Genomic DNA, 72,089 nt, shown 5'->3' on the forward strand with positions numbered 1-72,089 from the left:
ATAAGAAAAATTTTAAAAATAATTTCTAGTCCTTCAAATGAACTTCAAAGATGAAATTGGAATCAAATCGGACAATGCTATAATGATTAATTGTTCTCTTTTCTTAACCCTGGTTATGTCCAAAACTTAAAAAGGATCATTTGAGCCATCTTGTATAACCTAAATATTAATTTTAAAATAAATTTGAATAATAGATAACCGTAATTGAGTGAGATATGACTATTTTTTTTAAACACAATATATCAAAATATTTTTAAAAATCATTTAGGGTTAATTAAATTATATATAAAAATTGAATTAAAATTAAATCGGAACAATCGTCAACCCTGTTAGTTATTACATTTTCTTAACTCTGGTTGTGTTCAAACCGCAAAAAACATCATTTGGCTATCTTGTATATACGAAATAGTAAATTTAAATTATATTCGAATAATAGATATTAGTAATAGAGTGAGATATAATAATTTTTTTTATAAACAATTCATAAGAAAATTTTTAAAAATAATTTAGAGTCCATCAAATGAACTTCAAAGATTAAATTGAAATCAAATCGGACAATGCTATAATGATTAATTGTTCTATTTTCTTAACCCTGGTTATGTCCAAAACCTAAAAAGGATCATTTGAGTCATTTTTTATAACATAAATATTAATTTTAAAATAAATTTGAATAATAGATAACCGTAATTGAGTGAGATATGACTATTTTTTTAAAACATAATACATAAAATTATTTAAAAAAATTATTTAGGGTTAATCAAATTATATCTAAAAATTGAATTAAAATTAAATCGGAACAATCGCCAACCCTATTAGTTATTACATTTTCTTAACTCTGGTTGTGTTCAAACAGCAAAAAACATCATTTGGCTATCTTGTATATGCGAAATAGTAAATTTAAATTATATTCGAATAATAGATATCAGTAATAGAGTGAGATATAATTATTTTTTTAAAAAACAATTCATAAGAAAAATTTTAAAAATAATTTAGTCCATCAAATGAACTCATGAACTCCAAAGATGAAATTGGAATCAAATCGGACAATGATTAATTGTTCTATTTTCTTAACCCTGGTTATGTCCAAAACTTAAAAAGGATCATTTGAGTAATCTTGTATAATCTAAATATTAATTTTAAAATAAATTTGAATAATAGATAACCGTAATTGAGTGAGATATGACAATTTTTATTAAACACAATATATCAAAATATTTTTAAAAATCATTTAGGGTTAATCAAATTATATATAAAAATTAAATTAAAATTAAAACGGAACAGTCTTTAACGCTATTAGTTATTATATTTTCTTAATTTTGGTTGTGTTCAAACCGTAAAAAACATCATTTGGCTATCTTGTATATGGGAAATAGTAAATTTAAATTGTATTCGAATACTAGATAACAGTAATAGAGTGAGATATAATTATTTTTTTTTAAACAATTGATAAGAAAAATTTTAAAAATAATTTACAGTACATCAAATGAACTTCAAACATTAAATTGGAATCAAATCGGACAATGCTATAATGATTAATTTTTTAACTTTCTTAACCCTGGTTATGTCCAAAACTTAAAAAGGATCATTTGGGTCATCTTGTATAACCTAAATATTAATTTTAAAATAAATTTTAATAATAGATAACCGTAATTGAGTAAGATATGACTATTTTTTTTAAACACAATACATCAAAATATTTTTAAGTCATTTAGGGTTAATCAAATTATACCTAAAAATTAAATTAAAATTAAAACGGACCAATCTTCAACGCTATTAGTTATTATATTTTCTTAATTCTGGTTGTGTTCAAATCGTAAAAAACATCATTTGGCTATCTTGTATATGCGAAATAGTAAATTTAAATTATATTCGAATAATAGATATTGAATTAAAATTAAATCGGAACAATCGTCAACCCTGTTAGTTATTACATTTTCTTAACTCTGGTTGTGTTCAAGCCGCAAAAAACATCATTTGGCTATCTTGTATATACGAAATAGTAAATTTAAATTATATTCGAATAATAGATATTAGTAATAGAGTGAGATATAATAATTTTTTTTATAAACAATTCATAAGAAAATTTTTAAAAATAATTTAGAGTCCATCAAATGAACTTCAAAGATTAAATTGAAATCAAATCGGACAATGCTATAATGATTAATTGTTCTATTTTCTTAACCCTGGTTATGTCCAAAACCTAAAAAGGATCATTTGAGTCATTTTTTATAACCTAAATATTAATTTTAAAATAAATTTGAATAATAGATAACCGTAATTGAGTGAGATATGACTATTTTTATTAAACACAATATATCAAAATATTTTTAAAAATCATTTAGGGTTAATCAAATTATACCTAAAAATTAAATTAAAATTAAAACGGACCAATCTTCAACGCTATTAGTTATTATATTTTCTTAATTCTGGTTGTCTTCAAATCGTAAAAAACATCATTTGGCTATCTTGTATATGCGAAATAGTAAATTTAAATTATATTCGAATAATAGATATCAGTAATAGAGTGAGATATAATTATTTTTTTAAAAAACAATTCATAAGAAAAATTTTAAAAATAATTTCTAGTCCTTCAAATGAACTTCAAAGATGAAATTGGAATCAAATCGGACAATGCTATAATGATTAATTGTTCTCTTTTCTTAACCCTGATATGTCCAAAACTTAAAAAGGATCATTTGAGCCATCTTGTATAACCTAAATATTAATTTTAAAATAAATTTGAATAATAGATAACCGTAATTGAGTGAGATATGACTATTTTTATTAAACACAATATATCAAAATATTTTTAAAAATCATTTAGGGTTAATCAAATTATACCTAAAAATTAAATTAAAATTAAAACGGACCAATCTTCAACCCTGTTAGTTATTACATTTTCTTAACTCTGGTTGTGTTCAAACCGCAAAAAACATCATTTGGCTATCTTGTATATACGAAATAGTAAATTTAAATTATATTCGAATAATAGATATTAGTAATAGAGTGAGATATAATAATTTTTTTATAAACAATTCATAAGAAAATTTTTAAAAATAATTTAGAGTCCATCAAATGAACTTCAAAGATTAAATTGAAATCAAATCGGACAATGCTATAATGATTAATTGTTCTATTTTCTTAACCCTGGTTATGTCCAAAACCTAAAAAGGATCATTTGAGTCATTTTTTATAACCTAAATATTAATTTTAAAATAAATTTGAATAATAGATAACCGTAATTGAGTGAGATATGACTATTTTTATTAAACACAATATATCAAAATATTTTTAAAAATCATTTAGGGTTAATCAAATTATACCTAAAAATTAAATTAAAATTAAAACGGACCAATCTTCAACGCTATTAGTTATTATATTTTCTTAATTCTGGTTGTGTTCAAATCGTAAAAAACATCATTTGGCTATCTTGTATATGCGAAATAGTAAATTTAAATTATATTCGAATAATAGATATCAGTAATAGAGTGAGATATAATTATTTTTTTAAAAAACAATTCATAAGAAAAATTTTAAAAATAATTTCTAGTCCTTCAAATGAACTTCAAAGATGAAATTGGAATCAAATCGGACAATGCTATAATGATTAATTGTTCTCTTTTCTTAACCCTGATATGTCCAAAACTTAAAAAAGATCATTTGAGCCATCTTGTATAACCTAAATATTAATTTTAAACACATCTCGTGAGAGTATAACCGTAATTGAGTGAGATATGACTATTTTTTTTAAACACAATATATCAAAATATTTTTAAAAATCATTTAGGGTTAATCAAATTATATATAAAAATTGAATTAAAATTAAATCGGAACAATCGTCCACCCTGTTAGTTATTACATTTTCCTAACTCTGGTTGTGTTCAAACCGCAAAAAAACATCATTTGGCTATCTTGTATATACGAAATAGTAAATTTAAATTATATTCGAATAATAGATATTAGTAATAGAGTGAGATATAATAATTTTTTTTATAAACAATTCATAAGAAAATTTTTAAAAATAATTTAGAGTCCATCAAATGAACTTCAAAGATTAAATTGAAATCAAATCGGACAATGCTATAATGATTAATTGTTCTATTTTCTTAACCCTGGTTATGTCCAAAACTTAAAAAGGATCATTTGGGTCATCTTGATAACCTAAATATTAATTTTAAATTATATTTGAATAATAGATAACCGTAATTGAGTGATATATGACTATTTTTTTAAAACATAATACATAAAACTATTTTTAAAAATCATTTAGGGTTAATCAAATTATATCTAAAAATTTAATTAAAATTAAATCGGAACAATCACCAACGCAATTAGTTATTACATTTTCTTAACTCTGGTTGTGTTCAAACCGCAAAAAACATCATTTGGCTATCTTGTATATGCGAAATAGTAAATTTAAATTATATTCGAATAATAGATATCAGTAATAGAGTGAGATATAATTATTTTCTTAAAAAACAATTCATAAGAAAAATTTTAAAAATAATTTAGTCCATCAAATGAACTTCAAAGATGAAAATGGAATTAAATCGGACAATGCTATAATGATTAATTGTTCTATTTTCTTAACCCTGGTTATGTCCAAAACCTAAAAAGGATCATTTGAGTCATTTTTTATAACCTAAATATTAATTTTAAAATAAATTTGAATAATAGATAACCGTAATTGAGTGAGATATGACTATTTTTATTAAACACAATATATCAAAATATTTTTAAAAATCATTTAGGGTTAATCAAATTATACCTAAAAATTAAATTAAAATTAAAACGGACCAATCTTCAACGCTATTAGTTATTATATTTTCTTAATTCTGGTTGTGTTCAAATCGTAAAAAACATCATTTGGCTATCTTGTATATGCGAAATAGTAAATTTAAATTATATTCGAATAATAGATATTGAATTAAAATTAAATCGGAACAATCGTCAACCCTGTTAGTTATTACATTTTCTTAACTCTGGTTGTGTTCAAACCGCAAAAAACATCATTTGGCTATCTTGTATATACGAAATAGTAAATTTAAATTATATTCGAATAATAGATATTAGTAATAGAGTGAGATATAATAATTTTTTTTATAAACAATTCATAAGAAAATTTTTAAAAATAATTTAGAGTCCATCAAATGAACTTCAAAGATTAAATTGAAATCAAATCGGACAATGCTATAATGATTAATTGTTCTATTTTCTTAACCCTGGTTATGTCCAAAACCTAAAAAGGATCATTTGAGTCATTTTTTATAACCTAAATATTAATTTTAAAATAAATTTGAATAATAGATAACCGTAATTGAGTGAGATATGACTATTTTTATTAAACACAATATATCAAAATATTTTTAAAAATCATTTAGGGTTAATTAAATTATACCTAAAAATTAAATTAAAATTAAAACGGACCAATCTTCAACGCTATTAGTTATTATATTTTCTTAATTCTGGTTGTGTTCAAATCGTAAAAAACATCATTTGGCTATCTTGTATATGCGAAATAGTAAATTTAAATTATATTCGAATAATAGATATCAGTAATAGAGTGAGATATAATTATTTTTTTAAAAAACAATTCATAAGAAAAATTTTAAAAATAATTTCTAGTCCTTCAAATGAACTTCAAAGATGAAATTGGAATCAAATCGGACAATGCTATAATGATTAATTGTTCTCTTTTCTTAACCCTGATATGTCCAAAACTTAAAAAGGATCATTTGAGCCATCTTGTATAACCTAAATATTAATTTTAAAATAAATTTGAATAATAGATAACCGTAATTGAGTGAGATATGACTATTTTTTTTAAACACAATATATCAAAATATTTTTAAAAATCATTTAGGGTTAATCAAATTATATATAAAAATTGAATTAAAATTAAATCGGAACAATCGTCCACCCTGTTAGTTATTACATTTTCTTAACTCTGGTTGTGTTCAAACCGCAAAAAACATCATTTGGCTATCTTGTATATACGAAATAGTAAATTTAAATTATATTCGAATAATAGATATTAGTAATAGAGTGAGATATAATAATTTTTTTTATAAACAATTCATAAGAAAATTTTTAAAAATAATTTAGAGTCCATCAAATGAACTTCAAAGATTAAATTGAAATCAAATCGGACAATGCTATAATGATTAATTGTTCTATTTTCTTAACCCTGGTTATGTCCAAAACTTAAAAAGGATCATTTGGGTCATCTTGATAACCTAAATATTAATTTTAAATTATATTTGAATAATAGATAACCGTAATTGAGTGATATATGACTATTTTTTTAAAACATAATACATAAAACTATTTTTAAAAATCATTTAGGGTTAATCAAATTATATCTAAAAATTTAATTAAAATTAAATCGGAACAATCACCAACGCAATTAGTTATTACATTTTCTTAACTCTGGTTGTGTTCAAACCGCAAAAAACATCATTTGGCTATCTTGTATATGCGAAATAGTAAATTTAAATTATATTCGAATAATAGATATCAGTAATAGAGTGAGATATAATTATTTTCTTAAAAAACAATTCATAAGAAAAATTTTAAAAATAATTTAGTCCATCAAATGAACTTCAAAGATGAAAATGGAATTAAATCGGACAATGCTATAATGATTAATTGTTCTATTTTCTTAACCCTGGTTATGTCCAAAACCTAAAAAGGATCATTTGAGTCATTTTTTATAACCTAAATATTAATTTTAAAATAAATTTGAATAATAGATAACCGTAATTGAGTGAGATATGACTATTTTTATTAAACACAATATATCAAAATATTTTTAAAAATCATTTAGGGTTAATCAAATTATACCTAAAAATTAAATTAAAATTAAAACGGACCAATCTTCAACGCTATTAGTTATTATATTTTCTTAATTCTGGTTGTGTTCAAATCGTAAAAAACATCATTTGGCTATCTTGTATATGCGAAATAGTAAATTTAAATTATATTCGAATAATAGATATTGAATTAAAATTAAATCGGAACAATCGTCAACCCTGTTAGTTATTACATTTTCTTAACTCTGGTTGTGTTCAAACCGCAAAAAACATCATTTGGCTATCTTGTATATACGAAATAGTAAATTTAAATTATATTCGAATAATAGATATTAGTAATAGAGTGAGATATAATAATTTTTTTTATAAACAATTCATAAGAAAATTTTTAAAAATAATTTAGAGTCCATCAAATGAACTTCAAAGATTAAATTGAAATCAAATCGGACAATGCTATAATGATTAATTGTTCTATTTTCTTAACCCTGGTTATGTCCAAAACCTAAAAAGGATCATTTGAGTCATTTTTTATAACCTAAATATTAATTTTAAAATAAATTTGAATAATAGATAACCGTAATTGAGTGAGATATGACTATTTTTATTAAACACAATATATCAAAATATTTTTAAAAATCATTTAGGGTTAATTAAATTATACCTAAAAATTAAATTAAAATTAAAACGGACCAATCTTCAACGCTATTAGTTATTATATTTTCTTAATTCTGGTTGTGTTCAAATCGTAAAAAACATCATTTGGCTATCTTGTATATGCGAAATAGTAAATTTAAATTATATTCGAATAATAGATATCAGTAATAGAGTGAGATATAATTATTTTTTTAAAAAACAATTCATAAGAAAAATTTTAAAAATAATTTCTAGTCCTTCAAATGAACTTCAAAGATGAAATTGGAATCAAATCGGACAATGCTATAATGATTAATTGTTCTCTTTTCTTAACCCTGATATGTCCAAAACTTAAAAAGGATCATTTGAGCCATCTTGTATAACCTAAATATTAATTTTAAAATAAATTTGAATAATAGATAACCGTAATTGAGTGAGATATGACTATTTTTTTTAAACACAATATATCAAAATATTTTTAAAAATCATTTAGGGTTAATCAAATTATATATAAAAATTGAATTAAAATTAAATCGGAACAATCGTCCACCCTGTTAGTTATTACATTTTCTTAACTCTGGTTGTGTTCAAACCGCAAAAAACATCATTTGGCTATCTTGTATATACGAAATAGTAAATTTAAATTATATTCGAATAATAGATATTAGTAATAGAGTGAGATATAATAATTTTTTTTATAAACAATTCATAAGAAAATTTTTAAAAATAATTTAGAGTCCATCAAATGAACTTCAAAGATTAAATTGAAATCAAATCGGACAATGCTATAATGATTAATTGTTCTATTTTCTTAACCCTGGTTATGTCCAAAACTTAAAAAGGATCATTTGGGTCATCTTGATAACCTAAATATTAATTTTAAATTATATTTGAATAATAGATAACCGTAATTGAGTGATATATGACTATTTTTTTAAAACATAATACATAAAACTATTTTTAAAAATCATTTAGGGTTAATCAAATTATATCTAAAAATTTAATTAAAATTAAATCGGAACAATCACCAACGCAATTAGTTATTACATTTTCTTAACTCTGGTTGTGTTCAAACCGCAAAAAACATCATTTGGCTATCTTGTATATGCGAAATAGTAAATTTAAATTATATTCGAATAATAGATATCAGTAATAGAGTGAGATATAATTATTTTTTTAAAAAACAATTCATAAGAAAAATTTTAAAAATAATTTAGTCCATCAAATGAACTTCAAAGATGAAATTGGAATTAAATCGGACAATGCTATAATGATTAATTGTTCTATTTTCTTAACCCTGGTTATGTCCAAAACTTAAAAAGGATCATTTGGGTCATCTTGATAACCTAAATATTAATTTTAAATTATATTTGAATAATAGATAACCGTAATTGAGTGATATATGACTATTTTTTTAAAACATAATACATAAAACTATTTTTAAAAATCATTTAGGGTTAATCAAATTATATCTAAAAATTTAATTAAAATTAAATCGGAACAATCACCAACGCAATTAGTTATTACATTTTCTTAACTCTGGTTGTGTTCAAACCGCAAAAAACATCATTTGGCTATCTTGTATATGCGAAATAGTAAATTTAAATTATATTCGAATAATAGATATCAGTAATAGAGTGAGATATAATTATTTTTTTAAAAGACAATTCATAAGAAAAATTTTAAAAATAATTTAGAGTCCATCAAATGAACTTCAAAGATTAAATTGAAATCAAATCGGACAATGCTATAATGATTAATTGTTCTATTTTCTTAACCCTGGTTATGTCCAAAACTTAAAAAGGATCATTTGAGCCATCTTGTATAACCTAAATATTAATTTTAAAATAAATTTGAATAATAGATAACCGTAATTGAGTGAGATATGACTATTTTTTTTAAACACAATATATCAAAATATTTTTAAAAATCATTTAGGGTTAATTAAATTATATATAAAAATTGAATTAAAATTAAATCGGAACAATCGTCAACCCTGTTAGTTATTACATTTTCTTAACTCTGGTTGTGTTCAAACCGCAAAAAACATCATTTGGCTATCTTGTATATACGAAATAGTAAATTTAAATTATATTCGAATAATAGATATTAGTAATAGAGTGAGATATAATAATTTTTTTTATAAACAATTCATAAGAAAATTTTTAAAAATAATTTAGAGTCCATCAAATGAACTTCAAAGATTAAATTGAAATCAAATCGGACAATGCTATAATGATTAATTGTTCTATTTTCTTAACCCTGGTTATGTCCAAAACCTAAAAAGGATCATTTGAGTCATTTTTTATAACATAAATATTAATTTTAAAATAAATTTGAATAATAGATAACCGTAATTGAGTGAGATATGACTATTTTTTTAAAACATAATACATAAAATTATTTAAAAAAATTATTTAGGGTTAATCAAATTATATCTAAAAATTGAATTAAAATTAAATCGGAACAATCGCCAACCCTATTAGTTATTACATTTTCTTAACTCTGGTTGTGTTCAAACAGCAAAAAACATCATTTGGCTATCTTGTATATGCGAAATAGTAAATTTAAATTATATTCGAATAATAGATATCAGTAATAGAGTGAGATATAATTATTTTTTTAAAAAACAATTCATAAGAAAAATTTTAAAAATAATTTAGTCCATCAAATGAACTCATGAACTCCAAAGATGAAATTGGAATCAAATCGGACAATGATTAATTGTTCTATTTTCTTAACCCTGGTTATGTCCAAAACTTAAAAAGGATCATTTGAGTAATCTTGTATAATCTAAATATTAATTTTAAAATAAATTTGAATAATAGATAACCGTAATTGAGTGAGATATGACAATTTTTATTAAACACAATATATCAAAATATTTTTAAAAATCATTTAGGGTTAATCAAATTATATATAAAAATTAAATTAAAATTAAAACGGAACAGTCTTTAACGCTATTAGTTATTATATTTTCTTAATTTTGGTTGTGTTCAAACCGTAAAAAACATCATTTGGCTATCTTGTATATGGGAAATAGTAAATTTAAATTGTATTCGAATACTAGATAACAGTAATAGAGTGAGATATAATTATTTTTTTTTAAACAATTGATAAGAAAAATTTTAAAAATAATTTACAGTACATCAAATGAACTTCAAACATTAAATTGGAATCAAATCGGACAATGCTAAAATGATTAATTTTTTAACTTTCTTAACCCTGGTTATGTCCAAAACTTAAAAAGGATCATTTGGGTCATCTTGTATAACCTAAATATTAATTTTAAAATAAATTTGAATAATAGATAACCGTAATTGAGTAAGATATGACTATTTTTTTTAAACACAATACATCAAAATATTTTTAAGTCATTTAGGGTTAATCAAATTATACCTAAAAATTAAATTAAAATTAAAACGGACCAATCTTCAACGCTATTAGTTATTATATTTTCTTAATTCTGGTTGTGTTCAAATCGTAAAAAACATCATTTGGCTATCTTGTATATGCGAAATAGTAAATTTAAATTATATTCGAATAATAGATATTGAATTAAAATTAAATCGGAACAATCGTCAACCCTGTTAGTTATTACATTTTCTTAACTCTGGTTGTGTTCAAGCCGCAAAAAACATCATTTGGCTATCTTGTATATACGAAATAGTAAATTTAAATTATATTCGAATAATAGATATTAGTAATAGAGTGAGATATAATAATTTTTTTTATAAACAATTCATAAGAAAATTTTTAAAAATAATTTAGAGTCCATCAAATGAACTTCAAAGATTAAATTGAAATCAAATCGGACAATGCTATAATGATTAATTGTTCTATTTTCTTAACCCTGGTTATGTCCAAAACCTAAAAAGGATCATTTGAGTCATTTTTTATAACCTAAATATTAATTTTAAAATAAATTTGAATAATAGATAACCGTAATTGAGTGAGATATGACTATTTTTATTAAACACAATATATCAAAATATTTTTAAAAATCATTTAGGGTTAATCAAATTATACCTAAAAATTAAATTAAAATTAAAACGGACCAATCTTCAACGCTATTAGTTATTATATTTTCTTAATTCTGGTTGTCTTCAAATCGTAAAAAACATCATTTGGCTATCTTGTATATGCGAAATAGTAAATTTAAATTATATTCGAATAATAGATATCAGTAATAGAGTGAGATATAATTATTTTTTTAAAAAACAATTCATAAGAAAAATTTTAAAAATAATTTCTAGTCCTTCAAATGAACTTCAAAGATGAAATTGGAATCAAATCGGACAATGCTATAATGATTAATTGTTCTCTTTTCTTAACCCTGATATGTCCAAAACTTAAAAAGGATCATTTGAGCCATCTTGTATAACCTAAATATTAATTTTAAAATAAATTTGAATAATAGATAACCGTAATTGAGTGAGATATGACTATTTTTATTAAACACAATATATCAAAATATTTTTAAAAATCATTTAGGGTTAATCAAATTATACCTAAAAATTAAATTAAAATTAAAACGGACCAATCTTCAACCCTGTTAGTTATTACATTTTCTTAACTCTGGTTGTGTTCAAACCGCAAAAAACATCATTTGGCTATCTTGTATATACGAAATAGTAAATTTAAATTATATTCGAATAATAGATATTAGTAATAGAGTGAGATATAATAATTTTTTTATAAACAATTCATAAGAAAATTTTTAAAAATAATTTAGAGTCCATCAAATGAACTTCAAAGATTAAATTGAAATCAAATCGGACAATGCTATAATGATTAATTGTTCTATTTTCTTAACCCTGGTTATGTCCAAAACCTAAAAAGGATCATTTGAGTCATTTTTTATAACCTAAATATTAATTTTAAAATAAATTTGAATAATAGATAACCGTAATTGAGTGAGATATGACTATTTTTATTAAACACAATATATCAAAATATTTTTAAAAATCATTTAGGGTTAATCAAATTATACCTAAAAATTAAATTAAAATTAAAACGGACCAATCTTCAACGCTATTAGTTATTATATTTTCTTAATTCTGGTTGTGTTCAAATCGTAAAAAACATCATTTGGCTATCTTGTATATGCGAAATAGTAAATTTAAATTATATTCGAATAATAGATATCAGTAATAGAGTGAGATATAATTATTTTTTTAAAAAACAATTCATAAGAAAAATTTTAAAAATAATTTCTAGTCCTTCAAATGAACTTCAAAGATGAAATTGGAATCAAATCGGACAATGCTATAATGATTAATTGTTCTCTTTTCTTAACCCTGATATGTCCAAAACTTAAAAAAGATCATTTGAGCCATCTTGTATAACCTAAATATTAATTTTAAAATAAATTTGAATAATAGATAACCGTAATTGAGTGAGATATGACTATTTTTTTTAAACACAATATATCAAAATATTTTTAAAAATCATTTAGGGTTAATCAAATTATATATAAAAATTGAATTAAAATTAAATCGGAACAATCGTCCACCCTGTTAGTTATTACATTTTCCTAACTCTGGTTGTGTTCAAACCGCAAAAAACATCATTTGGCTATCTTGTATATACGAAATAGTAAATTTAAATTATATTCGAATAATAGATATTAGTAATAGAGTGAGATATAATAATTTTTTTTATAAACAATTCATAAGAAAATTTTTAAAAATAATTTAGAGTCCATCAAATGAACTTCAAAGATTAAATTGAAATCAAATCGGACAATGCTATAATGATTAATTGTTCTATTTTCTTAACCCTGGTTATGTCCAAAACTTAAAAAGGATCATTTGGGTCATCTTGATAACCTAAATATTAATTTTAAATTATATTTGAATAATAGATAACCGTAATTGAGTGATATATGACTATTTTTTTAAAACATAATACATAAAACTATTTTTAAAAATCATTTAGGGTTAATCAAATTATATCTAAAAATTTAATTAAAATTAAATCGGAACAATCACCAACGCAATTAGTTATTACATTTTCTTAACTCTGGTTGTGTTCAAACCGCAAAAAACATCATTTGGCTATCTTGTATATGCGAAATAGTAAATTTAAATTATATTCGAATAATAGATATCAGTAATAGAGTGAGATATAATTATTTTCTTAAAAAACAATTCATAAGAAAAATTTTAAAAATAATTTAGTCCATCAAATGAACTTCAAAGATGAAAATGGAATTAAATCGGACAATGCTATAATGATTAATTGTTCTATTTTCTTAACCCTGGTTATGTCCAAAACCTAAAAAGGATCATTTGAGTCATTTTTTATAACCTAAATATTAATTTTAAAATAAATTTGAATAATAGATAACCGTAATTGAGTGAGATATGACTATTTTTATTAAACACAATATATCAAAATATTTTTAAAAATCATTTAGGGTTAATCAAATTATACCTAAAAATTAAATTAAAATTAAAACGGACCAATCTTCAACGCTATTAGTTATTATATTTTCTTAATTCTGGTTGTGTTCAAATCGTAAAAAACATCATTTGGCTATCTTGTATATGCGAAATAGTAAATTTAAATTATATTCGAATAGTAGATATTGAATTAAAATTAAATCGGAACAATCGTCAACCCTGTTAGTTATTACATTTTCTTAACTCTGGTTGTGTTCAAACCGCAAAAAACATCATTTGGCTATCTTGTATATACGAAATAGTAAATTTAAATTATATTCGAATAATAGATATTAGTAATAGAGTGAGATATAATAATTTTTTTTATAAACAATTCATAAGAAAATTTTTAAAAATAATTTAGAGTCCATCAAATGAACTTCAAAGATTAAATTGAAATCAAATCGGACAATGCTATAATGATTAATTGTTCTATTTTCTTAACCCTGGTTATGTCCAAAACCTAAAAAGGATCATTTGAGTCATTTTTTATAACCTAAATATTAATTTTAAAATAAATTTGAATAATAGATAACCGTAATTGAGTGAGATATGACTATTTTTATTAAACACAATATATCAAAATATTTTTAAAAATCATTTAGGGTTAATTAAATTATACCTAAAAATTAAATTAAAATTAAAACGGACCAATCTTCAACGCTATTAGTTATTATATTTTCTTAATTCTGGTTGTGTTCAAATCGTAAAAAACATCATTTGGCTATCTTGTATATGCGAAATAGTAAATTTAAATTATATTCGAATAATAGATATCAGTAATAGAGTGAGATATAATTATTTTTTTAAAAAACAATTCATAAGAAAAATTTTAAAAATAATTTCTAGTCCTTCAAATGAACTTCAAAGATGAAATTGGAATCAAATCGGACAATGCTATAATGATTAATTGTTCTCTTTTCTTAACCCTGATATGTCCAAAACTTAAAAAGGATCATTTGAGCCATCTTGTATAACCTAAATATTAATTTTAAAATAAATTTGAATAATAGATAACCGTAATTGAGTGAGATATGACTATTTTTTTTAAACACAATATATCAAAATATTTTTAAAAATCATTTAGGGTTAATCAAATTATATATAAAAATTGAATTAAAATTAAATCGGAACAATCGTCCACCCTGTTAGTTATTACATTTTCTTAACTCTGGTTGTGTTCAAACCGCAAAAAACATCATTTGGCTATCTTGTATATACGAAATAGTAAATTTAAATTATATTCGAATAATAGATATTAGTAATAGAGTGAGATATAATAATTTTTTTTATAAACAATTCATAAGAAAATTTTTAAAAATAATTTAGAGTCCATCAAATGAACTTCAAAGATTAAATTGAAATCAAATCGGACAATGCTATAATGATTAATTGTTCTATTTTCTTAACCCTGGTTATGTCCAAAACTTAAAAAGGATCATTTGGGTCATCTTGATAACCTAAATATTAATTTTAAATTATATTTGAATAATAGATAACCGTAATTGAGTGATATATGACTATTTTTTTAAAACATAATACATAAAACTATTTTTAAAAATCATTTAGGGTTAATCAAATTATATCTAAAAATTTAATTAAAATTAAATCGGAACAATCACCAACGCAATTAGTTATTACATTTTCTTAACTCTGGTTGTGTTCAAACCGCAAAAAACATCATTTGGCTATCTTGTATATGCGAAATAGTAAATTTAAATTATATTCGAATAATAGATATCAGTAATAGAGTGAGATATAATTATTTTCTTAAAAAACAATTCATAAGAAAAATTTTAAAAATAATTTAGTCCATCAAATGAACTTCAAAGATGAAAATGGAATTAAATCGGACAATGCTATAATGATTAATTGTTCTATTTTCTTAACCCTGGTTATGTCCAAAACCTAAAAAGGATCATTTGAGTCATTTTTTATAACCTAAATATTAATTTTAAAATAAATTTGAATAATAGATAACCGTAATTGAGTGAGATATGACTATTTTTATTAAACACAATATATCAAAATATTTTTAAAAATCATTTAGGGTTAATCAAATTATACCTAAAAATTAAATTAAAATTAAAACGGACCAATCTTCAACGCTATTAGTTATTATATTTTCTTAATTCTGGTTGTGTTCAAATCGTAAAAAACATCATTTGGCTATCTTGTATATGCGAAATAGTAAATTTAAATTATATTCGAATAATAGATATTGAATTAAAATTAAATCGGAACAATCGTCAACCCTGTTAGTTATTACATTTTCTTAACTCTGGTTGTGTTCAAACCGCAAAAAACATCATTTGGCTATCTTGTATATACGAAATAGTAAATTTAAATTATATTCGAATAATAGATATTAGTAATAGAGTGAGATATAATAATTTTTTTTATAAACAATTCATAAGAAAATTTTTAAAAATAATTTAGAGTCCATCAAATGAACTTCAAAGATTAAATTGAAATCAAATCGGACAATGCTATAATGATTAATTGTTCTATTTTCTTAACCCTGGTTATGTCCAAAACCTAAAAAGGATCATTTGAGTCATTTTTTATAACCTAAATATTAATTTTAAAATAAATTTGAATAATAGATAACCGTAATTGAGTGAGATATGACTATTTTTATTAAACACAATATATCAAAATATTTTTAAAAATCATTTAGGGTTAATTAAATTATACCTAAAAATTAAATTAAAATTAAAACGGACCAATCTTCAACGCTATTAGTTATTATATTTTCTTAATTCTGGTTGTGTTCAAATCGTAAAAAACATCATTTGGCTATCTTGTATATGCGAAATAGTAAATTTAAATTATATTCGAATAATAGATATCAGTAATAGAGTGAGATATAATTATTTTTTTAAAAAACAATTCATAAGAAAAATTTTAAAAATAATTTCTAGTCCTTCAAATGAACTTCAAAGATGAAATTGGAATCAAATCGGACAATGCTATAATGATTAATTGTTCTCTTTTCTTAACCCTGATATGTCCAAAACTTAAAAAGGATCATTTGAGCCATCTTGTATAACCTAAATATTAATTTTAAAATAAATTTGAATAATAGATAACCGTAATTGAGTGAGATATGACTATTTTTTTTAAACACAATATATCAAAATATTTTTAAAAATCATTTAGGGTTAATCAAATTATATATAAAAATTGAATTAAAATTAAATCGGAACAATCGTCCACCCTGTTAGTTATTACATTTTCTTAACTCTGGTTGTGTTCAAACCGCAAAAAACATCATTTGGCTATCTTGTATATACGAAATAGTAAATTTAAATTATATTCGAATAATAGATATTAGTAATAGAGTGAGATATAATAATTTTTTTTATAAACAATTCATAAGAAAATTTTTAAAAATAATTTAGAGTCCATCAAATGAACTTCAAAGATTAAATTGAAATCAAATCGGACAATGCTATAATGATTAATTGTTCTATTTTCTTAACCCTGGTTATGTCCAAAACTTAAAAAGGATCATTTGGGTCATCTTGATAACCTAAATATTAATTTTAAATTATATTTGAATAATAGATAACCGTAATTGAGTGATATATGACTATTTTTTTAAAACATAATACATAAAACTATTTTTAAAAATCATTTAGGGTTAATCAAATTATATCTAAAAATTTAATTAAAATTAAATCGGAACAATCACCAACGCAATTAGTTATTACATTTTCTTAACTCTGGTTGTGTTCAAACCGCAAAAAACATCATTTGGCTATCTTGTATATGCGAAATAGTAAATTTAAATTATATTCGAATAATAGATATCAGTAATAGAGTGAGATATAATTATTTTTTTAAAAAACAATTCATAAGAAAAATTTTAAAAATAATTTAGTCCATCAAATGAACTTCAAAGATGAAATTGGAATTAAATCGGACAATGCTATAATGATTAATTGTTCTATTTTCTTAACCCTGGTTATGTCCAAAACTTAAAAAGGATCATTTGGGTCATCTTGATAACCTAAATATTAATTTTAAATTATATTTGAATAATAGATAACCGTAATTGAGTGATATATGACTATTTTTTTAAAACATAATACATAAAACTATTTTTAAAAATCATTTAGGGTTAATCAAATTATATCTAAAAATTTAATTAAAATTAAATCGGAACAATCACCAACGCAATTAGTTATTACATTTTCTTAACTCTGGTTGTGTTCAAACCGCAAAAAACATCATTTGGCTATCTTGTATATGCGAAATAGTAAATTTAAATTATATTCGAATAATAGATATCAGTAATAGAGTGAGATATAATTATTTTTTTAAAAGACAATTCATAAGAAAAATTTTAAAAATAATTTCCAGTCCTTCAAATGAACTTCAAAGATGAAATTGGAATCAAATCGGACAATGCTATAATGATTAATTGTTCTCTTTTCTTAACCCTGGTTATGTCCAAAACTTAAAAAGGATCATTTGAGCCATCTTGTATAACCTAAATATTAATTTTAAAATAAATTTGAATAATAGATAACCGTAATTGAGTGAGATATGACTATTTTTTTTAAACACAATATATCAAAATATTTTAAAAATCATTTAGGGTTAATCAAATTATATATAAAAATTGAATTAAAATTAAATCGGAACAATCGCCAACCCTGTTAGTTATTACATTTTCAATGTTATAGTGGTTAGTTGTTCTATTTTCTTAACCCTGGTTATGACCAAAACTTAAAAAGCATCAATTGAGTCATCTTGTATAACCTAAATATTAATTTTAAAATAAATTTGAATAATAGATAACCGTAATTGAGTGAGATATGACTATTTTTTTTAAACACAATATATCAAAATATTTTTAAAAATCATTTAGGGTTAATGAAATTATATCTAAAAATTAAATTAAAATTAAATCGGAACAATCGCCAACGCTATTAGTTATTACATTTTCTTAACTCTGGTTGTGTTCAAACCGTAAAAAACATCATTTGGCTATCTTGTATATGGGAAATAGTAAATGTAAATTATATTCGAATAATAAATAACAGTAATAGAGTGAGATATAATTATTTTTTTTAAAAACAATTCATAAGAAAAATTTTAAAAATAATTTACAGTACATCAAAATGAACTTCAAACATTAAATTGAAATCAAATCGGACAATGCTATAATGATTAATTGTTCTATTTTCTTAACCCTGGTTATGTCCAAAACTTAAAAAGGATCATTTGGGTCATCTTGTATAACCTAAATATTAATTTTAAAATAAATTTGAACAATAGATAAGCGTAATTGAGCGAGATATAATTATTTTTTTAAAAAACAATTCATAAGAAAAATTTTAAAAATAATTTACAGTACATCAAATGAACTTCAAAGATTAAATTGGAATCAAATCGGACAATGATATAATGATTAATTGTTCTATTTTCTTAACCCTGGTTATGTCCAAAACTTAAAAAGGATCATTTGAGTCATCTTGTATAACTTAAATATTAATTTTAAAATAAATTTGAATAATAGATAACCGTAATTGAGTGAGATATGACTATTTTTATTAAACACAATATATCAAAATATTTTTAAAAATCATTTAGGGTTAATCAAATTATATCTAAAAATTAAATTAAAATTAAATCGGAACAATTGTTAACGTGAAGAGTTATTACATTTTCTCAACTCTGGTTGTGTTCAAACCGTAAAAAACATCATTTGGCTATCTTGTATATGGGAAATAGTAAATGTAAATTATATTCGAATAATAAATAACAGTAATAGAGTGAGATATAATTATTTTTTTTAATAACAATTCATAAGAAAAATTTTTAAAATAATTTACAGTACATCAAATGGACTTCAAAAATTAAATTGGAATCAAATCGGACAATGCTATAATGATTAATTGTTCTATTTTCTTAACCCTGGTTATGTCCAAAACTTAAAAAGGATCATTTGGGTCATCTTGTATAACCTAAATATTAATTTTAAAATAAATTTGAACAATAGATAAGCGTAATTGAGCGAGATATAATTATTTTTTTAAAAAACAATTCATAAGAAAAATTTTAAAAATAATTTACAGTACATCAAATGAACTTCAAAGATTAAATTGGAATCAAATCGGACAATGATATAATGATTAATTGTTCTATTTTCTTAACCCTGGTTATGTCCAAAACTTAAAAAGGATCATTTGGGTCATCTTGTGTAAACTAAATATGAATTTTAAAAAATATTTGAATAATAGATAACCGTAATTGAGTGAGGCTATAATGATTAATTGTTCTATTTTCTTAACCCTGGTTATGTCCAAAACTTAAAAAGGATCATTTGGGTCATCTTGATAACCTAAATGTTAATTTTAAATTATATTTGAATAATAGATAACCGTAATAGAGTGAGATATGACTATTTTTTTAAAACATAATACATAAATTTATTTTAAAAAATTATTTAGGGTTAATCAAATTATATATAAAAATTGAATTAAAATTAAATCGGAACAATCGCCAACCCTGTTAGTTATTACATTTTCTTAACTCTGGTTGTGTTCAAACTGTTCGATATTTATATGCAAACCCAACGTCCATAAAACTCAAGAAACTTATAATCGCAACTGCGCCGAAGCGTCAACCTCGCTGATACCTGATTACACCACCTGGCTTCCACGTCACCAAGCCGTCAGACAGACTTCAATCAACTTTCGAATCGAGCGTATTGACCGCTTCCTTTTTTAATCTGTATTCACACATAAGAGTATTTATTTTGTTGTAAAACTAAAATTAAAATATATACTTTAATTGGGAAAAACATCAAGTGTATTATTACACATATTTATGGTCCTTCGAGCCGGATTACCAGCGAGAAATCGAAGAAGATTATCGCCGTCTCCAGGCAATCCGAGCGGCCATTTTCATCAATCGAAGCGACGAACGACGGTTAAGGGCGAGAAGCAAAAACACTATCTGACTAGTAGCGTGAGTAGTTCTCCGAAAAGAGGTTAGTCCGTTCCGATTAAGAACTATTTTATAAATTCCTATATAATCGTTGATTTTGTATAGCATTAAGCGTTGTATTTTCTCATATACATTCAACCTTAATTATCTACTCCTTGTTTTGTATTATTTTTACATTTGTAAAAGTTTAAATTCTTAAAAACATGTCTTCCGAAGAGGAAAATTTTGTTGCTAATAAATTAATAAAGCTAAAGAATACACGGAAAAACGATAAATCTCAATTAACACGATTCAAGACATATTTTGAGGCTGAAATATTAAAGGAAAACCCAGATTTTAAGCAACTAGATTTTCGTCTTTCTAAAATAACACCGATTTTAAACAATTTTTTTGACATTCAATCCGAAATAGAACTGATAGAAACTTCAGTAGATGATGATATACATGAAAAAGAACGTACGGAGTTTGAAAACAATTACTTTTCTGTTGTTTCACGGTGTCAAACGTATTTAGAAAATCATGAACAATTTCAAACTTCTTCTGCAATGTCTTCACACATAGAAAACAAGGTCACTCTGAACTCTGGCTTAAAGTCACCTCAAGTAAAACTTCCCACGATAACATTACCATCATTTGATGGAAATTTCGAGCAATGGCTATTTTTTAAAGACACGTTTCAATCTCTGATTCATACAGATAATACAATACCAGATATTAATAAGTTTCATTACTTAAGATTATCGCTAAAGGGTCAAGCATTAGACCTACTTACCTCACTTGAAATTTCCTCAAATAACTATGCTGTAGCATGGAATCTATTAGTAGAACGATATGAAAACAAGCCATTATTAATTAAAAATCACATTAAAGCTTTGTTTGAAATTAAATCGGCTCTAAAAGAGGGTCATAAAGAATTAAGAACTATTTTGGACGGTATGAATCGTCATCTACGTGCCCTTGAAGTACTTGGTTTACCAGTAGATTCCTGGGATGTGATAATCACTTACTTATTTTCGTTAAAACTAGACCCAGTCACCAGGCGTGAGTGGGAGTCCGAGTATGCTAAACACGACATTGTGACAAAACAAATGTTTGCTAATTTTCTGGCTGAAAAGTGTCGAATATTAGAAACTATCAATTCTATTCCTCAACCTTTATGTAACGCTAATCAACATAATACTAGTAAGGCAAATAAACAACACATTAAAACTTTATTTTCTACGCATGTTCCTATTTGTAGTTTTTGTAATAAAAATCACACAATTTATAATTGTAAGAATTTCATTGATCTCAACCCATATTTAAGGCTGCAAGAGGCTAAAAAGCACAAGCTTTGCATAAATTGTCTTCGTGATAATCATAAAACCGAACAATGTCGCTCTTCTCCCTGCAGAAAATGTCAAGTAAAACACAATACATTATTGCATTTTAGCTTTAACCATAATGATACAAATCAAAACAGAATGCCTGCTAATTCAAATGCTCCATTAAATTGCAATGTTGCCACATCCTCTGAAATTCCTAAAATCTCAGAAAATAATCAAACTTGCCTATTTTCGGGTAATTGCATGTCCAATCGTGTTCTTTTATCTACGGCTTTGGTTGACATTGCTGACAATCAAGGTCGGATTCATTCATGTCGAATTTTATTGGATAGCGGCAGTGAGTCAAGCTTTATTAGCGAATCATTTTGCAAAAAATTAAATCTTAAAACTCAACCAATAAATTGCACAGTGACAGGTATTAATCAAAAGGCTACAAACATTTTGAAACATACTAAAGTTAAACTACAAGCTAGGCAAGTGCCCTTTAATATTGGTATCAAATGTTTAGTATTACCCAAAATAGCAAATCAAATACCAAGTTTCTTATTGGACGTTTCGCACATTAAAATTCCTCCTAATCTAATTTTAGCTGATCCATCTTATAATGTGCCTGGATCTATTGATATTTTGATAGGCGCAGATTACTTTTGGGATCTCTTAATGCTGGGTCAAATAAAGCTAGGCAAACATATGCCTACTCTCCAAAAAACCCAATTTGGTTGGATTGTTTCTGGCATGTCTCTTCCTCCATATGTAGATAATGAAAGTAACTCAGTCATGTGTAATTTAAGCACCTTACAACATCTTGAGAATCAAGTATCAAGATTTTGGGAAATCGAGGAAGTTCAAAATGTCAAAAATCTTTCCCCCGATGAAACATTTTGTGAACAGTTATTTCAAGAAACCACTCAGCAAACTTTAGATGGACGTTTTATCGTTCAGCTTCCACTTAAGAGGCCTGCTTCCTCTCTAGGCGATTCCAGAGAAGCAGCAATAAAACTACTTTTAAATCTTGAACAACGACTAAACAAAAATCCTGATCTTAAAAGACAATACTTTGACTTTTTAAATGAATATATTTCTCTTGGTCATATGACTCAAATCGATGTTTCTAGCTTGTCACATCAAACATGTTATTACCTACCGCATCATTGTGTCATCAAAGATTCTAGCACGACAACCAAGCTCAGAGTGGTTTTTAATGCTTCATCGCTAACCACTTCTGGGTTATCACTCAATGATATTCTAAGAGTTGGGCCCACTGTCCAACAAGACCTCTTTTCAATTGTTTTACGTGCCCGTAAGCACAATATAATGATAACCGCTGACATAGCCAAAATGTATAGGCAAGTCCTAGTCAGCGAGAACCAACGTTCAATGCAATTAATTTTGTGGAGATCTGACACTAATACTGACATTCAAACTTTTCAACTAAAAACACTTACTTACGGAACAGCACCTGCAGCTTTTCTATCCACTCGATGTCTTAAAGAAATATCGATAAGATGCAAACAATCTGATCCTAACATAAGTCAAATCATTGAAAATGATTTTTATATTGATGATTTATGCTCGGGTTGCACTTCTAAGGAAGAAGCTTTTTTTATAATAAATCGTATTTCTGATATTCTTGCATCTTTTGGTTTTCCTTTAAGAAAATTCATGTCTAATAATGCTGACATTATTTCAAGTCTAGATTCAACCCAAACTAAAGACACAATCTTTCGATTCGGCGAGCCAAACGAAAATAAAACTCTTGGCTTGCTCTGGAATTCGGAGTCTGATTTTTTGCAATATTTTATCAAAACTTTTGATCAATCTAATCCAACCAAGCGTAAAATTTTATCGTGTGTGTCTCAAATCTTTGATCCCTTGGGATTGCTTCAACCAGTAATCATCATTGCAAAGACCATTATTCAAAAATTATGGCAATGCAAGATTAGCTGGGATGAATCTATTCCCTTAGATCTCCATACAACCTGGTTGAAGTTTCAAAATAATTTACAAGAAATTAACAATATCCGAATTCCTCGCCATGTGTTACCTGAGAAATTCATCAAGGTACAGCTTCATGGCTTCTCTGATGCCAGTCAAATGGCATATGGAGCTTGTATTTATATAGTTTCTACAGATATAAACAATAAAATTCACAGTCACCTTCTCTGCTCTAAGACCAGAGTAGCTCCTTTGAAGGTTGTCACTATACCACGACTTGAGCTTTGCGCTGCACTGCTACTATCAGAGCTTATGCACAAGGTCAAGAACGCCTTAGCTTTAAATATAGATCAATGCTTCTATTGGTCTGATTCGACAATAGCATTATCCTGGATCAGATCCAATCCACAACACTGGAAAATATTCGTGGCTAACCGTGTCAATCAAATTCAGTCCCTAACTGACAGCAACTTGTGGAATTATGTAAATACACACGAAAATCCCGCGGATCTTTTGTCCCGTGGCCTTGATCCTAAAAACCTAATTAGTAATACCTTGTGGTGGCATGGGCCGCACTGGCTTGTTTCTTCTGAAGAAGAGTGGCCTACAAAATCTTTGGAAATTTCCAATATTATTGATGATTCAGAAAGACGTATAGAGAAGCCTATCTCCTTCATGGCCACAGCTTCTTCCTTTGATCTTTTAGAAAGATTCTCGACATTAACCAAGCTTCAAAGAGTAACTGCTTACTGTTACCGATTTTTCAAAAACTGTCGAGAACCTTGTAAAGGCAAATGTAAAATCGGCCACTTAGAAATAGTGGAGCTCAAACTTGCTCTCAGTAAGCTTGTATCTATGGTTCAAAAATGTGAATTTCCAAGGGAATATAATGATCTCAAAAACTTAAAAAATATTAGCCCTAAAAGTAAATTATTAAAACTTAATCCCTACCTTGACCAAGATGGTTTAATCCGAGTTGGAGGTAGATTAAAACATTCCGACTTTAATTATGAAAAAAGGCACCCTGCCATTTTGCCTGGGAGGCATGTACTCTCTAAACTAATAGTAACATATGAACATATTAGACTATTACACGCAGGTCCTCAACTATTATTAGCCTCTGTTAGGGATCGATTTTGGCCTACTTCGGGCAGAAACCTAGCTAAGCAAGTAGTAAAACAATGTGCACGTTGCTTTCGTTTTAACGCTACTTCAGCTTCACACATAATGGGAAACTTACCAGACTTTAGAGTGACACAAAATAGGCCATTTTATAATGTTGGGGTTGATTACTGTGGCCCATTTTTAATAAAGGATCGTTCTACTCGAAACTATAAAACTAGCAAGGCTTGGTTGTGCTTGTTTGTGTGTCTTAGTGTGAAGGCTATTCACTTGGAACTGGTATCCAGTTTAAGTACTGAAGCTTTTATCGCGACGCTTCGTAGGTTCTTTTCGAGAAGAGGTATAAGCGCGAATATTTACTCAGATCATGGATCAAACTTCGTCGGCGCTAAAAATGAAATATCTAAGTTTTTATTCAAAAATCAAAATGCTTTGAAATCTGAGTTTTCTCAAGAAAATATTCAATTTCATTTTATTCCTCCACATTCTCCCCACTTCGGTGGAATATGGGAGGCAGGAGTTAAATCCTCAAAGTATCATATCAAGAGAGTGCTTAATCAGACACCTCTTACTTTTGAAGAATTCTCAACCGTCCTCACTCAGATTGAGGCATGTCTTAATTCGCGACCCCTATACCCTTATTCCGAGGATCCTAATGATCCTCAGCCAATCACTCCTGGCCATTTTCTCATAGGCCAACGCTTAACTGCTTTACCTAGTCACGATTATTTGGACATAAAGGACAATGGCCTCACCAAACTACAACGACTTCAGAAGATAGTTCAAGGCTTCTGGAAAAGATGGTCTAAGGAATTCATCTCCGAACTACAACAGCGGTCAAAATGGAAGACGAACTGCAAGGACCTTCTGAAACCTGGGGTTGTCGTTCTTATCAAAGAAGATGGAGTACCTCCATTGAAGTGGAAACTTGGTTTGGTGCAAGCTGTTCATCCTGGATCCGATGGAGTTGTTCGAACCGCCACCATCAAGACTGCATCAACGGTTATCAAGAGACCAGCGGTAAAGCTTTGTGTTTTACCCAGATGCGAATAATCGTATTGAAGCCTTTAGGCTGTCAAGGGGGGCGGTATGTTCGATATTTATATGCAAACCCAACGTCCATAAAACTCAAGAAACTTATAATCGCAACTGCGCCGAAGCGTCAACCTCGCTGATACCTGATTACACCACCTGGCTTCCACGTCACCAAGCCGTCAGACAGACTTCAATCAACTTCCGAATCGAGCGTATAGACCGCTTCCTTTTTTAATCTGTATTCACACATAAGAGTATTTATTTTGTTGTAAAACTAAAATTAAAATATATACTTTAATTGGGAAAAACATCAAGTGTATTATTACACACAAACCGCAAAAAACATCATTTGCCTATCTTGTATATGCGAAATAGTAAATTTAAATTATATTCGAATAATAGATATTAGTAAGAGAGTGAGATATAATTATTTTTTTTTTTAAACAATTGGTAAGAAAAATTTTTAAAATAATTTAGAGTCCATCAAATGAACTTCAAAGATTAAATTGGAATCAAATCGGACAATGCTATAATGATTAATTGTTCTATTTTCTTAACCCTGGTTATGTCCAAAACTTAAAAAGGATCATTTGAGTCATCTTGTATAACCTAAATATTAATTTTAAAATAAATTTGAATAATAGATAACCGTAATTGAGTGAGATATGACAATTTTTTTAAAACATAATACATAAAATTATTTTTAAAAATTATTTAGGGTTAATCAAATTATATCAAAAATTGAATTAAAATTAAAACGGACCAATCTTCAACGCTATTAGTTATTATATTTTCTTAATTTTGGTTGTGTTCAAACCGCAAAAAACATCATTTGGCTATCTTGTATATGCGAAATAGTAAATTTAAATTATATTCGAATAATAGATATTAGTAAGAGAGTGAGATATAATTATTTTTTTTTTAAAACAATTGGTAAGAAAAATTTTAAAAATAATTTAGAGTCCATCAAATGAACTTCAAAGATTAAATTGGAATCAAATCGGACAATATATCAAAATATTTTTAAAAATCATTTAGGGTTAATCAAATTATATCTAAAAATTAAATTAAAATTAAATCGGAACAATCGCCAACGCTATTAGTTATTACATTTTCTTAACTCTGGTTGTGTTCAAACCGTAAAAAACATCATTTGGCTATCTTGTATATGGGAAATAGTAAATGTAAATTATATTCGAATAATAAATAACAGTAATAGAGTGAGATATAATTATTTTTTTTAAAAACAATTCATAAGAAAAATTTTAAAAATAATTTACAGTACATCAAAATGAACTTCAAACATTAAATTGAAATCAAATCGGACAATGCTATAATGATTAATTGTTCTATTTTCTTAACCCTGGTTATGTCCAAAACTTAAAAAGGATCATTTGGGTCATCTTGTATAACCTAAATATTAATTTTAAAATAAATTTGAACAATAGATAAGCGTAATTGAGCGAGATATAATTATTTTTTTAAAAAACAATTCATAAGAAAAATTTTAAAAATAATTTACAGTACATCAAATGAACTTCAAAGATTAAATTGGAATCAAATCGGACAATGATATAATGATTAATTGTTCTATTTTCTTAACCCTGGTTATGTCCAAAACTTAAAAAGGATCATTTGAGTCATCTTGTATAACTTAAATATTAATTTTAAAATAAATTTGAATAATAGATAACCGTAATTGAGTGAGATATGACTATTTTTATTAAACACAATATATCAAAATATTTTTAAAAATCATTTAGGGTTAATCAAATTATATCTAAAAATTAAATTAAAATTAAATCGGAACAATTGTTAACGTGAAGAGTTATTACATTTTCTCAACTCTGGTTGTGTTCAAACCGTAAAAAACATCATTTGGCTATCTTGTATATGGGAAATAGTAAATGTAAATTATATTCGAATAATAAATAACAGTAATAGAGTGAGATATAATTATTTTTTTTAATAACAATTCATAAGAAAAATTTTTAAAATAATTTACAGTACATCAAATGGACTTCAAAAATTAAATTGGAATCAAATCGGACAATGCTATAATGATTAATTGTTCTATTTTCTTAACCCTGGTTATGTCCAAAACTTAAAAAGGATCATTTGGGTCATCTTGTATAACCTAAATATTAATTTTAAAATAAATTTGAACAATAGATAAGCGTAATTGAGCGAGATATAATTATTTTTTTAAAAAACAATTCATAAGAAAAATTTTAAAAATAATTTACAGTACATCAAATGAACTTCAAAGATTAAATTGGAATCAAATCGGACAATGATATAATGATTAATTGTTCTATTTTCTTAACCCTGGTTATGTCCAAAACTTAAAAAGGATCATTTGGGTCATCTTGTGTAAACTAAATATGAATTTTAAAAAATATTTGAATAATAGATAACCGTAATTGAGTGAGGCTATAATGATTAATTGTTCTATTTTCTTAACCCTGGTTATGTCCAAAACTTAAAAAGGATCATTTGGGTCATCTTGATAACCTAAATATTAATTTTAAATTATATTTGAATAATAGATAACCGTAATAGAGTGAGATATGACTATTTTTTTAAAACATAATACATAAATTTATTTTAAAAAATTATTTAGGGTTAATCAAATTATATATAAAAATTGAATTAAAATTAAATCGGAACAATCGCCAACCCTGTTAGTTATTACATTTTCTTAACTCTGGTTGTGTTCAAACCGCAAAAAACATCATTTGCCTATCTTGTATATGCGAAATAGTAAATTTAAATTATATTCGAATAATAGATATTAGTAAGAGAGTGAGATATAATTATTTTTTTTTTTAAACAATTGGTAAGAAAAATTTTTAAAATAATTTAGAGTCCATCAAATGAACTTCAAAGATTAAATTGGAATCAAATCGGACAATGCTATAATGATTAATTGTTCTATTTTCTTAACCCTGGTTATGTCCAAAACTTAAAAAGGATCATTTGAGTCATCTTGTATAACCTAAATATTAATTTTAAAATAAATTTGAATAATAGATAACCGTAATTGAGTGAGATATGACAATTTTTTTAAAACATAATACATAAAATTATTTTTAAAAATTATTTAGGGTTAATCAAATTATATCAAAAATTGAATTAAAATTAAAACGGACCAATCTTCAACGCTATTAGTTATTATATTTTCTTAATTTTGGTTGTGTTCAAACCGCAAAAAACATCATTTGGCTATCTTGTATATGCGAAATAGTAAATTTAAATTATATTCGAATAATAGATATTAGTAAGAGAGTGAGATATAATTATTTTTTTTTTTAAAACAATTGGTAAGAAAAATTTTAAAAATAATTTAGAGTCCATCAAATGAACTTCAAAGATTAAATTGGAATCAAATCGGACAATATATCAAAATATTTTTAAAAATCATTTAGGGTTAATCAAATTATATCTAAAAATTAAATTAAAATTAAATCGGAACAATCGCCAACGCTATTAGTTATTACATTTTAACTCTGGTTGTGTTCAAACCGTAAAAAGCATCATTTGGCTATCTTGTATATGGGAAATAGTAAATGTAAATTATATTCTAATAATAAATAACAGTAATAGAGTGAGATATAATTATTTTTTTTTTAAAAAATTCATAAGAAAAATTTTAAAAATAATTTACAGTACATCAAATGGACTTCAAAAATTAAATTGGAATCAAATCGGACAATGCTATAATGATTAATTGTTCTATTTTCTTAACCCTGGTTATGTCCAAAACTTAAAAAGGATCATTTGGGTCATCTTGTATAACCTAAATATTAATTTTAAAATAAATTTGAACAATAGATAAGCGTAATTGAGCGAGATATAATTATTTTTTTAAAAAACAATTCATAAGAAAAATTTTAAAAATAATTTACAGTACATCAAATGAACTTCAAAGATTAAATTGGAATCAAATCGGACAATGATATAATGATTAATTGTTCTATTTTCTTAACCCTGGTTATGTCCAAAACTAAAAAGGGATCATTTGAGTCATCTTGTATAACCTAAATATTAATTTTAAAATAAATTTGAATAATAGATAACCGTAATTGAGTGAGATATGACTATTTTTTTTAAACATAATACATAAAACTATTTTTAAAAATCATTTAGGGTTAATCAAATTATATCTAAAAATTGAATTAAAATTAAATCGGAACAATCGCCAACGCTATTAGTTATTACATTTTCTTAACTTTGGTTGTGTTCAAACCGCAAAAAACATCATTTGGCTAAAAATTAAATTTAAATCATATCGAAACAAAAGCTATAGGTAGTAGTAATCGATTTTCTTTATTCTGGTTATGTCCAAAACTTAAAAAGGATCATTTGGGTCATCTTGTGTAAACTAAATATGAATTTTAAAAAATATTTGAATAATAGATAACCGTAATTGAGTGAGATATGACTTTTTTCTTTAAAAACAATACATCAAAATATTTTTAAAAATCATTTAGGGTTAATCAAATTATATCTAAAAATAATTTAAAATTAAATCGGAACAATCGTTAACGCTATTAGTTATTATATTTTCTTAATTCTGGTTGTGTTCAAACCGTAAAAAACATCATTTGGCTATCTTGTATATGCGAAATAGTAAATGTTAATTATATTCGAATAATAAAAAACAGTAATAGAGTGAGATATAATTATTTTTTTAAAAAACAATTCATAAGAAAAATTTTAAAAATAATTTACAGTACATCAAATGAACTTCAAAGATTAAATTGAAATCAAATCGGACAATGCTATAATGATTAATTGTTCTATTTTCTTAACCCTGGTTATGTCCAAAACTTAAAAACGATCATTTGAGTCATTTTATATAACCTAAATATTAATTTTAAAATAAATTTGAATAATAGATAACCGTAATTAAGTGAGATATCATTATTTTTTTAAAAAAACAATTCATAAGAAAAATTTAAAAAATAATTTACAGTACATCAAATGAACTTCAAAAATTAAATTGGAATCAAATCGGACAATGCAATAATGATTAATTGTTCTATTTTCTTAACCCTGGTTATGTCCAAAACTTAAAAAGGATTATTTGAGTCATCTTGTATAACCTAAATATTAATTTTAAAATAAATTTGAATAATAGATAACCGTAATTAAGTGAGATATCATTATTTTTTTAAAAAAACAATTCATAAGAAAAATTTAAAAAATAATTTACAGTTCATCAAATGGACTTCAAAAATTAAATTGGAATCAAATCGGACAATGCTATAATGATTAATTGTTCTATTTTCTTAACCCTGGTTATGTCCAAAACTTAAAAAGGATCATTTGGGTCATCTTGTATAACCTAAATATTAATTTTAAAATAAATTTGAACAATAGATAAGCGTAATTGAGCGAGATATAATTTTTTTTTTTTAAAAACAATTCATAAGAAAAATTTTAAAAATAATTTACAGTACATCAAATGAACTTCAAAGATTAAATTGGAATCAAATCGGACAATGATATAATGATTAATTGTTCTATTTTCTTAACCCTGGTTATGTCCAAAACTTAAAAGGGATCATTTGAGTCATCTTGTATAACCTAAATATTAATTTTAAAATAAATTTAAATAATAGATAACCGTAATTGAGTGAGATATGACTATTTTTTTTAAACATAATACATAAAACTATTTTTAAAAATCATTTAGGGTTAATCAAATTATATCTAAAAATTGAATTAAAATTAAATCGGAACAATCGCCAACGCTATTAGTTATTACATTTTCTTAACTTTGGTTGTGTTCAAACCGCAAAAAACCTCATTTGGCTAAAAATTAAATTTAAATCATATCGGAACAATAGCTATAGGTAGTAGTAATCGATTTTCTTTATTCTGGTTATGTCCAAAACTTAAAAAGGATCATTTGGGTCATCTTGTGTAAACTAAATATGAATTTTAAAAAATATTTGAATAATAGATAACCGTAATTGAGTGAGATATGACTTTTTTCTTTAAACACAATACATCAAAATATTTTTAAAAATCATTTAGGGTTAATCGAATTATATCTAAAAATAATTTAAAATTAAATCGGAACAATCGTTAACGCTATTAGTTATTATATTTTCTTAATTCTGGTTGTGTTCAAACCGTAAAAAACATCATTTGGCTATCTTGTATATGCGAAATAGTAAATGTAAATTATATTCGAATAATAAAAAACAGTAATAGAGTGAGATATAATTATTTTTTTAAAAAACAATTCATAAGAAAAATTTTAAAAATAATTTACAGTACATCAAATGAACTTCAAACATTAAATTGGAATCAAATCGGACAATGCTATAATGATTAATTTTTCAACTTTCTTAACCCTGGTTATGTCCAAAACTTAAAAAGGATCATTTGAGTCATCTTGTATAACCTAAATATTAATTTTAAAATAAATTTGATTAATAGATAACCGTAATTGAGTGAAATAAGACTATTTCTTTTAAACACAATATATCAAAATATTTTTAAAAATCATTTAGGGTTAATGAAATTATATCTAAAAATTAAATTAAAATTAAATCGGAACAATCGCCAACGCTATTAGTTATTACATTTTCTTAACTCTGGTTGTGTTCAAACCGTAAAAAACATCATTTGACTATCTTGTATATGCAAAATAGTAAATTTAAATTATATTCGAATAATAGATAACAGTAATATAGTGAAATATAATTATTTTTTTTTAAAAACAATACATAAGAAAAATTTTAAAAATAATTTACAATACATTAAATGAACTTGAAAAATTAAATTGGAGTCAAATCGAACAATGCTATAATGATTAATTTTTCAACTTTCTTACCCCTGGTTATGTCCAAAACTTAATAAGGATCATTTGAGTCATCTTGTATAACCTAAATATTAATTTTAAAACAAATTTGAATAATAGATAACCGTAATTGAGTGAGATATGATTATTTTTTTAAAAAACAATTCATAAGAAAAATTTTAAAAATAATTTACAGTACATCAAATGAACTTTAAAAATTAAATTGGAAACAAATCGGACAATTCAATAATGATTAATTGTTCTATTTTCTTAACCGTGGTTATGTCCAAAACTTAAAAAGGATCATTTGAGTCATCTTGTATAACCTAAATATTAATTTTAAAATAAATTTGAATAATAGATAACCGTAATTGACTGAGATATGACTATTTTTTTAAAACATAAGACATAAAATTATTTAAAAAAATTATTTAGGGTTAATCAAATTATATCTAAAAATTAAATTAAAATTAAAACAGAACAGTCTTTAACGCCATCAGTTATTATATTTTCTTAATTTTGGTTGTGTTCAGACCGTAAAAAACATCATTTGGCTATCTTGTATATGGGAAATAGTAAATTTAAATTGTATTCGAATAATAGATAACAGTAATAGAGTGAGATATAATTATTTTTTAAAAAAACAATTCATAAGAAAAATTTTAAAAATAATTTACAGTACATCAAATGAACTTTAAAAATTAAATTGGAAACAAATCGGACAATGCAATAATGATTAATTGTTCTATTTTCTTAACCCTGGTTATGTCCAAAAGTTAAAAAGGATCATTTGAGTCATCTTGTATAACCTAAATATTATTTTAAAATAAATTTGATTAATAGATAACCGTAATTGAGTGAGATAAGACTATTTTTTTTTAAACACTATATCAAAATATTTTTAAAAATCATTTAGGGTTAATGAAATTTTATCTAAAAATTAAATTAAAATTAAATCGGAACAATCGCCAACGCTATTAGTTATTACATTTTCTTAACTCTGGTTGTGTTCAAACCGTAAAAAACATCATTTGACTATCTTGTATATGCAAAATAGTAAATTTAAATTATATTCGAATAATAGATAACAGTAATAGAGTGAGATATAATTATTTTTTAAAAAAACAGTTCATAAGAAAAATTTTAAAAATAATTTACAATACATTAAATGAACTTCAAAAATTAAATTGGAATCAAATCGAACAATGCTGAAATGATAAATTGTTCTATTTTCCTAACCGTGGTTATGTCCAAAACTTAAAAAAGATCATTTGGGTCATCTTGTATAACCTAAATATTAATTTTAAAATAAATTTGAATAATAGATAACCGTAATTGAATGAGATATGACTATTTTTTTAAAACACAATACATAAAACTATTTTTAAAAATCATTTAGGGTTAATCAAATTATATATAAAAATGAAATTAAAATTAAATCGGAACAATCACCAACGCTATTAGTTATTACATTTTCTTAACTCTGGTTGTGTTCAAACCGTAAAAAAACATCATTTGGCTATCTTGTATATGGGAAATAGTTAATTTAAATTCTATTCGAATAATAGATAACAGTAATAGAGTGAGATATAATTATTTTTTAAAAAAACAATTCATAAGAAAAATTTTATAAAAATAATTTACAGTACATCAAATGAACTTTAAAAATTAAATTGGAAACAAATCGGACAATGCTATAATGAATAATTGTTCTATTTTCTTAACCCCTGGTTATGTCCAAAACTTAAAAAGGATCATTTGAGTCATCTTGTATAAACCTAAATATTAATTTTAAAATAAATTTGAATAATAGATAAACCGTAATTGAGTGAGATATAATTATTTTTTTTTTAAAAAACAATTCATAAGAAAAATTTTAAAAATAATTTATAGTACATCAAATTGACTTCAAAAATTAAATTGGAATTAAATCGGACAATGCTATAATGATTAATTGTTCTATTTTCTTAACCCTGGTTATGTCCAAAACTTAAAAAGGATCATTTGGGTCATCTTGATAACCTAAATATTAATTTTAAATTATATTTGAATAATAGATAACCGTAATTGAGTGATATATGACTATTTTTTTTAAAACATAATACATAAAACTATTTTTAAAAATCATTTAGTGTTAATCAAATTATATCTAAAAATTTAATTAAAATTAAATCGGAACAATCACCAACGCAAATTAGTTATTATATTTTCTTAACTCTGGTTGTGTTCAAAACCGCAAAAAACATCATTTGGCTATCTTGTATATGCGAAATAGTAATTTTAAATTATATTCGAATAATAGATATCAGTAATAGAGTGAGATATAATTATTTTTTTAAAACAAAATTCATAAGAAAAAATTTTAAAAATAATTTCCAGTCCTTCAAATGAACTTCAAAGATGAAATTGGAATCAAATCGGACAATGCTATAATGATTAATTGTTCTCTTTTCTTAACCCTGGTTATGTCCAAAACTTAAAAAGGATCATTTGAGCCATCTTGTATAACCTAAATATTAATTTTAAAATAAAATTTGAATAATAGATAACCGTAATTGAGTGAGATATGACTATTTTTTTTAAACACAATATATCAAAATATTTTTAAAAATCATTTAGGGTTAATCAAATTATATATAAAAATTGAATTAAAATTAAATCGGAACAATCGCCAACCCTGTTAGTTATTACATTTTCTTAACTCTGGTTGTGTTCAAACCGCAAAAAACATCATTTGGCTATCTTGTATATACGAAATAGTAAATTTAAATTATATTCGAATAATAGATATTAGTAATAGAGTGAGATATAATTATTTTTTTAAAAAACAATTCATAAGAAAAATTTTAAAAATAATTTCCAGTCCTTCAAATGAACTTCAAAGATGAAATTGGAATCAAATCGGACAATGCTATAATGATTAATTGTTCTCTTTTCTTAACCCTGGTTATGTCCAAAACTTAAAAAGGATCATTTGAGTCATTTTTTATAACCTAAATATTAATTTTAAAATAAATTTGAATAATAGATAACCGTAATTGAGTGAGATATGACTATTTTTTTAAAACATAATACATAAAATTATTTTAAAAAATTATTTAGGGTTAATCAAATTATATCTAAAAATTGAATTAAAATTAAATCGGAACAATCGCCAACCCTATTAGTTATTACATTTTCTTAACTCTGGTTGTGTTCAAATCGTAAAAAACATCATTTGGCTATCTTGTATATGCGAAATAGTAAATTTAAATTCTATTCGAATAATAGATAACAGTAATAGAGTGAGATATAATTATTTTTTTAAAAAACAATTTATAAGAAAAGTTTTAAAAATAATTTACAGTACATCAAATGAACTTCAAACATTAAATTGGAATCAAATCGGACAATGCTATAATGATTAATTTTTTCAACTTTCTTAACCCTGGTTATGTCCAAAACTTAAAAAGGATCATTTGAGTCATCTTGTATAACCTAAATATTAATTTTAAAATAAATTTGAATAATAGATAACCGTAATTGAGTGAGATATGACTATTTTTATTAAACAAAATATATCAAAATATTTTTAAAAATTATTTAGGGTTAATCAAATTATACCTAAAAATTAAATTAAAATTAAAACGGACCAATCTTCAACGCTATTAGTTTATATATTTTCTTAATTCTGGTTGTGTTCAAATCGTAAAAAACATCATTTGGCTATCTTGTATATGCGAAATAGTAAATTTAAATTCTATTCGAATAATAGATAACAGTAATAGAGTGAGATATGATTATTTTTTTTAAAAAACAATTCATATGAAAAATTTTAAAAATAATTTACAGTACATCAAATGAACTTCAAACATTAAATTGGAATCAAATCGGACAATGCTATAATGAATTATTGTTCTATTTTCTTAACCCTGGTTATGACCAAAACTTAAAAAGCATCAATTGAGTCATCTTGTATGACCTAAATATTAATTTTAAAATAAATTTGAATTATAGATAACCGTAATTGAGTGAGATATGACTATTTTTTTAAAACGAAATACATAAAAATATTTTTAAAAATTATTTAGGGTTAATCATATTATATCTAAAGATTGAATTAAAATTAAATCGGAGCAATCGCCAACCCTATTAGTTATTACATTTTCTTAACTCTGGTTGTGTTCAAACCGCAAAAAACATCATTTGGCTATCTTGTATATGCGAAATAGTAAATTTAAATTATATTCGAATAATAGATATCAGTAATAGAGTGAGATATAATTATTTTTTTAAAAAACAATTCATAGGAAAAATTTTAAAAATAATTTACAGTCCATCAAATGAACTTCAAAGATGAAATTGGAATCAAATCGGACAATGCTATAATGATTAATTGTTCTATTTTCTTAACCCTGGTTATGTCCAAAACTTAAAAAGGATCATTTGAGTCATCTTGTATAACCTAAATATTAATTTTAAAATAAATTTGAATAATAGATAACCGTAATTGAGTGAGATATGACCATTTTTTTTTAACACAATATATCAAAATATTTTTAAAAATCATTTAGGGTAAATCAAATTATATATAAAAATTGAATTAAAATTAAATCGGAACAATCGCCAACCCTATTAGTTATTACATTTTCTTAACTCTGGTTGTGTTCAAACCGCAAAAAACATCATTTGGCTATCTTGTATATGCGAAATAGTAAATTTAAATTATATTCGAATAATAGATATCAGTAATAGAGTGAGATATAATTATTTTTTTAAAAAACAATTTATAAGAAAAATTTTAAAAATAATTTAGTCCATCAAATGAACTTCAAAGATGAAATTGGAATCAAATCGGACAATGATTAATTGTTCTATTTTCTTAACCCTGGTTATGTCCAAAATTTAAAAAGGATCATTTGAGTAATCTTGTATAATCTAAATATTCATTTTAAAATAAATTTGAATAATAGATAACCGTAATTGAGTGAGATGACAATTATTATTAAACACAATATATCAAAATATTTTTAAAAATCATTTAGGGTTAATCAAATTATATATAAAAATTAAATCGGAACAATCGTTAATGCGAAGAATTATTATATTTTCTTAATTCTGGTTGTGTTCAAACCGTAAAAAACATCATTTGGCTATCTTGTATATGCGAAATAGTGAATGTAAATTATATTCGAATAATAAATAGCAGTAATAGAGTGAGATATAATTATTTTTTTAAAAAACAATTCATAAGAAAAATTTAAAAAAAAATTTACAGTACATCAAATGAACTTCAAAAATTAAATTGGAATCAAATCGGACAATGCAATAATGATTAATTGTTCTATTTTCTTAACCCTGGTTATGTCCAAAACTTAAAAAGGATCATTTGAGTCATCTTGTATAACCTAAATATTAATTTTAAAATAAATTTGAATAATAGATAACCGTAATTGAGTGAGATATGACCATTTTTCTTAAACACAATATACCAAAATATTTTAAAAAATCATTTAGGGTTAATCCAATTATATATAAAAATTAAATCGGAACAATCGTTAATGCGAAGAATTATTATATTTTCTTAATTCTGGTTGTGTTCAAACCGTAAAAAACATCATTTGGCTATCTTGTATATGCGAAATAGTGAATGTAAATTATATTCGAATAATAAATAGCAGTAATAGAGTGAGATATAATTATTTTTTTAAAAAACAATTCATAAGAAAAATTTAAAAAAAAATTTACAGTACATCAAATGAACTTCAAAAATTAAATTGGAATCAAATCGGACAATGCAATAATGATTAATTGTTCTATTTTCTTAACCCTGGTTATGTCCAAAACTTAAAAAGGATCATTTGAGTCATCTTGTATAACCTAAATATTAATTTTAAAATAAATTTGAATAATAGATAACCGTAATTGAGTGAGATATGACCATTTTTCTTAAACACAATATACCAAAATATTTTAAAAAATCATTTAGGGTTAATCCAATTATATATAAAAATTAAATCGGAACAATCGTTAATGCGAAGAATTATTATATTTTCTTAATTCTGGTTGTGTTCAAACCGTAAAAAACATCATTTGGCTATCTTGTATATGCGAAATAGTGAATGTAAATTATATTCGAATAATAAATAGCAGTAATAGAGTGAGATATAATTATTTTTTTAAAAAACAATTCCTAAGAAAAATTTAAAAAAAAATTTACAGTACATCAAATGAACTTCAAAAATTAAATTGGAATCAAATCGGACAATGCAATAATGATTAATTGTTCTATTTTCTTAACCCTGGTTATGTCCAAAACTTAAAAAGGATCATTTGAGTCATCTTGTATAACCTAAATATTAATTTTAAAATAAATTTGAATAATAGATAACCGTAATTGAGTGAGATATGACCATTTTTTTTAAACACAATATATCAAAATATTTTTAAAAATCATTTAGGGTAAATCAAATTATATATAAAAATTGAATTAAAATTAAATCGGAACAATCGCCAACCCTATTAGTTATTACATTTTCTTAACTCTGGTTGTGTTCAAACCGCAAAAAACATCATTTGGCTATCTTGTATATGCGAAATAGTAAATTTAAATTATATTCGAATAATAGATATTAGTAATAGAGTAAGATATAATTATTTTTTTTTAAAACAACTGATAAGAAAAATTTTAAAAATAATTTAGAGTCCATCAAATGAACTTCAAAGATTAAATTGAAATCAAATCGGACAATGCTATAATGATTAATTATTCTATTTTCTTAACCCTGGTTATGTCCAAAAGTTAAAAAGGATCATTTGGGTCATCTTGTATAACCTAAATATTAATTTTAAAATAAATTTGAATAATAGATAACCGTAATTGAGTGAGATATGACTATTTTTTTTTAAACACAATACATCAAAATATTTTTAAGAGTTATTTAGGGTTAATCAAATTATACCTAAAAATTAAATTAAAATTAAAACGGACCAATCTTCAACGCTATTAGTTATTATATTTTCTTAATTCTGGTTGTGTTCAAATCGTAAAAAACATCATTTGGCTATCTTGTATATGCGAAATAGTAAATTTAAATTCTATTTGAATAATAGATAACAGTAATAGAGTGAGATATAATTATTTTTTTAAAAAACAATTTATAAGAAAAATTTTAAAAATAATTTACAGTACATCAAATGAACTTCAAACATTAAATTGGAATCAAATCGGACAATGCTATAATGATTAATTTTTCAACTTTCTTAACCCTGGTTATGTCCAAAACTTAAAAAGGATCATTTGAGTCATCTTGTATAATCTAAATATTAATTTTAAAATAAATTTGAATAATAGATAACCGTAATTGAGTGAGATATGACTATTTTTATTAAACACAATATATCAAAATATTTTTAAAAATCATTTAGGGTTAATCAAATTAAATCGGAACAATCGTTAACGCGAAGAGTTATAATATTTTCTTAATTCTGGTTGTGTTCAAACCGTAAAAAACATCATTTGGCTATCTTGTATATGCGAAATAGTAAATTTAAATTATATTCGAATAATAGATAACAGTAATAGAGTGAGATATGGTTATTTTTTTTAAAAACTTAAAAAGGATCATTTCAGTCATCTTATATAACCTAAATATTAATTTTAAAATAAATGTGAATAATAGATAACCGCAATTGAGTGAGATCTGACTATTTTTTTTAAACACAATACATCAAAATATTTTTAAGTCATTTAGGGTTAATCAAATTATACCTAAAAATTAAATTAAAATTAAAACGGAACAATCTTTAACGCTATTAGTTATTATATTTTCTAAATTCTGGTTGTGTTCAAATCGTAAAAATCATCATTTGGCTTGTATATGCGAAATAGTAAATTTAAATTCTATTCGAATAATAGATAACAGTAATAGAGTGAGATATGATTATTTTTTTAAAATATAATACATAAAACTATTTTTAAAAATCATTTAGGGTTAATCAAATTATATCTAAAAATAATTTAAAATTAAATCGGAACAATCGTAAACGCTATAAGTTATTATATTTTCTTATTTCTGGTTGTGTTCAAACCGTAAAAAACATCATTTGGCTATCTTGTATATGCGAAATAGTAAATGTTAATTATATTCGAATAATAAAAAACAGTAATAGAGTGAGATATAATTATTTTTTTAAAAAACAATTCATAAGAAAAATTTTAAAAATAATTTACAGTACATCAAATGAACTTCAAAGATTAAATTGAAATCAAATCGGACAATGCTATAATGATTAATTGTTCTATTTTCTTAACCCTGGTTATGTCCAAAACTTAAAAACGATCATTTGAGTCATTTTATATAACCTAAATATTAATTTTAAAATAAATTTGAATAATAGATAACCGTAATTGAGTGAGATATCATTATTTTTTTAAAAAAACAATTCATAAGAAAAATTTTAAAAATAATTTACAGTACATCAAATGAACTTCAAAAATTAAATTGGAATCAAATCGGACAATGCAATAATGATTAATTGTTCTATTTTCTTAACCCTGGTTATGTCCAAAACTTAAAAAGGATCATTTGAGTCATCTTGTATAACCTAAATATTAATTTTAAAATAAATTTAAATAATAGATAACCGTAATTAAGTGAGATATGACTATTTTTATTAAACACAATATATCAAAATATTTTTGAAAATCATTTAGGGTTAATGAAATTATATCTAAAAATTAAATTAAAATTAAATCGGAACAATCGCCAACGCTATTAGTTATTACATTTTCTTAACTCTGGTTGTGTTCAAACCGTAAAAAACATCATTTGGCTATCTTGTATATGGGAAATAGTAAATGTAAATTATATTCGAATAACAAATAACAGTAATAGAGTGAGATATAATTATTTTTTTTAAAAACAATTCATTAGAAAAATTTTAAAAATAATTTACAGTACATCAAATGGACTTCAAAAATTAAATTGGAATCAAATCAGACAATGCTATAATGATTAATTGTCCTATTTTCTTAACCCTGGTTATGTCCAAAACTAAAAAAGGATCATTTGGGTCATCTTGTATAACCTAAATATTAATTTTAAAATAAATTTGAATAATAGATAACCGTAATTGAGTGAGATATGACTATTTTTTTAAAACATAATACATAAAACGATTTTTAAAAATCATTTAGGGTTAATCAAATTATATCTAAAAATTGAATTAAAATTAAATCGGAACAATCGCCAACGCTATTAGTTATTACATTTTCTTACCTTTGGTTGTGTTCAAACCGCAAAAAACATCATTTGGCTAAAAATTAAATTTAAATCATATCGGAACAATAGCTATATGTAGTAGTAATCGATTTTCTTTATTCTGGTTATGTCCAAAACTTAAAAAGGATCATTTGGGTCATCTTGTGTAAACTAAATATGAATTTTAAAAAATATTTGAATAATAGATAACCGTAATTGAGTGAGATATGACTTTTTTCTTTAAACACAATACATCAAAATATTTTTAAAAATCATTTAGGGTTAATCAAATTATATCTAAAAATAATTTAAAATTAAATCGGAACAATCGTTAACGCTATTAGTTATTATATTTTCTTAATTCTGGTTGTTTTCAAACCGTACAAAAACATCATTTGGCTATCTTGTATATGCGAAATAGTAAATGTAAATTATATTCGAATAATAAAAAACAGTAATAGAGTGAGATATAATTATTTTTTTAAAAAACAATTCATAAGAAAAATTTTAAAAATAATTTACAGTACATCAAATGAACTTCAAAGATTAAATTGGAATCATATCGGACAATGCTATAGTGGTTAATTGTTCTATTTTCTTAACCCTGGTTATGACCAAAACTTAAAAAGCATCAATTGAGTCATCTTGTAGAACCTATATATTACATTATTACATTTTCTTAACTCTGGTTGTGTTCAAACCGTAAAAAACATCATTTGGCTATCTTGTGTATGCGAAATAGTAATTTTAAATTATATTCGAATAATAGATAACAGTAATACAGTGAGATATGATTATTTTTTTAAAAAGCAATTCATAAGAAAAATTTTAAAAATAATTTACAGTACATCAAATGAACTTTAAAAATTAAATTGGAAACAAATCGGACAATGCAATAATGAATAATTGTTCTATTTTCTTAACCCTGGTTATGTCCAAAACTTAAAAGGGATGGGTGTTCAAACCGCAAAAAACATCATTTGGCTATCTTGTATATGCGAAATAGTAAATTTACATTATATTCGAATAATAGATATTAGTAATAGAGTGAGATATAATTATTTTTTTTAAAAACAATTCATAAGAAAAATTTTAATAATAATTTACAGTCCATCAAATGAACTTCAAAGATTAAATTGGAATCAAATCGGACAATGCTATAATGATTAATTGTTCTATTTTCTTAACCCTGGTTATGTCCAAAACTTAAAAAGGATCATTTCAGTCATCTTGTATAACCTAAATATTAATTCTAAAATAAATTAGAATAATAGATAACCGTAATTGAGTGAGATATGACTATTTTTTTAAAACATAATACATAAAATTATTTTAAAAAATTATTTAGGGTTAATCAAATTATATCAAAAATTGAATTAAAATTAAATCAGAACAATCGCCAACGCTATTAGTTATTACATTTTCTTAACTCTGGTTGTGTTCAAACCGTAAAAAACATCATTTGGCTATCTTGTATGTGGGAAATAGTAAATTTAAATTCTATTCGAATAATAGAAAACAGTAATAGAGTGAGATATGATTATTTTTTTTTAAAACAATTCATAAGAAAAATTTTAATAATAATTTACAGTCCATCAAATGAACTTCAAAGATTAAATTGGAATCAAATCGGACAATGCTATAATGATTAATTGTTCTATTTTCTTAACCCTGGTTATGTCCAAAACTTAAAAAGGATCATTTCAGTCATCTTGTATAACCTAAATATTAATTCTAAAATAAATTAGAATAATAGATAACCGTAATTGAGTGAGATAAGACTATTTTTTTTAAACACAATATATCAAAATATTTTTAAAAATCATTTAGGGTTAATCAAATAATATCTAAAAATTGAATTAAAATTAAATCGGAACAATCGCCAACGCTATTAGTTATTACATTTTCTTAACTCTGGTTGTGTTCAAACCGTAAAAAACATCATTTGGCTATCTTGTATATGGGAAATAGTAAATGTAAATTATATTCGAATAATAAATAACAGTAATAGAGTGAGATATAATTATTTTTTTTAAAAACAATTCATAAAAAAAATTTTAAAAATAATTTACAGTGCATCAAATTGACTTCAAATATTAAATTGGAATTAAATCGGACAATGCTATAATGATTAATTGTTCTATTTTCTTAACCCTGGTTATGTCCAAAACTTAAAAAATATCATTTGAGTCATCTTGTATAACATAAATATTAATTTTGAAATAAATTTGAATAATAGATAACCGTAATTGAGTGAGATAACTATTTTTAAAAATTATTTAGGGTTAATCAAATTATATCTAAAAATTAAATTAAAATTAAAACGGAACAATCTTTAACGCTATTAGTTATTATATTTTCTAAATTCTGGTTGTGTTCAAATCGTAAAAAACATTATTTGGCTATCTTGTATATGCGAAATAGTAAATTTAAATTCTATTCGAATAATAGATAACAGTAATACAGTGAGATATGATTATTTTTTTAAAAAACAATTCATAAGAAAAATTTTAAAAATAATTTACAGTACATCAAATGAACTTCAAACATTAAATTGGAATCAAATCGGACAATGCTATAATGATTAATTTTTTTACTTTCTTAACCCTGGTTATGTCCAAAACTTAAAAAATATCATTTGAGTCATCTTGTATAACCTAAATATTAATTTTGAAATAAATTTGATTAATAGATAACCGTAATTGAGTGAGATAACTATTTTTAAAAATTATTTAGTGTTAATCAAATTATATCTAAAAATTGAATTAAAATTAGATCGGAACAATCGCCAACGCTATTAGTTATTAAATTTTCTTAACTCTAGTTGTGCTCAAACCGTAAAAAACATCATTTGGCTATCTTGTATGTGGGAAATAGTAAATTTAAATTTTATTCGAATAATAGATATCAGGAATAGAGTGAGATATAATTATTTTTTTAAAAAACAATTTATAAGAAAAATTTTAAAAATAATTTAGTCCATCAAATGAACTTCAAAGATGAAATTGGAATCAAATCGGACATTGCTATAATGATTAATTGTTCTATTTTCTTAACCCTGGTTATGTCCAAAACTTAAAAAGGATCATTTGAGTCATCTTGTATAACCTAAATATTAATTTTAAAATAAATTTGATAAATAGATAACCGTAATTGAGTGAGATAAGACTATTTTTTTTAAACACAATATATCAAAATATTTTTAAAAATCATTTAGGGTTAATGAAATTATATCTAAAAATTAAATTAAAATTAAATCGGAACAATCGCCAACGCTATTAGTTATTACATTTTCTTAACTCTGGTTGTGTTCAAACCGTAAAAAACATCATTTGACTATCTTGTATATGCAAAATAGTAAATTTAAATTATATTCGAATAATAGATAACAGTAATATCGTGAGATATAATTATTTTTTTTAAAAACAATACATAAGAAAAATTTTAAAAATAATTTATAATACATTAAATGAACTTCAAAAATTAAATTGGAATCAAATCGAACAATGCTGTAATGATAAATTGTTCTATTTTCTTAACCGTGGTTATGTCCAAAACTTAAAAAAGATCATTTGGGTCATCTTGTATAACCTAAATATTCATTTTAAAATAAATTTGAATAATAGATAACCGTAATTGAGTGAGATATGACTATTTTTTTAAAACACAATACATAAAACAATTTTTAAAAATCATTTAGGGTTAATCAAATTATATCTAAAAATTTAATTAAAATTAAATCGGAACAATCACCAACGCTATTAGTTATTACATTTTCTTAACTCTGGTTGTGTTCAAACCGTAAAAAACATCATTTGGCTATCTTGTATATGGGAATTAGTTAATTTAAATTCTATTCGAATAATAGATAACAGTAATGAGTGAGATATAATTATTTTTTAAAAAAACAATCGGAACAATCGCCAACGCTATTAGTTATTACATTTTCTTAACTTTGGTTGTGTTCACACCGCAAAAACCTCATTTGACTAAAAATTAAATTTAAATCATATCGGAACAATAGCAACAATATAGGTAGTAGTAATCGATTTTCTTTATTCTGGTTATGTCCAAAACTTAAAAAGGATCATTTGGGTCATCTTGTGTAAACTAAATATGAATTTTAAAAAATATTTGAATAATAGATAACCGTAATTGAGTGAGATATGACTTTTTTCTTTAAACACAATACATCAAAATATTTTTAAAAATCATTTAGGGTTAATCAAATTATATCTAAAAATAATTTAAAATTAAATCGGAACAATCGTTAACGCTATTAGTTATTATATTTTCTTAATTCTGGTTGTTTTCAAACCGTACAAAACATCATTTGGCTATCTTGTATATGCGAAATAGTAAATGTAAATTATATTCGAATAATAAAAAACAGTAATAGAGTGAGATATAATTATTTTTTTAAAAAACAATTCATAAGAAAAATTTTAAAAATAATTTACAGTACATCAAATGAACTTCAAACATTAAATTGGAATCAAATCGGACAATGCTATAATGATTAATTTTTCAACTTTCTTAACCCTGGTTATGTCCAAAACTTAAAAAGGATCATTTGAGTCATCTTGTATAATCTAAATATTAATTTTAAAATAAATTTGAATAATAGATAACCGTAATTGAGTGAGATATGACTATTTTTATTAAACACAATATATCAAAATATTTTTAAAAATCATTTAGGGTTAATCAAATTAAATCGGAACAATCGTTAACGCGAAGAGTTATAATATTTTCTTAATTCTGGTTGTGTTCAAACCGTAAAAAACATCATTTGGCTATCTTGTATATGCGAAATAGTAAATTTAAATTATATTCGAATAATAGATAACAGTAATAGAGTGAGATATGGTTATTTTTTTTAAAAACTTAAAAAGGATCATTTCAGTCATCTTATATAACCTAAATATTAATTTTAAAATAAATGTGAATAATAGATAACCGCAATTGAGTGAGATCTGACTATTTTTTTTAAACACAATACATCAAAATATTTTTAAGTCATTTAGGGTTAATCAAATTATACCTAAAAATTAAATTAAAATTAAAACGGAACAATCTTTAACGCTATTAGTTATTATATTTTCTAAATTCTGGTTGTGTTCAAATCGTAAAAATCATCATTTGGCTTGTATATGCGAAATAGTAAATTTAAATTCTATTCGAATAATAGATAACAGTAATAGAGTGAGATATGATTATTTTTTTAAAATATAATACATAAAACTATTTTTAAAAATCATTTAGGGTTAATCAAATTATATCTAAAAATAATTTAAAATTAAATCGGAACAATCGTAAACGCTATAAGTTATTATATTTTCTTATTTCTGGTTGTGTTCAAACCGTAAAAAACATCATTTGGCTATCTTGTATATGCGAAATAGTAAATGTTAATTATATTCGAATAATAAAAAACAGTAATAGAGTGAGATATAATTATTTTTTTAAAAAACAATTCATAAGAAAAATTTTAAAAATAATTTACAGTACATCAAATGAACTTCAAAGATTAAATTGAAATCAAATCGGACAATGCTATAATGATTAATTGTTCTATTTTCTTAACCCTGGTTATGTCCAAAACTTAAAAACGATCATTTGAGTCATTTTATATAACCTAAATATTAATTTTAAAATAAATTTGAATAATAGATAACCGTAATTGAGTGAGATATCATTATTTTTTTAAAAAAACAATTCATAAGAAAAATTTTAAAAATAATTTACAGTACATCAAATGAACTTCAAAAATTAAATTGGAATCAAATCGGACAATGCAATAATGATTAATTGTTCTATTTTCTTAACCCTGGTTATGTCCAAAACTTAAAAAGGATCATTTGAGTCATCTTGTATAACCTAAATATTAATTTTAAAATAAATTTAAATAATAGATAACCGTAATTAAGTGAGATATGACTATTTTTATTAAACACAATATATCAAAATATTTTTGAAAATCATTTAGGGTTAATGAAATTATATCTAAAAATTAAATTAAAATTAAATCGGAACAATCGCCAACGCTATTAGTTATTACATTTTCTTAACTCTGGTTGTGTTCAAACCGTAAAAAACATCATTTGGCTATCTTGTATATGGGAAATAGTAAATGTAAATTATATTCGAATAACAAATAACAGTAATAGAGTGAGATATAATTATTTTTTTTAAAAACAATTCATTAGAAAAATTTTAAAAATAATTTACAGTACATCAAATGGACTTCAAAAATTAAATTGGAATCAAATCAGACAATGCTATAATGATTAATTGTCCTATTTTCTTAACCCTGGTTATGTCCAAAACTAAAAAAGGATCATTTGGGTCATCTTGTATAACCTAAATATTAATTTTAAAATAAATTTGAATAATAGATAACCGTAATTGAGTGAGATATGACTATTTTTTTAAAACATAATACATAAAACGATTTTTAAAAATCATTTAGGGTTAATCAAATTATATCTAAAAATTGAATTAAAATTAAATCGGAACAATCGCCAACGCTATTAGTTATTACATTTTCTTACCTTTGGTTGTGTTCAAACCGCAAAAAACATCATTTGGCTAAAAATTAAATTTAAATCATATCGGAACAATAGCTATATGTAGTAGTAATCGATTTTCTTTATTCTGGTTATGTCCAAAACTTAAAAAGGATCATTTGGGTCATCTTGTGTAAACTAAATATGAATTTTAAAAAATATTTGAATAATAGATAACCGTAATTGAGTGAGATATGACTTTTTTCTTTAAACACAATACATCAAAATATTTTTAAAAATCATTTAGGGTTAATCAAATTATATCTAAAAATAATTTAAAATTAAATCGGAACAATCGTTAACGCTATTAGTTATTATATTTTCTTAATTCTGGTTGTTTTCAAACCGTACAAAACATCATTTGGCTATCTTGTATATGCGAAATAGTAAATGTAAATTATATTCGAATAATAAAAAACAGTAATAGAGTGAGATATAATTATTTTTTTAAAAAACAATTCATAAGAAAAATTTTAAAAATAATTTACAGTACATCAAATGAACTTCAAAGATTAAATTGGAATCATATCGGACAATGCTATAGTGGTTAATTGTTCTATTTTCTTAACCCTGGTTATGACCAAAACTTAAAAAGCATCAATTGAGTCATCTTGTAGAACCTATATATTACATTATTACATTTTCTTAACTCTGGTTGTGTTCAAACCGTAAAAAACATCATTTGGCTATCTTGTGTATGCGAAATAGTAATTTTAAATTATATTCGAATAATAGATAACAGTAATACAGTGAGATATGATTATTTTTTTAAAAAGCAATTCATAAGAAAAATTTTAAAAATAATTTACAGTACATCAAATGAACTTTAAAAATTAAATTGGAAACAAATCGGACAATGCAATAATGAATAATTGTTCTATTTTCTTAACCCTGGTTATGTCCAAAACTTAAAAGGGATGGGTGTTCAAACCGCAAAAAACATCATTTGGCTATCTTGTATATGCGAAATAGTAAATTTACATTATATTCGAATAATAGATATTAGTAATAGAGTGAGATATAATTATTTTTTTTAAAAACAATTCATAAGAAAAATTTTAATAATAATTTACAGTCCATCAAATGAACTTCAAAGATTAAATTGGAATCAAATCGGACAATGCTATAATGATACACATCTCGTGAGAGTTAACCCTGGTTATGTCCAAAACTTAAAAAGGATCATTTCAGTCATCTTGTATAACCTAAATATTAATTCTAAAATAAATTAGAATAATAGATAACCGTAATTGAGTGAGATATGACTATTTTTTTAAAACATAATACATAAAATTATTTTAAAAAATTATTTAGGGTTAATCAAATTATATCAAAAATTGAATTAAAATTAAATCAGAACAATCGCCAACGCTATTAGTTATTACATTTTCTTAACTCTGGTTGTGTTCAAACCGTAAAAAACATCATTTGGCTATCTTGTATGTGGGAAATAGTAAATTTAAATTCTATTCGAATAATAGAAAACAGTAATAGAGTGAGATATGATTATTTTTTTTTAAAACAATTCATAAGAAAAATTTTAATAATAATTTACAGTCCATCAAATGAACTTCAAAGATTAAATTGGAATCAAATCGGACAATGCTATAATGATTAATTGTTCTATTTTCTTAACCCTGGTTATGTCCAAAACTTAAAAAGGATCATTTCAGTCATCTTGTATAACCTAAATATTAATTCTAAAATAAATTAGAATAATAGATAACCGTAATTGAGTGAGATAAGACTATTTTTTTTAAACACAATATATCAAAATATTTTTAAAAATCATTTAGGGTTAATCAAATAATATCTAAAAATTGAATTAAAATTAAATCGGAACAATCGCCAACGCTATTAGTTATTACATTTTCTTAACTCTGGTTGTGTTCAAACCGTAAAAAACATCATTTGGCTATCTTGTATATGGGAAATAGTAAATGTAAATTATATTCGAATAATAAATAACAGTAATAGAGTGAGATATAATTATTTTTTTTAAAAACAATTCATAAAAAAAATTTTAAAAATAATTTACAGTGCATCAAATTGACTTCAAATATTAAATTGGAATTAAATCGGACAATGCTATAATGATTAATTGTTCTATTTTCTTAACCCTGGTTATGTCCAAAACTTAAAAAATATCATTTGAGTCATCTTGTATAACATAAATATTAATTTTGAAATAAATTTGAATAATAGATAACCGTAATTGAGTGAGATAACTATTTTTAAAAATTATTTAGGGTTAATCAAATTATATCTAAAAATTAAATTAAAATTAAAACGGAACAATCTTTAACGCTATTAGTTATTATATTTTCTAAATTCTGGTTGTGTTCAAATCGTAAAAAACATTATTTGGCTATCTTGTATATGCGAAATAGTAAATTTAAATTCTATTCGAATAATAGATAACAGTAATACAGTGAGATATGATTATTTTTTTAAAAAACAATTCATAAGAAAAATTTTAAAAATAATTTACAGTACATCAAATGAACTTCAAACATTAAATTGGAATCAAATCGGACAATGCTATAATGATTAATTTTTTTACTTTCTTAACCCTGGTTATGTCCAAAACTTAAAAAATATCATTTGAGTCATCTTGTATAACCTAAATATTAATTTTGAAATAAATTTGATTAATAGATAACCGTAATTGAGTGAGATAACTATTTTTAAAAATTATTTAGTGTTAATCAAATTATATCTAAAAATTGAATTAAAATTAGATCGGAACAATCGCCAACGCTATTAGTTATTAAATTTTCTTAACTCTAGTTGTGCTCAAACCGTAAAAAACATCATTTGGCTATCTTGTATGTGGGAAATAGTAAATTTAAATTTTATTCGAATAATAGATATCAGGAATAGAGTGAGATATAATTATTTTTTTAAAAAACAATTTATAAGAAAAATTTTAAAAATAATTTAGTCCATCAAATGAACTTCAAAGATGAAATTGGAATCAAATCGGACATTGCTATAATGATTAATTGTTCTATTTTCTTAACCCTGGTTATGTCCAAAACTTAAAAAGGATCATTTGAGTCATCTTGTATAACCTAAATATTAATTTTAAAATAAATTTGATAAATAGATAACCGTAATTGAGTGAGATAAGACTATTTTTTTTAAACACAATATATCAAAATATTTTTAAAAATCATTTAGGGTTAATGAAATTATATCTAAAAATTAAATTAAAATTAAATCGGAACAATCGCCAACGCTATTAGTTATTACATTTTCTTAACTCTGGTTGTGTTCAAACCGTAAAAAACATCATTTGACTATCTTGTATATGCAAAATAGTAAATTTAAATTATATTCGAATAATAGATAACAGTAATATCGTGAGATATAATTATTTTTTTTAAAAACAATACATAAGAAAAATTTTAAAAATAATTTATAATACATTAAATGAACTTCAAAAATTAAATTGGAATCAAATCGAACAATGCTGTAATGATAAATTGTTCTATTTTCTTAACCGTGGTTATGTCCAAAACTTAAAAAAGATCATTTGGGTCATCTTGTATAACCTAAATATTCATTTTAAAATAAATTTGAATAATAGATAACCGTAATTGAGTGAGATATGACTATTTTTTTAAAACACAATACATAAAACAATTTTTAAAAATCATTTAGGGTTAATCAAATTATATCTAAAAATTTAATTAAAATTAAATCGGAACAATCACCAACGCTATTAGTTATTACATTTTCTTAACTCTGGTTGTGTTCAAACCGTAAAAAACATCATTTGGCTATCTTGTATATGGGAATTAGTTAATTTAAATTCTATTCGAATAATAGATAACAGTAATGAGTGAGATATAATTATTTTTTAAAAAAACAATCGGAACAATCGCCAACGCTATTAGTTATTACATTTTCTTAACTTTGGTTGTGTTCACACCGCAAAAACCTCATTTGACTAAAAATTAAATTTAAATCATATCGGAACAATAGCAACAATATAGGTAGTAGTAATCGATTTTCTTTATTCTGGTTATGTCCAAAACTTAAAAAGGATCATTTGGGTCATCTTGTGTAAACTAAATATGAATTTTAAAAAATATTTGAATAATAGATAACCGTAATTGAGTGAGATATGACTTTTTTCTTTAAACACAATACATCAAAATATTTTTAAAAATCATTTAGGGTTAATCAAATTATATCTAAAAATAATTTAAAATTAAATCGGAACAATCGTTAACGCTATTAGTTATTATATTTTCTTAATTCTGGTTGTGTTCAAACCGTAAAAAACATCATTTGGCAAGATATTGTATATTCGCATATACAAGATATTGTATATGCGAAATAGTAAATGTAAATTATATTCGAATAATAAAAAACAGTAATAGAGTGAGATATAATTATTTTTTTAAAAAACAATTGATAAGAAAAATTTTAAAAATAATTTACAGTACATCAAATGAACTTCAAACATTAAATTAGAATCAAATCGGACAATGCTATAATGATTAATTTTTCTACTTTCTTAACCCTGGTTATGTCTAAAACTTAAAAAATATCATTTGAGTCATCTTGAATAACCTAAATATTAATTTTGAAATAAATTTGAATAATAGATAACCGTAATTGAGTGAGATAACTATTTTTAAAAATTATTTAGGGTTAATCAAATTATATCTAAAAATTGAATTAAAATTAAATCGGAACAATCGCCAACGCTATTAGTTATTACATTTTCTTAACTCTGGTTGTGTTCAAACCGTAAAAAACATCATTTGGCTATCTTGTATGTGGGAAATAGTAAATTTAAATTCTATTCGAATAATAGATAACAGTAATAGAGTGAGATATGATTATTTTTTTAAAAAACAATTCATAAGAAAAATTTTAAAAATAATTTAAAGTACATCAAATGAACTTCAAAAATTAAATTGGAATCAAATCGGACAATGCAATAATGATTAATTGTTCTATTTTCTTAACCCTGGTTATGTCCAAAACTTAAAAAGGATCATTTGAGTCATCTTGTATAACCTAAATATTAATTTTAAAATAAATTTGAATAATAGATAACCGTAATTGAGTGAGATAAGACTATTTTTTTTAAACACAATATATCAAAATATTTTTAAAAATCATTTAGGGTTAATCAAATTCTATCTAAAAATTAAATTAAAATTAAAACGAAAAAATCTTTAACGCTATTAGTTATTATATTTTCTTAATTCTGGTTGTGTTCAAACCGCAAAAAACATCATTTGGCTATCTTGTATATGGGAAATAGTAAATGTAAATTATATTCGAATAATAAATAACAGTAATAGAGTGAGATATAATTATTTTTTTTTAAAAAAATAAGAAAAATTTAAAAATAATTTACAGTACATCAAATTAACTTCAAAAATTAAATTGGAATTAAATCGGACAATGCTATAATGATTAATTGTTCTATTTTCTTAACCCTGGTTATGTCCAAAACTTAAAAAGGATCATTTGGGTCATCTTGATAACCTAAATGTTAATTTTAAATTATATTTAAATAATAGATAACCGTAATTGAGTGTGATATGACTATTTTTTTCAAACACAACACATCAAAATATATTTAAAAGTCATTTAGGGTTAATCAAATTATACCTAAAAATTAAATTAAAATTAAAACGGAACAATCTTTAACGCTATTAGTTATTATATTTTCTTAATTCTGGTTGTGTTCAAACCGCAAAAAACATCATTTGGCTATCTTGTATATGCGAAATAGTAAATTTAAATTATATTCGAATAGATATCAGTAATAGAGTGAGATATAATTATTTTTTTAAAAACAATTCATAAGAAAAATTTTAAAAATAATTTCCAGTCCTTCAAATGAACTTCAAAGATAAAATTGGAATCAAATCGGACAATGCTATAATGATTAATTGTTCTATTTTCTTAACCCTGGTTATGTCCAAAACTTAAAAAGGATCATTTGGGTCATCTTGTTAACCTAAATATTAATTTTAAATTATATTTGAATAATAGATAACCGTAATTGAGTGAGATATGACTATTTTTTTAAAACATAATACATAAAACTATTTTTAAAAATCATTTAGGGTTAATCAATATATATCTAAAAATTTAATTAAAATTAAATCGGAACAATCACCAACGCTATTAGTTATTACATTTTCTTAACTCTGGTTGTGTTCAAACCGCAAAAAACATCATTTGGCTATCTTGTATATGCGAAATAGTAAATTTTTAACCTTGGTTTTTATCCTTTTATTTAACCCTGGTTATGTCCAAAACCTAAAAAGGATCATTTGAGTCATTTTGTATAACCTAAATATTAATTTTAAAATAAATTTGAATAATAGATAACCGTAATTGAGTGAGATATGACTATTTTTTTAAAACATAATACATAAAATTATTTTAAAAAATTATTTAGGGTTAATCAAATTATATCTAAAAATTGAATTAAAATTAAATTGTAAAAATCGCCAACCCTATTAGTTATTACATTTTCTTAACTCTGGTTGTGTTCAAACCGCAAAAAACATCATTTGGCTATCTTGTATATGCGAAATAGTAAATTTTTAACCTTGGTTTTTATCCTTTTATTTAACCCTGGTTATGTCCAAAACCTAAAAAGGATCATTTGAGTCATTTTGTATAACCTAAATATTAATTTTAAAATAAATTTGAATAATGGATAACCGTAATTGAGTGAGATATGACTATTTTTTTAAAACATAATACATAAAATTATTTTAAAAAATTATTTAGGGTTAATCAAATTATATCTAAAAAATGAATTAAAATTAAATCGGAACAATCGCCAACCCTGTTAGTTATTACATTTTCTTAACTCTGGTTGTGTTCAAACCGCAAAAAACATCATTTGGCTATCTTGTATATACGAAATAGTAAATTTAAATTATATTCGAATAATAGATATTAGTAATAGAGTGAGATATAATAATTTTTTTTATAAACAATTTATAAGAAAATTTTTAAAAATAATTTAGAGTCCATCAAATGAACTTCAAAGATTAAATTGAAATCAAATCGGACAATGCTATAATGATTAATTGTTCTATTTTCTTAACCCTGGTTATGTCCAAAACCTAAAAAGGATCATTTGAGTCATTTTGTATAACCTAAATATTAATTTTAAAATAAATTTGAATAATAGATAACCGTAATTGAGTGAGATATGACTATTTTTTTAAAACATAATACATAAAGTTATTTTAAAAAATTATTTAGGGTTAATCAAATTATATCTAAAAATTGAATTAAAATTAAATCGGAACAATCGCCAACCCTATTAGTTATTACATTTTCTTAACTCTGGTTGTGTTCAAACCGCAAAAAACATCATTTGCCTATCTTGTATATGCGATATAGTAAATTTAAATTATATTAGAATAATAGATATCAGTAAGAGAGTGAGATATAATTATTTTTTTAAAAACAATTCATAAGAAAAATTTTAAAAATAATTTCCAGTCCTTCAAATGAACTTCAAAGATAAAATTGGAATCAAATCAGACAATGCAATAATGATTAATTGTTCTATTTTCTTAACCCTGGTTATGTCCCAAACTTAAAAAGGATCATTTGAGTCATCTTGTATAACCTAAATATTAATTTTAAAATAAATTTGAATAATAGATAACCGTAATTGGGTGAGATTTGACTATTTTTTTAAAACATAATACATAAACTTATTTTAAAAAATTATTTAGGGTTAATCAAATTATATCTAAAAATTGAATTAAAATTAAATCGGAACAATCGCCAACCCTATTAGTTATTACATTTTCTTAACTCTGGTTGTGTTCAAACCGCAAAAAACATCATTTGGCTATCTTGTATATGCGAAATAGTAAATTTAAATTATATTCGAATAATAGATATCTTTTTAAAATTTATATATATTTTTAAAAAACAATTCATAAGAAAAATTTTAAAAATAATTTACAGTACATCAAATGAACTTCAAAGATTAAATTGGAATCAAATCGGACAATGCTATAAAAATTAATTATTGTTCTATTTTCTTAACCCTGGTTATGTCCAAAACTTAAAAATGATCATTTGAGTCATCTTGTATAACCTAAATATTAATTTTAAAATAAATTTCAATATAGATAACCGTAATTGAGTGAGATAAGACTATTTTTTTTAAACACAATATATCAAAATATTTTAAAAAATCATTTAGGGTTAATCAAATTATATCTAAAAATTGAATTAAAATTAAATTGTAACAATCGCCAACCCTATTAGTTATTACATTTTCTTAACTCTGGTTGTGTTCAAACCGCAAAAAACATCATTTGGCTATCTTGTATATGCGAAATAGTAAATTTAAATTATATTCGAATAATAGATATTAGTAATAGAGTGAGATATAATATTTTTTTTAAAAAACAATTCATAAGAAAAATTTTAAAAATAATTTACAGTACATCAAATGAACTTCAAAAATTAAATTGGAATCAAATCGGACAATGCTATAATGATTAATTGTTCTATTTTCTTAACCCTGGTTATGTCCAAAACTTAAAAAGGATCATTTGAGTCATCTTGTATAACCTAAATATTAATTTAAAAATAAATTTGAATAATAGATAACCGTAATTGAGTGAGATATGACTATTTTTTTTAAACACAATACATCAAAATATTTTTAAAAGTCATTTAGGGTTAATCAAATTTTTTTTTTAATTAACCCTATTAGTTATTACGTTTTCTTAACTCTCGTTGTGTTCAAACCGCAAAAAACATCATCTGGCTATCTTGTATATGCGAAATAGTAAATTTAAATTATATTCGAATAATAGATATCAGTAATAGAGTGAGATATAATTATTTTTTTTAAAAACAATTCATAAGAAAAATTTTAAAAATAATTTCCAGTCCTTCCAGATTAATTGTTCTATTTTCTTAACCCTGGTTATGTCCAAAACTTAAAAAGGATCATTTGAGTCATCTTGTATAACCTAAATATTAATTTTAAAATAAATTTGAATAATAGATAACCGTAATTGAGTGAGATATGACCATTTTTTTTAAACACAATATATCAAAATATTTTTAAAAATCATTTAGGGTAAATCAAATTATATCTAAAAATTAAATTAAAATTAAATCGGAACAATCGTTAACGCGACGAGTTATTATATTTTCGTAATTCTGGTTGTGTTCAAACAGTAAAAAACATCATTTGGCTATCTTGTATACGCGAAATAATAAATTTAAATTATATTCGAATAATAGATAACACTAATAGAGTGAGATATGATTATTTTTTTTTTAAACAATTCATAAGAAAAATTTTAAAAATAATTTACAGTCTATCAAATGAACTTCAAAGATTAAATTGGAATCAAATCGGACAATGCTATAATGATTAATTGTTCTATTTTCTTAACCCTGGTTATGTCCAAAACTTAAAAAGGATCATTTGAGTCATCTTGTATAACCTAAATATTAATTTTAAAATAAATTTGAATAGATAACCGTAATTGAGTGAGATATGACTATTTTTTTTAAACACAATACATAAAACTATTTTTAAAAATTATTTAGGGTTAATCAAATTATATCTAAAAATTGAATTAAAATTAAATCGGAACAATCGCCAACGCTATTAGTTATTACATTTTCTTAACTCTGGTTGTGTTCAAACCGTAAAAAACATCATTTGGCTATCTTGTATGTGGGAAATAGTAAATTTAAATTCTATTCGAATAATAGATAACAGTAATAGAGTGAGATATGATTATTTTTTTAAAAAACAATTCATAAGAAAAATTTTAAAAATAATTTAAAGTACATCAAATGAACTTCAAAAATTAAATTGGAATCAAATCGGACAATGCTATAATGATTAATTGTTCTATTTTCTTAACCCTGGTTATGTCCAAAACTTAAAAAGGATCATTTGAGTCATCTTGTATAACCTAAATATTAATTTTAAAATAAATTTGAATAGATAACCGTAATTGAGTGAGATATGACTATTTTTTTAAAACATAATACATAAAATTATTTTAAAAAATTATTTAGGGTTAATCAAATTATATCTAAAAATTGAATTAAAATTAAGTTGTAACAATCGCCAACCCTATTAGTTATTACATTTTCTTAACTCTGGTTGTGTTCAAACCGCAAAAAACATCATTTGGCTATCTTGTATATGCGAAATAGTAAATTTAAATTATATTCGAATAATAGATATTAGTAATAGAGTGAGATATAATTATTTTTTTAAAAAACAATTCATAAGAAAAATTTTAATAATAATTTACAGTCCATCAAATGAACTTCAAAGATTAAATTGGAATCAAATCGGACAATGCTATAATGATTAATTGTTCTATTTTCTTAACCCTGGTTATGTCCAAAACTTAAAAAGGATCATTTGAGTAATCTTGTATAACCTAAATATTAATTTTAAAATAAATTTGAATAATAGATAACCGTAATTGAGTGAGATATGGCTATTTTTTTTAAACACATACATTAAAATATTTTTAAAAGTCATTTAGGGTTAATCAAATTATACCTAAAAATTAAATTAAAATTAAAACGGAACAATCTTTAACGCTATTAGTTATTATATTTTCTTAATTCTGGTTGTGTTTAAATCGTAAAAAACATCATTTGGCTATCTTGTATATGCGAAATAGTAAATTTAAATTCAATTCGAATAATAGATGACATTAATAGAGTGAGATATAATTATTTTATTAAAAAACAATTCATAAGAAAAATTTTAAAAATAATTTACAGTACATCAAATGAACTTCAAACATTAAATTGGAATTAAATCGGACAATGCTAAAATGATTAATTTTTCTACTTTCTTAACCCTGGTTATGTACAAAACTTAAAAATCATCAAATGAACTTCAAAGATTAAATTGGAATCAAATCGGACAATGCTATAATGATTAATTGTTCTATTTTCTTAACCCTGGTTATGTCCAAAACTTAAAAAGGATCATTTGAGTCATCTTGTATAACCTAAATATTAATTTAAAAATAAATTTGAATAATAGATAACCGTAATTGAGTGAGATATGACTATTTTTTTTAAACACAATACATCAAAATATTTTTAAAAGTCATTTAGGGTTAATCAAATTTTTTTTTAATTAACCCTATTAGTTATTACGTTTTCTTAACTCTCGTTGTGTTCAAACCGCAAAAAACATCATCTGGCTATCTTGTATATGCGAAATAGTAAATTTAAATTATATTCGAATAATAGATATCAGTAATAGAGTGAGATATAATTATTTTTTTTAAAAACAATTGATAAGAAAAATTTTAAAAATAATTTCCAGTCCTTCCAGATTAATTGTTCTATTTTCTTAACCCTGGTTATGTCCAAAACTTAAAAAGGATCATTTGAGTCATCTTGTATAACCTAAATATTAATTTTAAAATAAATTTGAATAATAGATAACCGTAATTGAGTGAGATAAGACTATTTTTTTTAAACACAATATATCAAAATATTTTTAAAAATCATTTAGGGTTAATCAAATTCTATCTAAAAATTAAATTAAAATTAAAACGGAACAATCACCAACGCTATTAGTTATTACATTTTCTTAACTCTGGTTGTGTTCAAACCGCAAAAAACATCATTTGGCTATCTTGTATATGCGAAATAGTAAATTTAAATTATATTCGAATAATAGATATCAGTAATAGAGTGAGATATAATTATTTTTTTAAAAACAATTCATAAGAAAAATTTTAAAAATAATTTCCAGTCCTTCAAATGAACTTCAAAGATAAAATTGGAATCAAATCGGACAATGCTATAATGATTAATTGTTCTCTTTTCTTAACCCTGGTTATGTCCAAAACTTAAAAAGGATCATTTGAGCCATCTTGTATAACCTAAATATTAATTTTAAAATAAATTTGAATAATAGATAACCGTAATTGAGTGAGATATGACTATTTTTTTTAAACACAATATATCAAAATATTTTTAAAAATCATTTAGGGTTAATCAAATTATATATAAAAATGAATTAAAATTAAATCGGAACAATCGCCAACCCTGTTAGTTATTACATTTTCTTAACTCTGGTTGTGTTCAAACCGCAAAAAACATCATTTGGCTATCTTGTATATACGAAATAGTAAATTTAAATTATATTCGAATAATAGATATTAGTAATAGAGTGAGATATAATAATTTTTTTTATAAACAATTTATAAGAAAATTTTTAAAAATAATTTAGAGTCCATCAAATGAACTTCAAAGATTAAATTGAAATCAAATCGGACAATGCTATAATGATTAATTGTTCTATTTTCTTAACCCTGGTTATGTCCAAAACCTAAAAAGGATCATTTGAGTCATTTTGTATAACCTAAATATTAATTTTAAAATAAATTTGAATAATAGATAACCGTAATTGAGTGAGATATGACTATTTTTTTAAAACATAATACATAAAGTTATTTTAAAAAATTATTTAGGGTTAATCAAATTATATCTAAAAATTGAATTAAAATTAAATCGGAACAATCGCCAACCCTATTAGTTATTACATTTTCTTAACTCTGGTTGTGTTCAAACCGCAAAAAACATCATTTGCCTATCTTGTATATGCGAAATAGTAAATTTAAATTATATTAGAATAATAGATATCAGTAAGAGAGTGAGATATAATTATTTTTTTAAAAACAATTCATAAGAAAAATTTTAAAAATAATTTCCAGTCCTTCAAATGAACTTCAAAGATAAAATTGGAATCAAATCAGACAATGCAATAATGATTAATTGTTCTATTTTCTTAACCCTGGTTATGTCCAAAACTTAAAAAGGATCATTTGAGTCATCTTGTATAACCTAAATATTAATTTTAAAATAAATTTGAATAATAGATAACCGTAATTGGGTGAGATTTGACTATTTTTTTAAAACATAATACATAAACTTATTTTAAAAAATTATTTAGGGTTAATCAAATTATATCTAAAAATTGAATTAAAATTAAATCGGAACAATCGCCAACCCTATTAGTTATTACATTTTCTTAACTCTGGTTGTGTTCAAACCGCAAAAAACATCATTTGCCTATCTTGTATATGCGAAATAGTAAATTTAAATTATATTCGAATAATAGATATCTTTTTAAAATTTATATATATTTTTAAAAAACAATTCATAAGAAAAATTTTAAAAATAATTTACAGTACATCAAATGAACTTCAAAGATTAAATTGGAATCAAATCGGACAATGCTATAAAAATTAATTATTGTTCTATTTTCTTAACCCTGGTTATGTCCAAAACTTAAAAATGATCATTTGAGTCATCTTGTATAACCTAAATATTAATTTTAAAATAAATTTCAATATAGATAACCGTAATTGAGTGAGATAAGACTATTTTTTTTAAACACAATATATCAAAATATTTTAAAAAATCATTTAGGGTTAATCAAATTATATCTAAAAATTGAATCGGAACAATCGTTAATGCGAAGAATTATTATATTGTCTTAATTCTGGTTGTGTTCAAACCGTAAAAAACATCATCTGGCTATCTTGTATATGCGAAATAGTGAATGTAAATTATATTCGAATAATAAATAACAGTAATAGAGTGAGATATAATTATTTCTTTAAAAAACAATTCATAAGAAAAATTTTAAAAATAATTTAGTCCATCAAATGAACTTCAAAGATTAAATTGAAATCAAATCGGACAATGCTATAATGATTAATTGTTCTATTTTCTTAACCCTGGTTATGTCCAAAACTTAAAAAGGATCATTTGAGTCATCTTGTATAACCTAAATATTAATTTTAAAATAAATTTGAATAGATAACCGTAATTGAGTGAGATATGACTATTTTTTTAAAACATAATACATAAAATTATTTTAAAAAATTATTTAGGGTTAATCAAATTATATCTAAAAATTGAATTAAAATTAAATTGTAACAATCGCCAACCCTATTAGTTATTACATTTTCTTAACTCTGGTTGTGTTCAAACCGCAAAAAACATCATTTGGCTATCTTGTATATGCGAAATAGTAAATTTAAATTATATTCGAATAATAGATATTAGTAATAGAGTGAGATATAATATTTTTTTTAAAAAACAATTCATAAGAAAAATTTTAAAAATAATTTACAGTCCATCAAATGAACTTTAAAAATTAAATTGGAATCAAATCGGACAATGCTATAATGATTAATTGTTCTATTTTCTTAACCCTGGTTATGTCCAAAACTTAAAAAGGATCATTTGAGTCATCTTGTATAACCTAAATATTAATTTTAAAATAAATTTGAATAATAGATAACCGTAATTGAGTGAGATATGACCATTTTTTTTAAACACAATATATCAAAATATTTTTAAAAATCATTTAGGGTAAATCAAATTATATCTAAAAATTAAATTAAAATTAAATCGGAACAATCGTTAACGCGACGAGTTATTATATTTTCGTAATTCTGGTTGTGTTCAAACAGTAAAAAACATCATTTGGCTATCTTGTATACGCGAAATAATAAATTTAAATTATATTCGAATAATAGATAACACTAATAGAGTGAGATATGATTATTCTTTTTTTAAACAATTCATAAGAAAAATTTTAAAAATAATTTACAGTCTATCAAATGAACTTCAAAGATTAAATTGGAATCAAATCGGACAATGCTATAATGATTAATTGTTCTATTTTCTTAACCCTGGTTATGTCCAAAACTTAAAAAGGATCATTTGAGTCATCTTGTATAACCTAAATATTAATTTTAAAATAAATTTGAATAGATAACCGTAATTGAGTGAGATATGACTATTTTTTTTAAACACAATACATAAAACTATTTTTAAAAATTATTTAGGGTTAATCAAATTATATCTAAAAATTGAATTAAAATTAAATCGGAACAATCGCCCACGCTATTAGTTATTACATTTTCTTAACTCTGGTTGTGTTCAAACCGTAAAAAACATCATTTGGCTATCTTGTATGTGGGAAATAGTAAATTTAAATTCTATTCGAATAATAGATAACAATAATAGAGTGAGATATGATTATTTTTTTAAAAAACAATTCATAAGAAAAATTTTAAAAATAATTTAAAGTACATCAAATGAACTTCAAAAATTAAATTGGAATCAAATCGGACAATGCAATAATGATTAATTGTTCTATTTTCTTAACCCTGGTTATGTCCAAAACTTAAAAAGGATCATTTGAGTCATCTTGTATAACCTAAATATTAATTTAAAAATAAATTTGAATAATAGATAACCGTAATTGAGTGAGATATGACTATTTTTTTTAAACACAATACATCAAAATATTTTTAAAAGTCATTTAGGGTTAATCAAATTTTTTTTTTAATTAACCCTATTAGTTATGACGTTTTCTTAACTCTCGTTGTGTTCAAACCGCAAAAAACATCATCTGGCTATCTTGTATATGCGAAATAGTAAATTTAAATTATATTCGAATAATAGATATCAGTAATAGAGTGAGATATAATTATTTTTTTTAAAAACAATTCATAAGAAAAATTTTAAAAATAATTTCCAGTCCTTCCAGATTAATTGTTCTATTTTCTTAACCCTGGTTATGTCCAAAACTTAAAAAGGATCATTTGAGTCATCTTGTATAACCTAAATATTAATTTTAAAATAAATTTGAATAATAGATAACCGTAATTGAGTGAGATATGACCATTTTTTTTAAACACAATATATCAAAATATTTTTAAAAATCATTTAGGGTAAATCAAATTATATCTAAAAATTAAATTAAAATTAAATCGGAACAATCGTTAACGCGACGAGTTATTATATTTTCGTAATTCTGGTTGCGTTCAAACAGTAAAAAACATCATTTGGCTATCTTGTATACGCGAAATAATAAATTTAAATTATATTCGAATAATAGATAACACTAATAGAGTGAGATATGATTATTTTTTTTTTAAACAATTCATAAGAAAAATTTTAAAAATAATTTACAGTCTATCAAATGAACTTCAAAGATTAAATTGGAATCAAATCGGACAATGCTATAATGATTAATTGTTCTATTTTCTTAACCCTGGTTATGTCCAAAACTTAAAAAGGATCATTTGAGTCATCTTGTATAACCTAAATATTAATTTTAAAATAAATTTGAATAGATAACCGTAATTGAGTGAGATATGACTATTTTTTTTAAACACAATACATAAAACTATTTTTAAAAATTATTTAGGGTTAATCAAATTATATCTAAAAATTGAATTAAAATTAAATCGGAACAATCGCCCACGCTATTAGTTATTACATTTTCTTAACTCTGGTTGTGTTCAAACCGTAAAAAACATCATTTGGCTATCTTGTATGTGGGAAATAGTAAATTTAAATTCTATTCGAATAATAGATAACAATAATAGAGTGAGATATGATTATTTTTTTAAAAAACAATTCATAAGAAAAATTTTAAAAATAATTTAAAGTACATCAAATGAACTTCAAAAATTAAATTGGAATCAAATCGGACAATGCAATAATGATTAATTGTTCTATTTTCTTAACCCTGGTTATGTCCAAAACTTAAAAAGGATCATTTGAGTCATCTTGTATAACCTAAATATTAATTTTAAAATAAATTTGAATAATAGATAACCGTAATTGAGTGAGATATGACTATTTTTTTAATCAACCCTATTAGTTACTACGTTTTCTTAACTCTGGTTGTGTTCAAACCGCAAAAAACATCATTTGGCTATCTTGTATATGCGAAATAGTAAATTTAAATTGTATTCAAATAATAGATATTAGTAATAGAGTGAGATATAATTATTTTTTTAAAAAACAATTCATAAGAGAAATTTTAATAATAATTTACAGTCCATCAAATGAACTTCAAAGATTAAATTGGAATCAAATCGGACAATGCTATAATGATTAATTGTTCTATTTTCTTAACCCTGGTTATGTCCAAAACTTAAAAAGGATCATTTGAGTCATCTTGTATAACCTAAATATTAATTTTAAAATAAATTTGAATAACAGATAACCGTAATTGAGTGAGATAAGACTATTTTTTTTAAACACAATATATCAAAATATTTTTAAAAATCATTTAGGGTTAATCAAATTCTATCTAAAAATTAAATTAAAATTAAAACGGAACAATCTTTAACGCTATTAGTTATTATATTTTCTTAATTCTGGTTGTGCTCAAACCGCAAAAAACATCATTTGGCTATCTTGTATATGGGAAATAGTAAATGTAAATTATATTCGAATAATAAATAACAGTAATATAGTGAGATATAATTATTTTTTTTAAAAACAATAAGAAAAATTTTAAAAATAATTTACAGTACATCAAATTAACTTCAAAAATTAAATTGGAATTAAATCGGACAATGCTATAATGATTAATTGTTCTATTTTCTTAACCCTGGTTATGTCCAAAACTTAAAAAGGATCATTTGGGTCATCTTGATAACCTAAATATTAATTTTAAATTATATTTAAATAATAGATAACCGTAATTGAGTGAGATATGACTATTTTTTTCAAACACAATACATCAAAATATTTTTAAAAGTCATTTAGGGTTATTCAAATTTTTTTTTTAATCAACCCTATTAGTTATTACGTTTTCTTAACTCTGGTTGTGTTCAAACCGCAAAAAACATCATCTGGCTATCTTGTATATGCGAAATAGTAAATTTAAATTATATTCGAATAATAGATAGTAGTAATAGAGTGAGATATAATTATTTTTTTAAAAAACAATTCATAAGAAAAATTTTAAAAATAATTTACAGTCCATCAAATGAACTTCAAAGATTAAATTGGAATCAAATCAGACAATGCAATAATGATTAATTGTTCTATTTTCTTAACCCTGGTTATGTCCAAAACTTAAAAAGGATCATTTGAGTCATCTTGTATAACCTAAATATTAATTTTAAAATAAATTTGAATAATAGGTAACCGTAATTGAGTGAGATATGACTATTTTTTTCAAACACAATACATCAAAATATTTTTAAAAGTCATTTAGGGTTAATCAAATTATACCTAAAAATTAAATTAAAATTAAAACGGAACAATCTTTAACGCTATTAGTTATTATATTTTCTTAATTCTGGTTGTGTTCAAACCGTAAAAAACATCATCTGGCTATCTTGTTTATGGGAAATAGTAAATTTAAATTCTATTCGAATAATATATAACAGTAATAGAGTGAGATATAATTATTTTTTTAAAAAACAATTCATAAGAAAAATTTTTAAAATAATTTACAGTACATCAAATGAACTTCAAACATTAAATTGGAATCAAATCGGACAATGCTAAAATGATTAATTTTTCTACTTTCTTAACCCTGGTTATGTACAAAACTTAAAAATCATCAAATGAACTTCAAAGATTAAATTGGAATCAAATCGGACAATGCTATAATGATTAATTGTTCTATTTTCTTAACCCTGGTTATGTCCAAAACTTAAAAAGGATCATTTGAGTCATCTTGTATAACCTAAATATTAATTTTAAAATAAATTTGAATATTAGATAACCGTAATTGAGTGAGATAAGACTATTTTTTTTTAACACGATATATCAAAATATTTTTAAAAATCATTTAGGGTTAATCAAATTATATCTAAAAATTGAATTAAAATTAAATCGGAACAATCGCCAACGCTATTAGTTATTACATTTTCTTAACTCTGGTTGTGTTCAAACCGTAAAAAACATCATTTGGCTATCTTGTATATGGGAAATAGTAAATGTAAATTATATTCGAATAATAAATAACAGTAATAGAGTGAGATATAATTATTTTTATTTAAAACAATAAGAAAAATTTTTTAAATAATTTACAGTACATCAAATGAACTTCAAACATTAAATTGGAATCAAATCGGACAATGCTAAAATGATTAATTTTTCTACTTTCTTAACCCTGGTTATGTACAAAACTTAAAAATCATCAAATGAACTTCAAAGATTAAATTGGAATCAAATCGGACAATGCTATAATGATTAATTGTTCTATTTTCTTAACCCTGGTTATGTCCAAAACTTAAAAAGGATCATTTGAGTCATCTTATATAACCTAACAATTAATTTAAAAATAAATTTGAATAATAGATAACCGTAATTGAGTGAGATATGACTATTTTTTTAATCAACCCTATTAGTTATTACGTTTTCTTAACTCTGGTTGTGTTCAAACCGCAAAAACCATCATTTGGCTATCTTGTATATGCGAAATAGTAAATTTAAATTATATTCGAATAATAGATATTAGTAATAGAGTGAGATATAATTATTCTTTTAAAAAACAATTCATAAGAAAAATTTTAATAATAATTTACAGTCCATCAAATGAACTTCAAAGATTAAATTGGAATCAAATCGGACAATGCTATAATGATTAATTGTTCTATTTTCTTAACCCTGGTTATGTCCAAAACTTAAAAAGGATCATTTGAGTCATCTTGTATAACCTAAATATTAATTTTAAAATAAATTTGAATATTAGATAACCGTAATTGAGTGAGATAAGACTATTTTTTTTTAACACGATATATCAAAATATTTTTAAAAATCATTTAGGGTTAATCAAATTATATCTAAAAATTGAATTAAAATTAAATCGGAACAATCGCCAACGCTATTAGTTATTACATTTTCTTAACTCTGGTTGTGTTCAAACCGTAAAAAACATCATTTGGCTATCTTGTATATGGGAAATAGTAAATGTAAATTATATTTGAATAATAAATAACAGTAATAGAGTGAAATATAATTATTTTTTTTAAAAACAATAAGAAAAATTTTTAAAATAATTTACAGTACATCAAATTGACTTCAAAAATTAAATTGGAATTAAATCGGACAATGCTATAATGATTAATTGTTCTATTTTCTTAACCCTGGTTATGTCCAAAACTTAAAAAGGATCATTTGGGTCATCTTGATAACCTAAATATTAATTTTAAATTATATTTGAATGATAGATAACCGTAATTCAGTGATATATGACTATTTTTTTAAAACATAATACATAAAACTATTTTTAAAAATCATTTAGGGTTAATCAAATTATATCTAAAAATTTAATTAAAATTAAATCGGAACAATCACCAACGCTATTAGTTATTACATTTTCTTAACTCTGGTTGTGTTCAAACCGCAAAAAACATCATTTGGCTATCTTGTATATGCGAAATAGTAAATTTAAATTATATTCGAATAATAGATATTAGTAATAGAGTGAGATATAATATTTTTTTTAAGAAACAATTCATAAGAAAAATTTTAAAAATAATTTACAGTCCATCAAATGAACTTCAAAAATTAAATTGGAATCAAATCGGACAATGCTATAATGATCAATTGTTCTATTTTCTTAACCCTGGTTATGTCCAAAACTTAAAAAGGATCATTTGAGTCATCTTGTATAACCTAAATATTAATTTAAAAATAAATTTGAATAATAGATAACCGTAATTGAGTGAGATATGACTATTTTTTTTAAACACAATACATCATAATATTTTTAAAAGTCATTTAGGGTTATTCAAATTTTTTTTTTAATCAACCCTATTAGTTATTACGTTTTCTTAACTCTGGTTGTTTTCAAACCGCAAAAAACATCATCTGGCTATCTTGTATATGCGAAATAGTAAATTTAAATTATATTCGAATAATAGATAGTAGTAATAGAGTGAGATATAATTATTTTTTTAAAAAACAATTCATAAGAAAAATTTTAAAAATAATTTACAGTCCATCAAATGAACTTCAAAGATTAAATTGGAATCACATCAGACAATGCAATAATTATTAATTGTTCTATTTTCTTAACCCTGGTTATGTCCAAAACTTAAAAAGGATCATTTGAGTCATCTTGTATAACCTAAATATTAATTTAAAAATAAATTTGAATAATACATAACCGTAATTGAGTGAGATATGACTATTTTTTTTAAACACAATACATCAAAATATTTTTAAAAGTCATTTAGGGTTAATCAAATTTTTTTTTTAATCAACCCTATTAGTTATTACGTTTTCTTAACTCTGGTTGTGTTCAAACCGCAAAAAACATCATCTGGCTATCTTGTATATGCGAAATAGTAAATTTAAATTATATTCGAATAATAGATAGTAGTAATAGAGTGAGATATAATTATTTTTTTAAAAAACAATTCATAAGAAAAATTTTAAAAATAATTTGCAGTCCATCAAATGAACTTCAAAAATTAAATTGGAATCAAATTGGACAATGCTATAATGATTAATTGTTCTATTTTCTTAACCCTGGTTCTGTCCAAAACTTAAAAAGGATCATTTGAGTCATCTTGAATAATCTAAATATTAATTTAAAAATAAATTTGAATAATAGATAACCGTAATTGAGTGAGATATGACTATGTTTTTAAACACAATACATCATAATATTTTTAAAAGTCATTTAGGGTTATTCAAATTTTTTTTTTAATCAACCTTATTAGTTATTACGTTTTCTTAACTCTGGTTGTGTTCAAACCGCAAAAAACATCATCTGGCTATCTTGTATATGCGAAATAGTAAATTTAAATTATATTTGAATAATAGATAGTAGTAATAGAGTGAGATATAATTATTTTTTTAAAAAACAATTCATAAGAAAAATTTTAAAAATAATTTACAGTCCATCAAATGAACTTCAAAGATTAAATTGGAATCAAATCAGACAATGCAATAATGATTAATTGTTCTATTTTCTTAACCCTGGTTATGTCCAAAACTTAAAAAGGATCATTTGGGTCATCTTGTATAACCTAAACATTAATTTTAAAATAAATTTGAATAATAGATAACCGTAATTGAGTGAGATATGATTATTTTTTTAAAAAACAATTCATAAGAAAAATTTTAAAAATAATTTCCAGTCCTTCAAATGAACTTCAAAGATAAAATTGGAATCAAATCGGACAATGCTATAATGATTAATTGTTCTCTTTTCTTAACCCTGGTTATGTCCAAAACTTAAAAAGGATCATTTGGGTCATCTTGTATAACCTAAACATTAATTTTAAAATAAATTTGAATAATAGATAACCGTAATTGAGTGAGATATGACTATTTTTTTTAAACACAATATATCAAAATATTTTTAAAAATCATTTAGGGTTAATCAAATTATATATAAAAATTAAATCGGAACAATCGTTAATGCGAAGAATTATAATATTTTCTTAATTCTGGTTATGTTCAAACCGTAAAAAACATCATTTGGCTACCTTGTATATGCGAAATAGTAAATTTAAATTATATTCGAATAATAGATATCAGTAATAGAGTGAGATATAATTATTTTTTTAAAAAACAATTCATAAGAAAAATTTTAAAAATAATTTCCAGTCCTTCAAATGAACTTCAAAGATAAAATTGGAATCAAATCGGACAATGCTATAATGATTAATTGTTCTCTTTTCTTAACCCTGGTTATGTCCAAAACTTAAAAAGGATCATTTGGGTCATCTTGTATAACCTAAACATTAATTTTAAAATAAATTTGAATAATAGATAACCGTAATTGAGTGAGATATGACTATTTTTTTTAAACACAATATATCAAAATATTTTTAAAAATCATTTAGGGTTAATCAAATTATATATAAAAATTAAATCGGAACAATCGTTAATGCGAAGAATTATAATATTTTCTTAATTCTGGTTATGTTCAAACCGTAAAAAACATCATTTGGCTACCTTGTATATGCGAAATAGTAAATTTAAATTATATTCGAATAATAGATATTAGTAATAGAGTGAGATACAATATTTTTTTTTAAAAACAATTCATAAGAAAAATTTTAAAAATAATTTACAGTAAATCAAATGAACTTCAAAAATTAAATTGGAATCAAATCGGACAATGCTATAATGATTAATTGTTCTATTTTCTTAACCCTGGTTATGTCCAAAACTTAAAAAGGATCATTTGGGTCATCTTGTATAACCTAAACATTAATTTTGAAATAAATTTGAATAATAGATAAGCGTAATTGAGCGAGATATGACTATTTTCTTAAAACATAATACATAAAATTATTTTTAAAAATTATTTAGGGTTAATCAAATTATATCAAAAACTGAATTAAAATTAAAACG

General features: G+C 23.6%; 1 protein-coding gene across 1 annotated transcript; it reads left to right on the forward strand.

The window, feature by feature from the left end:
- Positions 1 to 20,734: 20,734 nt before the first annotated feature.
- LOC126749647 (uncharacterized) lies at positions 20,735 to 26,289 on the forward strand. The gene is made up of 3 exons (XM_050459343.1): positions 20,735 to 20,897; positions 21,266 to 24,955; positions 25,214 to 26,289. The coding sequence occupies exons 1-3, from the start codon at positions 20,735 to 20,737 to the stop codon at positions 26,287 to 26,289; spliced, it is 4,929 nt and encodes a 1,642-aa protein (XP_050315300.1).
- Positions 26,290 to 72,089: the final 45,800 nt, after the last annotated feature.

Source organism: Anthonomus grandis, unplaced genomic scaffold (genome assembly GCF_022605725.1).
Source record: "Anthonomus grandis grandis unplaced genomic scaffold, icAntGran1.3 ctg00000417.1, whole genome shotgun sequence".
NCBI lineage: Eukaryota > Metazoa > Arthropoda > Insecta > Coleoptera > Curculionidae > Anthonomus > Anthonomus grandis.

Coding starts and splice junctions, on each gene's coding strand:
- LOC126749647 (XM_050459343.1), top strand. CDS start 20,735: ATGGTCCTTCGAGCCGGATTACCAGCGAGAAATCGAAGAAGATTATCG. Junction 20,898..21,265: donor GAGTAGTTCTCCGAAAAGAG/GTTAGTCCGTTC, acceptor AATCCGAAATAG/AACTGATAGAAACTTCAGTA. Junction 24,956..25,213: donor GGAGCTCAAACTTGCTCTCA/GTAAGCTTGTAT, acceptor TATTACACGCAG/GTCCTCAACTATTATTAGCC.